At 32.7% G+C, this 72,089-nt stretch overlaps 1 protein-coding gene across 2 annotated transcripts; it reads left to right on the top strand.

Moving 5' to 3' along the window:
- Positions 1-32,444: 32,444 nt before the first annotated feature.
- On the top strand, positions 32,445-48,083 carry LOC117922248 (protein EMBRYO SAC DEVELOPMENT ARREST 30). 2 transcript variants are annotated; one of them, XM_034840306.1, is made up of 11 exons: positions 32,445-32,585; positions 35,153-35,381; positions 35,522-35,600; positions 38,931-39,001; positions 39,083-39,171; positions 39,267-39,510; positions 42,620-42,732; positions 43,029-43,119; positions 43,423-43,551; positions 46,207-46,760; positions 47,026-48,083. In XM_034840306.1, the coding sequence occupies exons 2-11, from the start codon at positions 35,214-35,216 to the stop codon at positions 47,477-47,479; spliced, it is 1,992 nt and encodes a 663-aa protein (XP_034696197.1). In that variant the 5' UTR covers positions 32,445-32,585; positions 35,153-35,213; the 3' UTR covers positions 47,480-48,083. The 2 variants fall into 2 exon arrangements, with proteins under 2 accessions (XP_034696197.1, XP_034696198.1); XM_034840307.1 differs by lacking the exon at positions 32,445-32,585 and having other exon boundaries at positions 35,291-35,381; positions 39,109-39,171.
- Positions 48,084-72,089: the final 24,006 nt, after the last annotated feature.

The raw sequence follows: 72,089 nt of genomic DNA, 5'->3' as shown, positions 1-72,089 counted from the left end.
AAACACTAAAGACTTTCACCTTGAACCACCTTCCAATGGCTTGTAAATGATAACTAATAGACATCCATGGATCTAGCAATAAGCATCTATGGAATCTGAAAAGCTTGCCAAGTATTGGCCATTCAAGGGGATTTTAAGGGATTTAAAGCTAAACCTTGAAATAAAAACCATTAATGGTGAACAACTACTTTCATTTAAAGCAAGGACAACTCCTACCTTTGCATTCAGGTCCTTCACCTAACTTCCATCACTCCAAGAAACGTAAAACCTAGTCACTCATCCCCTAAGAAATCATCCTCAGAGGTTGTTTGGCTAGCAAGAAAAGTGAAGACAAAATGAGAAGGAAAGGTAGAGCAAAAGCTCTATTTATTTCTTACTACAAGAATTTTACAAGTGTTTTATGAAAACATGCATAATATCATCCCTTTGTCTCTCCCCTTATATATAAGCTACCTAAAGGATATATAAAAAGATATAAAAGAAAATATCTAGGTTGGTTACAATGAGAAACTAGGAAATTACACAAAATATCTGAAGATAAAAATCTAACGGAGTCAGTGCACAAGAAGATTTCGCATACCATGAGAAATTTGGCATGGTGTGCGAAATCCTTTGGCTGCCTCAAGTGGTTTCGCATGGTGTGCGAAATTTCGCATAGCCATGCGAAAATGCTTGTTGTTGGATTTCTTCCTCTAGTTTTCTTCCTTGCATCTCTGATTGGCTTGGCAAAGGGCTATGAAGTGCTCCAAAGCTTGGATTCTTCATGTATTTGAGCTTTAACTTGCATTGCCATGGATTTCACCAAATTCTCCCTCATTCTTGGCTTGTTTCAATGATAAAAAAAGCTACCAAAAACACCAAAACTTGCCAAAAACTAATTAGTAACCTTTGCTAGGTTCCTTAATGTGCCAATTGAGTTAAAATGTATTAATTATTACTCAAAAGTATTTAAAACAGTTAGTTTCAAGCTATAAAAGAGTACTTTTTGAGTAGTAATCACGCTAGGAACTTTCTCCTCTATTCGATGTGGAACATCAAAGTGAAGATGATGTTTCTCTTCACTCAATGCACAATGTCTTACTTACCCATAAACAGTGTTCATGCTTTTAAAATTTAGTAGCAAAAGGTGATGTTATCATTGCCAATCTTGCTACTTCACATTACCAAAATTACAACAACAAGAACAACGATCGAAATAATTCCATCCACAACAAAAATGGTTTTGGACATAATCCAGGGAGAAGATCAAATGGTGGTCAAGGTCAAGGACATCACAACAATAACACTGAACGCCCATAGTGCTAGCTTTGTGGGAAGTTTGGTCACATGGTCATCAACTGCTACCACCATTTTGATATCAATTTTCAAGATTATAACCCCACTAACAATCCTACTAAAATTAACAAATCCAACAACAGCAACAACACCCAAATGCAAGCTATGCTTGCATCACCCTCTACTAATAATGAAGCTTAGTTTTTTTATACCAATGCAACGCATCATCTATCTCAAGGTGTTGGCTCTCTCTCAGATGTTCAACCATATAAGGAAATGACAAAGTGACTATTGGTGATGGTAAGCAAATTCTCATTCTTCATGTTGGTGCAAAATCCTTTCCCTGTCCTCTCAAAATCTTTCAATTAAAGAAAGTTTTTTATGTTCCTCACCTTGTTGTTAATCTAATTAATGTCTCTAAATTTTTCACTAACAATATCTTCTTTGAATTTCATCTTCAATTTTTCTTTCTCATGGACTAAGTTACAAAGAAGGTCCTCCTTCAAGGTCATCTTAAAAATGGCTTATACAAGTTTCCTACACAACTTGTCCATATACCCACAACCCTCTTCACTTCCAGTGAAGACAAATCTCCTACTAGATCTTCAAGCAACATGGTTGAACTTTGGCATTCACATCTTGGTCATCCTGTTGATAATGTTTTGAAACAGAATCTTACATCTTGTAATATCCTTTGTCAATGTCATAAACATAATGTTTGTTGTGCTTGTCAATATGCAAAAGTTCATAGATTTCCTTTCCTAATTTGTTTGCATCTAGAGCTTCTCATCCTCTTACTTTAGTTCATACTAATTTATGGAGTCATGCTCTTATTCCATCCACAACTAGTACAAGATATTTTTTGCTATTCATTGATGATATCACTGAATTTTCTTAGCTACATCCCTTATATGCTAAAGACCAAGTGTTACCTATATTCATTAAATTTAAAACCTTGGTTGTGAATCAATTCAATTCTTGTTTTTTTTTCTTTTTTTTTAGTGATAATCACTTATAGGAGGGTAAATGCCAGGTTCCACCACAAGAAAAAACGAAAAACGGAAGTGGACTAGGGGGATTATCATATGTTTTAGGTTGGGTTTTCTGAAAAAATGTCCTTTCCCCAGCCTTCAATCGGGTCAGAACAAAGGACTAACCAAAGTTTACAATTTGATAATGGAGGTGAATCCAAGGCCTTCACTCCCTATCTTGCTACACATGGAATTGAAATTAGGTGCTCTTGTCCCACGACACCTGAATAGAATGGGCGAGATAAACACAAGATGAGACATATAGTTGAAGCCAGTCTTGCACTCTTAGCTAATGTCTCATTCCCTTTAAAATGCTGGATCTATGCGTTCCATACAACCATTTATCTTATAAATCATTTGGCCACTAAGGTTATTCACTTTTAGTCCCCATTCTAGGTCCTTTTCGGAGAAACCCTGAAAAGGTTTTTTATGTCCGTGTACGTGTTATCCCTACATTTGCCCATACAATAAACACCAACTCTTATATTGTACATTCAGCCCAATGTATCTTCCTTGGCTATAGCCCAATTCACAAAGGATACTTATGTTTTGATCACCTCTCAAGCCGAATATATATAACTCAGCATGTAGTCTTTCATGAAACAAAATTTCCATTCCAACCCTCTACTGTTCATTCCATATCTTTATCTTCTCCTTCCTCCATACCATCCACTTACGCCCCGACGTTATTACCCATTTCTCCTTGTATTCTCCCATTACAGTCCACAGTTTTTGCCAACTGAGATACTCCCTCTATTGATATCGCACCCCCTAGTTCATCACCATTCTCACACACTGCAGTCCACTCATCCAATATTTCTTCATCTTCCTCTTCAATACCAAACATTAATTACTTAGGTTCTCTTTGCTGATTCCACATCCGACACTACTAGTGTATGTTGTCCTCTACCCATCATTCATCATCCTATGATCACTCATGCAAATGATGACTTTTCCAAGAAGAAGCTATTCATGGTTCACAAAGTAGTTGAACCTCATGGTTTTACATAGACTACAAAGATCATAATTGGGTCCTTGCCATGGAGGACGAATTCACTGCCCTTATGAGGAACAATACATGGCAACTTGTCCCTACTCCTTCCCATGGTAATATCATTCAGTGTAAATGGGTTTCAAATGTGAATACAAACCGAATGGGATTATTGATCGATACAAAACTCGTTTGGTCACAAAAGGGATCAACTAAACTCTGGGTCTCGATTATTTTGGAACTTTCAGCTTGGTTGTCAAGGCTTCAACAATCTGTACAGTGTTTTCCATTACTCTTTCTTTTCAATGGTTGATTTGTCAACTAGATGTTCAGAATGCATTTCTCAATGGCGATCTTGAAGAACAAGTGTTTTATGAGCCAACCTCCTAGGTTTGTTAATAAACAATTTCCTTCTCATGTTTGCAAACTCAACAAAGCATTATATGGTCTTAAACAGGCCCTACGAGCATGGTTTACTAAACTCGGCAATGCTCTTCTCAATTGGGGTTTCCAATTAACTCGGGTTAACGATTCCATGTTTCTTCATCACTCTACTAATGAGGTTTTGATTCTCCTAATCTATGTTGATGATATCCTAGTAACCGACAACAATTCATTTTATGTTTTCTCATTCATCTTCTATCTCAACTCCCTATTTGCAATTCGTGATCTTGGACATCTGAATTATTTTCTTGGAGTGGAAGTTCTTCATGGTGGCGCTACATTACATCTAAACCAGAACAAGCATATCCAAGACCTCTTGACTCCCATCAACACGTTGGACTCTAAACCCAAACACACATCTAGTATGTTAGGCAAAACTTTATCTCAAAATGATGGTGAACCGCTCATGGATGCCACGTTGTATTGCAGCATAATTACTAATCCATGTACTAGCTTAGATGTCAACACTTAAGAAACACTTCTTCAACTAGGAATCATTCATAATAAATAATCTTAAAGTTGAATCTTAGGAGAAGCGAGGGCCATATGATCATGGTTCCTGTGGTTCTAAATTGTTTACCTAGTGCTAATTTCCACTCATAATATCATACATATGTATGCAAACTCATGAAATTTAGCAAATAAGCTGCCATGAAACATTACACTACTACACATTTAGAAGGAAAAAGGGACCAAAAAGCATCACAAACCTCATGAGTAACTATCTCAGAATCATATTGATTGAGGGTTTGGGTGGAACGGATGGATCTTAACTGGGTCTGGCTCCGGCAGCGTGCCTGAAAGACTGGCAGAAGAAAGCAAAAGACGAGAAGGAGAAGAGCTTGGGACATTGCTGGCGGATGGTTGTGTAGTGAAATAGTGAAATGTGGGGGATATGGGTTTGGTTTTGGCGATCCTTTATTGTGAGGATAGGGGCAGGGAGATAAGGGAGGGTATAGCCCCAATGATAAAGGTAGTGGTGGTGGGTAATGGTTATTGGGGTTGGAGCAAGTAAAAGGAATGGCCAAAAAATGGTCAAGTGGGGTTGAGTAAATTTGGCTGGTTGTTACCCATATGGTCTTTAGATCCAAGTTTGTAGTACTTCTAATTAGTAGTAGAATCATGATCAAATCATTTATGGGCCAAGTTTAGTTCACCATGTCTGCATGTCAATAAATACTACATTTTATGGGCCAAGTTGGAGATATACTATATTATCCACTTTTTAAGTTACCAATTTGTGAATTATACTAATAAGTCCAATTCAAGGCAAAGAAGAGAATTATTCAAAAAAAGATGTGACCAACCATACTCCCAAAGATTTTATACTATGTTTACAGCTTCAAGCCAAAAGACAAAGTTGTAAAAGTGGGGAAAGGGACAAATTTCTTTCTAGAGAGGAAATTAAAATTTCCTTGGTAAGAGGAAGCATATATATCTTTCTTGGTAAAGAGAAAACCAGCCAAAAAAAAAAAAATCCAACATTAATTCTTATAAAAGATGAGTTTTTTTTTTTTAAAAAAAGTAATTTTCAAAAAGGAAAAATGGTAGAGGAGACAAAGATGTGACTTTGGGGGCAAATCATGTGATGAAGGAGTCGCCTGAAACCCCACTTGTTAGATTGCAGCACATTCATGAAGTTGAAATGTTTGGAAAGTAATGTATGTTTGAATGGAAAAGGGGAAAGAAATAACTTCTAATCAAATTAATTAACCTTGGTTTATATGTGTGAATCATGTTAGAATAGAATCCACAATAAACTTCAATTTCAGAACATCATATGAAAATAATTTTTTTGCATGGATCCCATGATATGCCATATCATTATAGTAGTATTGGCAATTCCAATATGAAATTGAGAATCAGTATCACACAAACTTCTTGGGGCTTGTGTGTTGGGAAAGCTTGAGTTGCATTAAGAGAGCTTTGGAGAAGTTTTTCATTCAAGTATATGATTTGGTTTTTTATGTCATATGGAATTTTAGATGACATGCTTGAATATTTTGAAAAATCAGAATGGATGAAGCATTTGGAAATTAAGCCAAAAGGATAGAGAGGAGTCTACCAATCATCTTGGAGATCGGTACATTAATTAAAGACATTTAGGTTTTTTTAGGAATGATAGTTCAGTTCCCTGTTCAATGAGTCTGTCCTTGGAATTCTAAGACTCAGAACTTATTTCTAGCTAACTGGATCAAGTTGATATTTTTCTCAAGACTTCAACCTTTATTGAACTTAAGTTTATTCAATATCAAGTCTTTCCAAAACAAAGCCTAAGTGAGAGAGCCTTGTTCTTCATCCAAGCTATTCTTGGGTTGTTGTTCCCAAAACCCTAATGTCATCAGTTTATAAAAAGAAGAAATGCGCCAAATCGCTTTTCATTTACTAGAGCCTAGGACTAGTTCCATGTTTGTCAAAAAATTAAGATGAATCTCTAAGGGTCAAGATGGGGTGTTGCTTGCATGCCCCTAATGAGAGTTAAGAGCATGAAAGATGTGAAAGATATCGAAAGTACAAACAAAAATTCTCTTCGAAAGGAGTATAATATGAGCATCTCTAAATCTTTGTAATTTTACCTTTACTTGCCAAGTTAATTGTGGCAAACATTTTTACCTCAAACAAACATTAATTCTTCTAGACGGAGTTTCTATACGAAATAAAAGGTACTTTGTTTGGGATATATGGCATAACCATCACAATAACATACTTTCCAAAGAAACAAAAGTCATATTTATTAAAATTGTATTTGAAGTACAAAAATCACAATAAACAAACATCTCGTTTAAAAGTTAGCATTTTAAATAACGTTGTAAGAGTTAATATATGCCTTCATAAAAAAAGAATTCATTGAAGAATGACAAGTCAAAAGAAATCGAATAAAGTCGATATACATTTATATATAGTAATCAACAAGCAACAAGTAAGAAATTAGAAAAAGGAACTACTATAAAAGGAAAAGTAGGACACCTCTCCTCCTTATATTGTCATAGCATGATGTTCAAATTCATCTTCAAGATTTCCTGCAAGTAAATCACATAATCAAAAATTGAAAAAGTCATGCAAATCCTAAAATGCAGAGAACACATCGAAAAATAATAAAACCATAGTCAAATATTTGTCCATACAAATTGGCATGATAAATTTCATGAAAGTAGTTAATTATCAAATAAATTCTTTCTAAAATGCTAGGAGTAGGAACCGATTAATAATCATTTTTTTTCTCTTTATTTTCTTTCCCTCAAATTTCTCATGATCTAAATGAAGTCTAAAAATATCTTCACTTGCCGTGCTAATTAGTCTGGCCATGTAGGACTATTTGTAGGGCTTTGTGGAGCCTAGTTTTGTTTGATCCAATTTGACGACCCGACCCGAATAATATTGCATGGCTTTTTAATGGGAGATTTATTGAGGCCTGTTGGGCCGTTTAGCCCATTGTGGAACCACCCTTTATGATTAGGGTTTTTTAGTGTGGTGGGGTTGTCGTGTTATATATATAGAGAGAATATTGTAGCCGCTAGGTTGTACTCTGAATTCTTCCCTGATAATAGTGATATCCCTGCAACTCCGTGGATGTAGGCAAATTGCCGAACCACGTAAATACTGTCTTGTGCGTGTGATTATCTTTTCTTTGGCGTGTGTTTTCTTTAATTTTGTTTCTCACGGGTTGGGAATTCGGTTTAATTCCCTACAACTGGTATCAGAGCCTAGGGTTAGGTTTGAGTGGGAGCAATGGCAGAGGAAGCAGGAAAGGCGTCTGGAATAGAAAAGTTTGATGGCACAGACTTTGCGTATTGGAGGATGCAGATTGAAGATTATCTCTATGGGAGGAAATTGCATCTGCCTCTTTTGGGGACAAAACCTGAGAGTATGAAGGCTGAGGAATGGGCGCTTCTTGACAGACAGGTTCTAGGAGTTATTAGGTTAACTCTGTCTAGGTCTGTTGCACATAATGTTGTAAAGGAGAAGACCACAGCAGATTTGATGAAGGCTTTGTCCGGTATGTATGAAAAGCCGTCCGCAAACAATAAGGTGCATCTGATGAAGAAATTGTTTAATTTGAAGATGGCAGAGAATGCATCAGTAGCACAACATCTGAATGAATTTAATACAATCACAAATCAATTGTCGTCTGTAGAAATTGATTTTGATGATGAGATTCGTGCTCTGATCGTCTTAGCTTCTTTGCCAAACAGTTGGGAGGCAATGAGGATGGCAGTAAGCAATTCTACGGGAAAGGAAAAGCTCAAGTACAATGATATACGAGATTTAATTCTGGCTGAGGAGATTCGCCGAAGAGATGCAGGAGAAACCTCAGGATCTGGTTCTGCCCTAAACCTTGAGACAAGAGGCAGAGGTAATAACAGAAATTCAAATCAGGGTAGATCAAATTCCAGAAATTCTAATCGAAACAGAAGCAAATCTAGATCAGGCCAACAAGTACAATGTTGGAATTGTGGGAAAACAGGTCACTTTAAAAGGCAATGCAAAAGCCCTAAGAAGAAGAATGAAGATGATTCTGCTAATGCTGTAACAGAAGAGGTACAGGATGCATTACTTCTTGCAGTAGACAGTCCACTTGATGATTGGGTTTTGGATTCAGGAGCTTCGTTTCATACCACTCCACACCGAGAAATCATACAGAATTATGTTGCAGGTGATTTTGGTAAGGTGTATTTGGCTGATGGTTCAGCCTTGGATGTTGTGGGTCTGGGAGACATCCGGATATCGTTGCCTAATGAGTCTGTTTGGTTACTGGAGAAGGTTCGACATATTCCTGACCTGAGGAGGAATCTGATTTCTGTTGGACAACTTGATGATGAAGGACATGCGATATTATTTGTTGGTGGTACTTGGAAGGTTACAAAGGGAGCTAGGGTATTGGCTCGTGGAAAGAAGACTGGTACTTTGTATATGACCTCATGTCCAAGAGACACAATTGCAGTTGCTGATGCAAGTACTGATACAAGCCTATGGCATCGTAGACTTGGTCACATGAGTGAGAAAGGGATGAAGATGCTGTTGTCAAAAGGAAAACTACCAGAATTGAAATCCATTGATTTTGACATGTGTGAAAGTTGCATCTTAGGAAAACAAAAAAAGGTAAGCTTCTTGAAAACTGGCAGGACACCGAAGGCTGAAAAATTGGAACTAGTACACACTGATTTGTGGGGGCCTTCTCCGGTTGCATCCCTAGGAGGTTCAAGGTACTACATCACTTTTATTGATGACTCAAGTAGAAAGGTATGGGTTTATTTTCTGAAAAATAAATCTGATGTATTTGAAACTTTTAAGAAGTGGAAGGCCATGGTTGAGACAGAAACAGGTTTGAAAGTAAAATGTTTGAGGTCAGATAATGGAGGAGAGTACATAGATGGAGGGTTCAATGAGTATTGTGCTGCACAGGGAATTAGGATGGAGAAGACCATTCCTGGGACACCACAGCAGAATGGTGTGGCTGAGCGCATGAATAGAACTCTCAATGAGCGTGCTAGAAGTATGAGGTTGCATGCTGGACTACCAAAAACTTTTTGGGCTGATGCTGTTAGTACTGCAGCTTACCTGATAAACCGAGGACCATCAGTTCCCATGGAATTCAGACTTCCTGAGGAGGTTTGGAGCGGTAAAGAGGTGAAGTTTTCACATTTAAAAGTTTTTGGTTGTGTTTCTTATGTTCATATTGATTCTGATGCTCGTAGCAAACTTGATGCAAAGTCAAAAATATGTTTTTTCATTGGCTATGGTGATGAGAAATTTGGCTATAGGTTTTGGGATGAACAAAACAGGAAAATCATCAGAAGTAGAAATGTGATATTTAATGAACAGGTTATGTACAAGGACAGGTCAACTGTAGTGTCAGATGTTACAGAGATAGATCAAAAGAAATCTAAGTTTGTCAACTTAGATGAATTGACTGAAAGTACTGTCCAGAAGGGGGGTGAAGAAGATAAGGAGAATGTAAATTCACAGGTAGATCTGAGTACACCTGTAGTTGAAGTTCGCAGATCTTCCAGGAACATTAGACCTCCGCAGCGTTATTCACCTGTTTTAAATTATCTCCTGTTGACTGATGGCGGTGAGCCAGAGTGTTATGATGAAGCCTTGCAAGATGAGAATTCAAGCAAGTGGGAGTTAGCCATGAAGGATGAGATGGATTCCTTGTTAGGGAATCAGACATGGGAATTGACTGAATTGCCAGTAGGAAAGAAGGCTTTGCACAACAAGTGGGTATACAGAATAAAGAATGAGCATGATGGTAGTAAACGTTACAAGGCCAGATTAGTTGTTAAAGGGTTCCAGCAGAAGGAGGGCATTGACTACACAGAGATATTTTCTCCAGTTGTGAAAATGTCAACAATCAGACTTGTACTAGGAATGGTGGCTGCAGAAAACTTACATCTTGAGCAGTTAGATGTGAAGACAGCATTCCTTCATGGTGACTTGGAGGAAGACCTTTACATGATTCAGCCAAAAGGGTTCATTGTTCAGGGACAAGAGAATCTAGTCTGCAAACTGAGAAAAAGCTTGTATGGCCTTAAACAAGCTCTTAGACAGTGGTACAAGAAGTTTGACAGTTTTATGCATAGAATTGGGTTCAAGAGATGTGAAGCTGATCACTGTTGCTATGTTAAGTCTTTTGACAATTCTTACATCATATTACTGTTGTATGTGGATGATATGCTTATTGCAGGGTCTGACATTGAGAAGATTAATTATCTGAAGAAGCAATTGTCCAAACAATTTGCAATGAAGGATTTGGGAGTTGCAAAGCAAATCCTTGGTATGAGAATCATTAGAGATAAGGCTAATGGTACATTGAAGCTTTCACAATCAGAGTATGTGAAGAAAGTTCTCAGCAGGTTCAACATGAATGAAGCTAAACCAGTGAGCACACCCTTGGGGAGCCATTTCAAACTAAGCAAAGAACAGTCACCGAAGACAGAAGAAGAAAGGGACCATATGAGCAAGGTGCCCTATGCCTCAGCTATTGGTAGCTTGATGTATGCTATGGTGTGTACAAGGCCAGACATTGCACATGCAGTGGGAGTTGTGAGCAGATTCATGAGTAGGCCTGGAAAGCAGCATTGGGAGGCAGTCAAGTGGATTCTAAGATATCTGAAGGGTTCATTAAATACATGTCTTTGCTTCACAGGTGCAAGTTTGAAATTGCAGGGTTATGTAGATGCTGATTTTGCTGGTGATATTGATAGTAGAAAGAGTACTACTGGGTTTGTTTTTACTCTAGGTGGTACAGCTATATCATGGGTTTCAAATCTACAGAAGATTGTTACTTTGTCTACTACAGAAGCCGAGTATGTTGCAGCAACTGAAGCTGGAAAGGAGATGATTTGGCTACATGGTTTCTTAGATGAATTGGGTAAGAAGCAGGAGATGGGCATTCTACACAGTGACAGTCAGAGTGCAATTTTTCTTGCCAAAAATTCGGCTTTTCATTCAAAGTCGAAACATATACAAACAAAATACCACTTTATCCGTTATCTTGTTGAGGATAAACTGGTAATACTTGAGAAGATTTGTGGATCTAAGAACCCTGCAGACATGTTGACTAAGGGTGTCACTATTGAGAAGTTGAAGCTGTGCGCAGCTTCAATTGGTCTTCTAGCTTGAGGACAGGAGGATAAGTTGTAGGGATGAGGGATTGTTTCTTGGAGGATAGCGGTTTGATGTTGGTGATTGGACTAGTCTCCAAGTGGGAGATTTGTAGGGCTTTGTGGAGCCTAGTTTTGTTTGATCCAATTTGACGACCCGACCCGAATAATATTGCATGGCTTTTTAATGGGAGATTTATTGAGGCCTGTTGGGCCGTTTAGCCCATTGTGGAACCACCCTTTATGATTAGGGTTTTTTAGTGTGGTGGGGTTGTCGTGTTATATATATAGAGAGAATATTGTAGCCGCTAGGTTGTACTCTGAATTCTTCCCTGATAATAGTGATATCCCTGCAACTCCGTGGATGTAGGCAAATTGCCGAACCACGTAAATACTGTCTTGTGCGTGTGATTATCTTTTCTTTGGCGTGTGTTTTCTTTAATTTTGTTTCTCACGGGTTGGGAATTCGGTTTAATTCCCTACACTATTGATGAAAGGAATTTAATAGTAGACATATCTAACAACCCTGGTATCATATATGCAAAATCTATATGGATAGATTCTTGCCTTGCATCTATCACCTCGGAAAACTGAACTATTAGCTTCTAATGCAAGTTTTGACTTCATCTATTTATGGGATTTCTCATTTTATATAACAAACCCGAACACATAGAGATTTGCGTACAAATTAATATAGATTAATCCACATGGTTATATATAAACAACATGAATATTATTGTTTGGGTTCAAAAGAATCTGATTTGGGTTGAACGATTAACTAAATTAATAAGCATCTATGAGAGACCAAGGCCTAAAAGAAGAGAGTTTTTACTTTTTACCTTTATGTGATGTTGATGCTGCTACTTTGCCACTCTCACAAGGGACCCGTTCAAATCCTGTTTGTCCTTTCATTGTATCCAAAGATCGCACCTAGAGTGGGGACAAAATTTTCTATATGCTTTTCTTCTGTCTTATTATTTGGTTGCTTTTATTCTATTTTATTTCATTTAGATGCTGAGAATCAAGAAAAGTTGAACTCAGTAAATTTTATTAAATATATGGCAATAGTAATAAATTCATTTTTACCTTTTAAACATCAAAGTTATGTTTGGTTCTACAATATACTAAGATAAGTATTTTAAAGAAATAAAAAATGATTTTATTGCTTGTGAATAATGGAAGAAAGTAAAGAAAAAAAAAAAGAACAAGGGAAAAAAAATATTGTAAAATTGTTTTTAAAAACTATTTTTCAAATTTGTTTTCTAAAAAAGTTACCAAACAGACCCTAAAATTTTTTCTTCTTATTTTCTTTTAAAAAAAAGTTATGAAAGTTTGAAAAAAGTCTATTTCTTACATGAATAACTAAACAATAATTTATTTTTTTTTCTATTCGTCCTCTTTATTTTCTTTTTCTCTCTTTTTCCTCTATCAAATTTTCTATCTAGGAACCAAACATAGGCTAAGAAATTTTATATAAGAAATAGGAAAAGATAATATTACACAAAATGTTATAATAATAAGTACACTTTAAGATAAAATGATTTGAATTATTCTTGTCTTTCATTTTTGTTTTATTTGATTAAGATAATTATGAGATGGGTTGTCAATAATAAACTATACACAAAGAACAATAGTAAAAGAAAATTTCCATTTTTGTTACTTGGTTATGATGGCTAGGGTTTGATAATTTTTAAAACAATAAATAACATAGAAAAATTTAAAATGGTAGTAAATATGTCCTTATTAGGGAGAGAGGGAGACTATTTTTTTTAATATGCTTTTGTTTCATTTCATTTGATTGATTAAAATAGCAGCAAGTTGCCATAATAAATTTCATCTAAGATGTGGCAACAATAAAAATTTGTTTTCATTATGAAAAATTTGAGAGTGCCCCTCTTTTTTATTTTATTTGGCTTGCATAGTAAGAGCTGGCAACATCAATAAAATATAATTCATCATGAAAATAAAGAAAAGCAAGACTTCTATTTATGCTTTTCTTCAATTCTATCTTATATTTGATTTGGAAAGGTGAAGTTGTAGACAAGAAGTTTATACAAAATAGGGAAATAATAATAGATAAATTCTCATCCTACAAAGATAAAAAAAAAAAAAAAAAAACAAAATGTTTTTCTTCAATCCTCCTTTACATAAAGTAACTAGGGAGAATAAGCAAAAATTGCACAAAATCAAGTTTTCATGTCAGAAATAGCAAAGTAATAAGTAACCTTTACAAGGAGAATGCTAAATAAGAGAAAAATAAACTATGCATTAATTGATAGTGATAAATAAGTTTGCTTCATTTATCTAAAAATGTGATCCATAACTACAAGCAAGTACTTTTACGTCATTCAGGCAAAAGGTCAAGGACCACAAATGATGGTTAGTTAGGTTCTTACGAGTGAATTGATCATCAAGGCAAAACTTAGTTTGACTTTAATCACAATTTTTCACCATATTTATTAAATCATTATGCATGGGCAGCCAAAAATACCCTTAGTTGTTAAATTGATCTTCATACATGATCTCAAAGAGAATTCATTTTCACTAGGCTTGAAACAGATGGGAGCTAGCCTAAGAATGACCTTTTAATAGGGTTGTAATTAATTATAGATTTTTTAAACAATAATGGTTGCTTCTAGGGGATAGATAGCCTCATGGCCAAGCGAATCCCAATTCAATTTGAATAATTTTATTAGACGTAAGTAATTAATATTGTAAGAAAAATGGTTTTAGAAAAATAACAAAAAATGTAACTTTTTGTCATGGTTAATCGATTATAAATTTGTGGTCTCAATAATTCCATAGTGAAATTTGATGTATGCAGTTAGTGAACTAAAGTTTCTCAATTGACCACATAATAGAAGAATCTAAGACACAAGAATGGTAAAAGTAATCTTAAGAGGATGATAATTCATACCTTCTTAGATTACAAATACTAGTCATGAGAAGTTTGCATATGGTGGTTAGTATGCCATAAATTTGAGAAATTGATTAAATTAGATTTTATTAATTTGTTTGTCTCTATATATTTTGTATGAGATAATAAAGCACAATAGACTCTTTATAATGGGATGTTGAATCAACTTTAGAATTAAATTTTGAGGGAGTCAATAGTTTCCTATGAGTTCTAATGTCCCCACTCGAGCTCACACTCCTTAGGGGCATGTTATTTTCAATGATTTATAGGTTTTTATTTATATACGTGCATAAAGGAATTTTAGTAAAAATGCAAAGTTGCATGAGAGTTTATGAATGGTCTTTCTGGATTAAACTAATTAATTAATTAAAACATTTAATAGTATTAATTAAATAATTAGAACATGGTGGGTTAGACTAAATGACCCAAACCAAGATAGGCTTGAGTAAACCCTCAATGAAATCTATATAAACACTTGTAGGGATTTAGAGTAAAACACTCTTAACCATTGTCTTCTAGAGAGAGGGAGAGAGTCCTAACCTCTAACTCCCCTATGGAAAGATAAATCTACCCTTCTCAAGTGCCAAGTTCCAAGAAAGAGTCCATTAGGTTAAAGATCTTTAGGTTTTTAAATCCATCTTCATATGACTAAATTTGATCTAAAAACATTCAAATTAAACATAAAGTTTGTTTAACCTTAGATTTAAGTTTTTTAATCTTTGAATGCTTTTGTTGCTTTAAATCTAATGTTTCTAAGATGATAGATGCATGCATCCTTGTAATCCAAGGCTTAGAATGAATTTATCTAAATATTCAAACATCAAGCACCATTGAACAAATCTTTCCAAATTGTAATTAAAGTAAAATAATTACCTTAAGGAGATAGGACTTGAGGATTGTTTTGTTCTATTAAAAAAAAAATGTTCTCTTCTTATGTACATAAATAGAAGGAAGTACTTGCAAATTAGAGGCATAGGAAGAGCAACTTTCAAAAATTCAAAGACATAGGAAAGGTACCATTGAAGATGACTTTAGAAAGGGAGCTCAATCTCAATAATGTGCAACATGTACCTAATATTAACAAGAATTTAATTTTTGTCTCAATATTGAGTAACAACAGGTTCAAGTTGGTTTTTGAATCTAATAAGCTTGCACTCACTAAAAATGAGATCTATGGTACTCAATAATAGTAGGATGTATTTAGGTGGATGGTATTTCATGGATGGGCTTTTCAAAATGAAATTAGTATTGACTATACTATAAGATTCTAGTAATATATAATAATAAAATTAGCTCCAATGCTTATTTACTTGAGTCATCCAATGTATGACATGATATGATTAGGACATATAAATTTTAATTTGCATAAATTCATGAATTTAAATTTATTGTCTAACTTTCTCATTGATCCAAATCGTAAGTGTGAAATATGAGTACAAGCAAAGTTAGCTAAAACACCATTTCATTCTATTAGAAGGAAAACTAAGCCGATAGAATTAGTTCACCATGATATCCATGATTTAAAGTTTATACAAACTAGAGCCAGAAAAAAATATTTCATTAATTACTTCATTGATGATTGCACAAGATAGTATAGAAGCAAAGTTAGCTAAAACATCATTTGATTCTATTAAAAAAAAACTAAGCCTATAGAATTAGTTCACCGTGATAACCATGATTTAAAGTTTATGCAAACTAGAGCAAGAAAAAATATTCCATTACTTCATTGATGATTGCACAAGATTTAATTATGTATATTTGCTAAGAAGACGTGGCCCTAGATAGAAGTGCTTAAACATAGTAAGAATGAAGTTCAAAATCAACTCAGAAAGAAAATAAAGATAACAAAAGATGATAAAGATGGAAAAGATGAAGTAAGTTTTGGTGAATTCTATTAAGATCATGGAACTATTTACCAAACTACCGCTCCTTCTTCACCTTAGTTAAATGATCGATGTTGTTGAATGCAAGAATCAAATATTAAATGAGATGGTAAATGTAATGTTGATAAGTTCATATTTACCCTAAAATTTGTGGGGGATAGCAATTTTTTCCACAAATCATATTCTTAACAAAATATCACAAGAAAAAAAAAATGAAACTTCAAATGAACTATGGAAAGGACAAAGACTTTATTATAAATATTTGAAAAATATGGGAGTGATTAACTAAAGTAGTTGTTCCTAATCCTAAAAAGTTTAAGATTAGCCCTAAAATAATTGACAATGTATTTATTAGTCATGTAAATAAAAGTAATGCATGATGGTTCCTAGTATATAAATCAAATATTCTTGATATTAATAAAAATATAATCATTGAATCAAGGAATGCCTCAATTTTTTAAAACATGTTTCCTTGTAAATGTATGTCAAAGAAATTTTTTTTTTGTAAAAGAATATATGATACTACCAATAATAGTCATTAAAATGTTGAAGAACCTAGATGTAGTTGTTAGGATAAGCCCTTGAAAGCATAACATGATGTAACAAAATAAGTTTTAAATAAATAGATTTATTACTATTAATGGTCTCACTTTTTATCTTTGATTGCATTACTCGTTGCCTAAACTTTCACACTTGTATTACTTATACTATACATGATTTAGATGCATTAAGAGTTGTACAAAATATCAAAGTCAGAAATTCCTTCCAATATAATAAATTGTTCACTATCAATTCATGGAATTAGGCAATCCACCAAATATTGTAGTGCACCACTTCTTGATTAGAGAGATGACTTGTCTTGGTGATCGGGATGACCTTTCCATCATGGGTGCACTAGTGTATATGATTACTCATTGGATAAGACTGATGATGAATCATGATATTGGTTATTGAGTAGTCATGATTCACCAAGATATAATACTGCATAAGCTCTCAACCTTGAGAGAATATTAAGCTAGTGTTGAGGTTTTTAGTAATTTTTACCTATGAGTGAGACCCTAAGTTGGTCATATATATATTCCCTATGAATTAGATCGCTATTGATTAAGACAAGTGACAACAAATATTCTTAACATAGACACCATGATATCTTATGGGATTAAGGTAGTGTGTCTCTTTTAGTGGTCTTAAGGATTTGTGATCATAAAAATTGGGCTCACAATAATTCTTTTAATGGAATTTGAGTATGTTCTTTGTGAGCTAGAGTATGTCAGTTTATCACATGATAAGGAGATTTGAGACTCAAGGATTAAGGAGGTAATCTTGAGAGGTTGATTGCATCTACCTTATTAGATTACAAACACTAGTTTATGAGGAGTTTGCATGTAGTGGATAATAGGTCATAGATACAAACTTCTTATCTTAATGTAATTTCATAACATAGTGAAGTGTAGTTGACACCTATACCATTGTCTTCTAGAGGGAGCCTCCATCCTTCTCTCCCTTGAGAAGGTTGTGTAGTCATTCTACACAAATGCTAAGCTAAAAAAAGGAGTGATTGGTTAGAAGATCGTGAGGTGACTGAGATCTTCTTCATTAAGATATTAACCTAGGAACATTTAGATCAAAGATAAGTATTTTAGCCTCAGATCTATAGTTTCTTTTATTATATTCGCTTTTATTGCATAAATCTAGCATGCACCTATGATCCAAGAGTATCCCAATTGTAGTAACCAAAGTTTCTAAGTTGTTTTTCTTGATTATCCAACTTACATGTTTGAAAGTGAACCTAAGACATTCAAAAAAGGAATGACAACTCCAAAAACTTCATTTTAAATGGAACCTATCAATATTGAAATTGAATCCATCTTACAAAGTCATACATACAAGCTCGTGGATCTTCCACTAAGTGATAATCCTTTAATTTGAAAATGAATTTTTAAGATAAAGTTTAAGGTTGATGGATCAATTGATATATAAAAGACTAAATTAGTAGCCAAATGTTTAAATGAAAATAAGGTCTTGACTTTTTTTTACACATATTCACCGTTCATAAAATAACTTCCATCAGTGTTAATTGCAATAGTTGCATTGAATAATCTTGAAATTCATTAAATGAATGTCAAGATGGCCTTCTTAAATAGTGAATTACAAGAAGAGATCTATATGAAACAATATGCTAGGTTTCTGACTCCTAAAAGACTTACTAAATCATTATATGGATTAAAGCAAACATCAAACCAATGGCATAAGAGTATTGACAATTTTATATTGTCAGGTGATTGATAAAAATGAATGTGGTAAATATGTTTATAGCAAGAGCACATCAGATGGTTTTGTAGTGATATGTCTCTATGTAAATGATATGCTAATTTTAGGTAAAGCTATTAAGAAAATGTTGACCACTCATTTTGACATGAAAGAAATGTGTATCATAGATGTTATATTAGGAATTAAACTTTGTAAGATAACTAGTGGATCAAGTATTATCTTAATCTCACTATATTAAAATAATATTTAGAAAATTTAATAAATATGAAGATAGTTTAGTAAAAACACCAATAAATCTACATTAGCTAAAAATATTAGTCAAACAACATCTCGATTAGAATATTCACATATGTTTGACAGTCAAATGTATGTCATGAACTACACATTCCCAGAAATGACATATGTAGTAAATAAGGTAAGTTGATTTACAAGCAATCAAGGAAAATATCATTGGAAGATGATAGGTAAGGTTCCTATATATCTAAGATACGCTCTAAACTATGTATTGCATCACATAAGATATCCAATTTTACTTAAAGAATTTATTGATGCAAATTGGATATATGATACAACAGATACTAAATCCACTAGAGGTTATGTATTTACAATAGGAAGTAAAGTTTTATCATGTAAATCAAGAAATAAAAAATAAAACGTGTTTTCAAATCTATTATGGAATCTAAATTTATAACTTTAGAAAAAGTAGGAAAAGATCACGTACTGACTTCATGATTTCCTAGAGGACATACCATACTAGCTAGAACCTATGCCAACAATAATCAAATATTAAAATAATTAAGTAACTATTGGAAGGGCACAAATAACAAACACAATGGTAAATTTCTATGTATATGTGGAAGATACAATACTTTCCAATAGAATTACTTCCACATATTTAAAGGATAACCTTACGGGTCCACTTAAAGTTTTTCAAGAGAGATACCAAGTTAATTGCTCATTATTATGAATGAGATTATTGTTTATATATGATTAAAAGTCTTCATAATGACAACTCAATCTAGCTTACTAGAGAATCCAGGATCTAGGTTCAAAGGTAATTAAGTTATGAATGGTTAAAAGACTATAGAAATAATATCTCTTACCTAATCCTATGATGAAATTGTGTTATCAGTAACATGGTTTAGGTTAAGTTTTACTCTTAATGAATCTTATAGTTTAGAAAGGCAAGATAATCTAATAGAAATCACCTATATGAGTGTGAAATGGGGTCATTTCTTTGAAAAATGTAAGGTAATCTGAAGCACTCATGAAAATAGGATTTTATTCAATATAAAAACACAACCATGTGTATCTATTGAACAAGGCCTTGTATGTACATAGAGGCTTCCAATGGGTCGGGCCGCCCATTTTGGCCCGTGGCTCGGCATGACAAAAGACCGGGTCGGGCCGACACAGCCCAAATGAGCGGGTCGTGTTGGGCCAAAGGAAACAACTCGTCATGCCGGCCTGCCTAGCCCTTTAAAATTTCACTTTTCACTTTTTACTTTTTATTATATGTCAAATGTCTATAATACCCCTCTCAACAACTATATAACAACTAGTTTGAGGGGTAAAAAAAGTAAATCAATAACTATTTTTACTTTTTTGTGTCAAATTATTTTTTTTATATTTCATTTCCTTTTATATTCCATTATTTTAAATTTATTGTCATTTTGATATAAAAAAATAAACAAATTCAAATATAATTTTTTCACTATTTTTAAAAACAAAAAACTAACATTTCTATAAATTTTACAATTACAAACTCGATAAATATAAATATAAAAAATAAAAAGTATAATTATTAAAGGTGTATAAAAAAATAAAAAGTATAATTATTAGAGGTGTTTAAAGTAACAAAAAGAAATTTTATTTAATAATGAAAAAAAACATAACATAAAATGACTTAAAAAATTAAATTAAAATTTTTAACAAAGTGAGTGGCCCATGGGCCACGACCTGCTGACACGATTATCCCACAAGCTTATGGGCCATGTCGGGCCACCTATTTAGCATGCATAGGCTGGGCTAGCCTGACACAATTTTAAAGTGGGTCGTGTTGGCCCGACACGTTGCCCATTATGGCCCAGTAAACACGTGCCCATTGGACACCTCTATTAATGTACATTGAAAAGCTAGGCAAGATCTTGGTTCCAATGCCTTAGTAAAGTCTTAATAGACTAGGGTTTCAACACTTCTACTATGACCATTTTTATTCTTGTTTATGTTCCTCATGCACTTTGCAATAATTGAAAGATTTAGGAAACCCCTACTAATTCCTAAGAAGTTTTTTATAGTTAGCAAGGACTCTATCTCTCTCAAATTAAATACATATGTAATCTACTCCTAAAGATAAAAATGCTTGGAGTCAAGCTTATTATTACTCAAGCAATATGTGGTATGAAACTACCTACTTTTGGTACGGAAAGCTTACTTTGTGTAAGAGTATTATAGGAACATTAATATCTATCATAATCACATGGCTAGATATAGCCTTTTCAATAAATAAAGCATGTCACTTCATGCATGCATCTCGTAAAAAGAATTATATGATACTTGAAAAGGTACAACATATCTTGGATGTCATATACAAGATGAGTCACAACTAGAAAAATCTTGTTGCATATTTTCTAATGCAGATTAATCTAGTAATATAGATGATCACAAGTCAACCTCAAGATATATATATATATATATATATATATTATGCAACCTTTTTCTCTCTTCGCAATTTGATAAATTCCAAACTTGGTACATAACCAAGTCATTTTCATACCAAATCCACCTCCCTCCATCAATGTCACCCATCATGTCATTCATATATATATGGAAACTTTTATAGTACTGAATGGGGTATTGTACAGAAACTTTTTTCATCCGTTGGATTTCCAAGATTAGATTTTGGCCATCCATTTTAAATTAAAAAAAAAAAAAAAACAAGATAACATATTAAGGGAGTAACTGGTTCTCCCATTCTCTCTTCATTTGCCTTTCCTCATTTCTTTCTCCCTCATGACTTCATTTTGTCCATCTTCTTCCATTTTTTTCTCATTAGATTCATTGTTGTAACCATCATGGAAGATATCAAAAACCCTCAACCACGTCTCACCATCTCGTAGCCGTTTGATCCATTCTTTGGCAAGAAAGAGTTGTTCCAATAGTTCACGCTCATTTCACTCTCAACCTAGATTATTCTCGTCTTCAACTGCTTTCATCATCCAACTTCAGAGTTGATCAAACAAGAAATATTATTATTTTTATATTTTGTTTTGATTTGTTTATGGATGATTTTTTTTTCATATTTTTAAACAATTTAGAATTCGTTGTGTTTGGAGATTATTAGGCTCTATTTTTATGGTTTTTTTTTTTTTTTTTTGGTATTGATTTTATGGTTATGGTGGGGCAACAATTTAATGCATAGAGTTTATAAAAAAAAAAAAATACAATTCAATGCATAAAAGACCAACGTGATATTCATTTTTCAAGATGAAAAGATGAGATGAGAAAAATGGGTTTCTAGATGGGTATTTGGCTGCAGAAATGATATGATGACCCAAAAAACTGGCAGTGTGTATCGATTGATTGCATGAACTCAACCACTTCATTACTGATCGACTTGTATGAAATGAATCCCACCTTTTGCAAACTTGCAGTGCCTAACGGTTGAGAAATTTTGTCTACCAGTTGAGGAAATTCCTTTACCGGCAAACACTAGTGGTTTTGCACTTACATAGATATGAAATTAAGAAAATGAAGGGAAAGCATGAGTCCAAATTAAAATTTTCCTATTAAGAACTGTAGTTCAAAATTCACATAATTGAATAAATAGAAAATAAGGGATATTGAATAACATTTAAATTCCCCATTAAACAATTATAACTAATTATTTATATTCAAATATGAGACTATAGTTTGAAATTCATATAAATCAATCAATTTACCACTTTTAAATAATTAAATTCAAACTAGGAGATATTGAATTACATTTCAATTTCTCATTTACAATCTATAACTTTTTAATTATATTCAAATGTGTCACTATGGTTCTGAATTTAGACTAATAAATCAATTTACCACTTTTAATCCATTAAATTCAAACTATGGGATATTGAATTACATTTCAATTTCTCATTTACCACTTATAGATTTTTAATTATATTCAAATGTGTTAATATGGTTCTGAATTCATACTAATCAATCAATTTACCACTTTTAATCCATTAAATTCAAACTAAGGGATATTGAATTACAATTCAATTTCCTATTTACCACTTATAGATTTTTAATTATATTCAAATGTGTTACTATGTTCTGAATTCAAACTAATAAATCAATTTATCACTTTTAATCCATTAAATTCAAAGTAGAGGATATTGAATTACATTTCAATTTCCCATTTACCACTTATAGATTTTTAATTATATTCAAATGTGTTACTATGGTTCCAAATTCATACTAATCAATCAATTTACCACTTTTAATCCATTAAATCAAACTAGGGGATATTGAATTACATTTCAATTTCTCATTTACCACTTATAGATTTTTAATTATATTCAAATATGTTACTATGGTTCCAAATTCATACTAATCAATCAATTTACCTCTTTTAATCCATTAAATTCAAACTAAGGGATATTGAATTACAATTCAATTTCTCATTTACCACTTATAGATTTTTAATTATATTCAAATGTATTACTATGGTTCCGAATTCATACTAATCAATCAATTTACCACTTTTAATCCATTAAATTCAAATTAAGGGATATTGAATTACAATTCAATTCCCATTTACCACTTATATATTTTTAATTATATTCAAATATGTTACTATAGTTCTGAATTCAGACTAATAAATCAATTTACCACTTTTAATCCATTAAATTCAAACTAGGGGATATTGAATTACATTTCAATTTCCCATTTACCACTTATAGATTTTTAATTATATTCAAATGTGTTACTATGGTTCCAAATTCATACTAATCAATCAATTTACCACTCTTAATCCATTAAATTCAAACTAGGGGATATTGAATTACATTTCAAATTCCCATTTACCACTTATAGATTTTTAATTATATTCAAATGTGTTACTATGGTTCCAAATTCATACTAATCAATCAATTTACCACTCTTAATCCATTAAATTCAAACTAGGGGATATTGAATTACATTTCAATTTCCCGTTTATCACCTATAGATTTTAAATTATATTCAAATGTGTTACTATGATTCCAAATTCATACTGATAAATCAATTTACCATTTTTAATCCATTAAATTCAAACTAAGGGATATTGAATTACATTTCAATTTCCTATTTACCACCTATGGTTTTTTAATTATATTCAAATGTGTTACTATGGTTCTGAATTCATACTAATAAATCAATTTACCACTTTTAATCCATTAAATTCAAACTAGGGGATATTGAATTACATTCCAATTTCCCATTTACCACCTATAGATTTTTAATTATATTCAAATGTGTCACTATAGTTCCGAATTCATACCAATCAATCAATTTACCACTTTTAATCCATTAAGCTTCAAGTTGAGGACATCCTTTGAAGGTTCAAGTACTATATCCTAATGTTAGTGCTATAGAAGCCTAGCCTAGTCTTCATTAGATATCAGATCTATACTATATTTTGGTTAAGGTAGCATTGAATATTTTAGCATCCTGTTAAGTACTGATTTAAGTTCACATCAAATCTAGGTTATGCTAAAGTAAAATAGCTCAACCTGGAATTTCCGTAAACGTTAGGATGCTGTCTTTTTTTGTGGGAGTATCGAATCATCTTAAGATCTTGCCAGCTAAATAAATAACTTAGTTTGTATCCTGTAAATAGTTGCCCATATGTACATATGTAGAAGATATTATTTCAGTGAGCTATCAATTATCTATCAAAATTCAGGTCTACATATGCTTTAGGTATTTATATCCATGCAAAGATGCTTACTTGCTCATAAGAAACCCAGATGATTTTCAAATGCCTTTTTTGCAGCCTTAACTATGGATTTCTTAGATAGCCTTAAATATGGATAGTTTCATTTTTCTGAAGTATGTTTTATGTATATGCCTTTTGGTGTGCTTGTTTCGAAGCTTTTTGTAAACTACCTGTATGCATAGGGTGTTGCCCTTTGTTTGTCACTTTTTATTAGATGCTCTTATTGTTTATATAAAATAAATAAATAAATAAATAAAAAGAAAATAATGAAATCATCTAGTTTTTGTTCCAATTATACTGAGGAACTGCTTTTTGTTAACTAAGTTTGGTTTATCATAAATTTGTTAACTTTAAGAAATTGGTTTTTGTTTGATATTAACACGTAAAGATAATAGTCTTTTTAGTCTATTGAAGCAATCAGTGTCTTATGAAGGCTATATATGTCATAATATCACTTTGGCAAGTATCTTATGAAGGTTATTTATGTACATTTGTTCTTCTACATGAGGGGGAAAAGGCCTTGTTGGAGGTTACAATCGTTTCTAGAACATTAAGCGAGGTTAATAATACTTTTAGAAAAAATGGGGAATATTCCTGATAGTTGACTTGATAACCATTAGGGTGCTACTATCATTAAAAGTCGTTAACTTAACTATCAACATCTTTTGGTGCTATGATTCATTCTTTGAACCTTGGGAATTCAATGGTATTCAACTATGAGATTGTTGTGTAGACTAGAAAATTACTCAAGATGCCTTTTGGGTGGAGCAAGAGGTTTGGTGAGTATCAATTCAACAGTAAGACATTACCAAAGGTATGGCGCTTGACAGATTTAGTATCAATATACGTCAGTTAGGCTTGAAATTCAGGCCTTTGAAATTTGAGGAGAGTAGTTCTATATTTTAATGCGTTGATATGATTAGCAATATATATGATAAATTTAATTTATTTTCTCAAACTTCTTCATTAGCACACAAAAAACATAGAAATGGTAGACCAATTTTATGGGCTTGAAATCTAAGTTGAACCTCATTTGGTGAAGCTATCACCCAATGAATGCTAATAATTGATAATGGTTTTGTTCAGGTGATCTATGTCATAATTAGGCAATGCCATTTTCACGTCAGAACCATCGGCTAAAAATCCAAAATTACATTAACAACATATTGGTTTACTGGTCAACCTTTAAATGAAACGGATGCAATTTTTTTGTTGTCGCTAGCCACTGCCACTTTCGGTGCTTTCCTAGTAAAATTCGTAGTAGTTGGCAATAGAGAAAATGATCCAACCGGTTGAAGTTTAGCAGTCGACTAGTTAGTGCTGAGCCAAATCCCAAACCCCACTTTTTTTTAACTTTTTAAAATTTTTTAGGACTTTATATGGCTTGAATATTGTTTAGATAGGTTCATTACATTTAGGGGGTGTTCAATGGATGCCAAGAAAAATCAAAATCTAAAAATACTAAAAAATTACCAAGGGTACAAAGAATGTGAGGAATCTTCACATTCCTCGTACCCTCTCAATTCTCCACTTCTTTAAAGTTTAAACATTTTTTTGGGAGTTCATATGACTTACATATTGTGTAAATAGGTTCATTACAATTAGAGTGTGTTCAAATGATGTCCAGAAAAATCAAAATCCAAAAATTTTAAAAAGTTAGCAAGGGCACAAAGAATATGAGGAATCCTCACATTCATCATACTCTCCCCATTCTCCATATCCTACACCTTTTAAAAAACTTTTTAGACTCCATATGGTTTGGATATTGTTTATAGAGATTCATTACAGTTAGGGAGTGTTCAATGGATGCCTGTAAAAATAAAAATCCAAAAATACTACAAAATTAGCAAAGGTATGAAGAATGTGAGGATTCCCCACGTTCTTTATACCCTTCCCATTCTCCACTTCTTTGAACTTTTCAAAACTTTTTGGCACTTCATATGGCTTGGATATTGTTTAAATAGGTTCATTACACTTAAGAGGTATTCAAATGTTGCCCGAAAAAATCAAAATCCAAAAATACTAAATAATTACCAAGGGTACAAAGAATGTGAGGAATCCTCACATTCTTTGTACCCTCCCCATACTCCACTTCATTGAACTTTTTAAAAAAAAAATTGGGACTTAATATGACTTGGATATTGTTTAGATAGGTTCACTACACTTAGGGGGTGTTAAAATGATGTTTGGAAAAATCAAAATCCAAAAATACTAAAAAATTACTGAGGGTACAAAGAATGAGAGGATTCATCATATTCTTTGTACCCTCCTCATTTTCCACTTTTTTGAACTTTTCAAAACTTTTTGGGACTTTATATGGCTTGAATATTGTTTAAATAGGTTCATTACACTTAGGAAGTGTTCAAATGATTCATGAAAAAAATCAAAATCCAAAAATACTAAAAAATTACCAAGGGTACGAAGAATGTGAGGAATTCTTCGTAGCCTCCCCATTCTCCACTTCTTTGAACTTTTAAAAAAAAATTGGGACTTCATATGATTTGGATATTGTTTAAATAGGTTCATTACACTAAAGAGGTATTCAAATGATTTTCGAAAAAATCAAAATCCAAAAATACTAAAAAATTACCATAGGTACGAAGAATGTGAGGAATCCTCACATTCTTCGTACCCTTCCCATTCTCCATTTCTTTGAACTTTTCAAAAAATTTTGGGACTTCATATGGCTTGGATATTTTTTAAATAGGTTCATTACATTTAGGGGGTGTTCAAATGATTATAAAAAAAAAAAAATCAAAATCCACAAATACAAAAAAATTACCAACCTCACATACTTCGTACCATCCCCATTTTCCATTTCTTTGAACTTTTCAAAATATTTTGGAACTTCATATGACTTGGATATTATTTATATAAGTTCATTACACTTAGGGGATGTTCAAATGATTCCCGGAAAAATCAAAATCCAAAAATACTAAAATATTACCAAGGGTACGAAGAATATGAGAAATCTTTACATTCTTCGTACCTTTCCCATTTTCCACTTCTTTGAACTTAAAAAAAAAATTGACACTTCATATGGCTTAGATATTGTTTAACTAAGTTCATTACACTTAAGGGGTGTTCAAATGTTGCCCGAAAAAATCAAAATCCAAAAATACTAAATAATTAGTAAGGGTACGAAGAATGTGAGGAATCCTCACATTCTTTGTACTCTTCTCATTTTCCATTTCTTTGAACTTTTCAAAATTTTTTGGCATTTCATGTGACTTGGATATTGTTTAAATAGGTTCATTGCACTTAGAAGGTGTTCAAATGATGTTCAAAAAAAATCAAAATTCAAAAATACTAAAAAATTACCAAGGGTACAAAGAATGTGAGGAATCTCACATTCTTCATACCCTCCACATTTTCTACTTCTTTGAACTTTTCAAAATCTTTTGGGACTTCATATGACTTGAATATTGTTTAAATAGGTTCATTACAGTTAGGGGGTGTTTAAATGATTTACAGAAAAATCAAAATCCAAAAATATTAAAAAATTATCTTCGTACCCTCCCTATTCTCCAATTATTTGAACTTTTCAAAAAACTTTGGGACTTCATATGACTTGGATATTGTTTAAATAGGTTCATTACACTTAGGGGGTGTTCAAATGATTCCCGAAAAAATCAAAATAAAAAAATACTAAAAAATTACCAAGGGTACGAAGAATGCGAGGATTCCTCACATTCTTCGTACCCTTCCCATTCTCCATCTCTTTAAACTTTTCAAAACTTTTTGGGACTTCATATGATATAGATATTGTTTAAATAGGTTCATTACACTTAGGGGGTGTTCAAATTATTTCCGAAAACAAATCAAAATCCACAAATACTTAAAAAATTACCAACCTCACATACTTCATACCCTCCCCATTTTCCACTTCTTTGAACTTTTCAAAATTTTTTGAGATTTCATATGACTTAGATATTGTTTATATAAGTTCATTACACTTAGAGGGTGTTCAAATGATCTCAATTTTTTTTTAAAAAAAAGTTTTGAAATTTTTTTTGACCTCATATGACTTGAATATTGTTTAAATAGGTTCATTACATTTTAGGGATGTTTAATGGATGCCAAAAAAATCATAATCCAAAAATACTAAATAATTAGTATAGGGGTTAAGAATGTGAGGATTCTCTATTCTCTACTTCTTTTAACTTTTAAAAATTTTGGAAAAATCAAAATGACAAAAAAATTAATGAGGAGTGTGAAATTCCATATTGTTACTAATTATATATATATTTTGTATTTTCAATATTTCAACCAATATTTTATGTAATTAAATTTAAATTATAATAATTATTTTATTAATACAATTTTCAATTAATGTTGAGTACATAACTATCTTAATGTTTGAACAATGTATACTTAATTAAATTTATTTTAATTTTTTTTTTATAAAAGTCTAATTAGACTTGCAATTCATTGAAATTATTCAATTATTTTATTTTTTACTTCATAAACCAATTATATTGTTTTTTGAATTTTTAATATTCATCCAATTTTTTCCACAAATAATTTTAGTTGAAAATAAAATAAGTTAACTAACTCTCAATTTATAAATTATGTTAGCAAATTATTTTTTTTTTACAACATTTAGCTAATTTTTTTAAAAAAAAATTCCTTCACCTCCTCGGTTGATCACTTTATATTACAAAATTAAATAAATTCTAACTTCTTTTTGTAGAAAATTTGTATTTTTTTACAAATTATTCAATATTTTTCATTTTTTATAAATTAATTCATCAGATTATATAATTGGATGTTGTAAAAAATTAAAACTTTTGTGTTGTATTGGAATATATATATATATATTTTTTGGGCTGACAAGATCCTTTGGTGCAAGATTGAGGTATGGTATTGAAAAGGATATTTTATTTTTTTTGGGTTGACAAGATGCCATTGGTGCAATGGAGGTATGATATTGAAAAGGATATTTGGGCACTAAAAGCATGACTCATATATATATATATATATATATATATATATCTTGGTACGTAACCTAGCCATTTTCAAACCAACTCCACCTCCCTCCATCAATGTCACGCATCATGTCATCCATATATATATATATATATATATTCCAAACTTGGTACATAACCAAGTCATTTTCATACCAAATCCACCTCCCTCCGTCAAAATGTCATTCATAAACATAATTTTTATGGATGTTGGAGGTTAAAGGTTTGTTTGGTGACGTTTTTTAAAAAATAATTATTAAATACAATTTCTTAAAAATAGTTCTTAAAAATGATTCTTGATGTTTTAGAAAAAAATTCAATTCAAAAACTTAAATATAAAAATATAAAAAATTTAACCTATTATCGATAAATGTGTTATGCACTTATATATAACATAGAATTTTTCAAAAGTATTTTTTATCTTTTCAATTTTGATCATAAAACTCAATGAAAAACAACTTAAAACATTTCAATTTTTTTAAAAAAAATCTATTTTTCGAATGAATTACGAAAAAATGTTTTATGCCAAACGTTTGAAAATAGTATTTCCTAAATTAGAAAATAGTTTATATTTTAAGGAATAGACCAAACAAACCACAAAGTTTCAAGTATTAATCATAGTGTAAATTTTGGAAAAACTAACATTAAACCCAAAAAAGAGTGGAATGTAATGAAACTTTTGGTAGATCAAAATTAATATTATTCTATAAAAATTGTTGTAAAATATAATTTTTAAGTCCAAAGTTATGATCACCACAAACAACATCAACTTAGACTTGTACTTCTTCTACTAATAATCATTGCATAAAACACACTAATCCTAATAAGATTTAAAGCTATTTTTATGATCAATTATATCTTAATCATTTTTATTTTGGTGTAAAGATGTGGCAAAATTATTCAAAAATAAAAATAAAGAACAAATTTTATTTTTTATTTTTAAAAGGTTAATATCATGGAAACCCCTTAAGTTTAGTGAAAATATACTAAGTCACCACATGTTTCAAATTTCGTCACTTACACCCCTAAGATGTATTTCGCAATGTTTTAAAAATCGGATCGGTCATTGAACCGGAAAAGTTACCGGTTCACGGTTCACTGGTCGAACCGCCGGTCAAACCGCTATCGAACCGGTAACGTTATAAATATATATTTTATTATTTTATATAATATAAAAATTAAAAATTTAATAAATTCTATGTAAATTTTGACAACATCTACTTTGTTTATTGAGTAACTTGAGTTTTGTCACAAAATTTTTTACCTGTAGAAGTCATCAATTATCATATATGATATTTATAACACAATATTAGATGTTATACATTCATAATGTCAATAAACTCAATATTTATCAAATAATCAAACCATTACTATCCTATAATAACCAAATTATCAAAGAGTTGTTAACTTAACACATTGTCCATAATAAATAATATAAATGTCAACCATAGGTCTACAACACTTAAATAATTACTCAAAATAAAAACATAATATGTCAATGTTTGAATATTCATGAAGATTTTTGCATACTAATAAATATAAAATTCATGTCTTCATTCATTTTGGAAATTAGAATATGGAGATTGAAAATGAGCTTTTGAAAAACCAAAAAAAAAAAAAAATTAAAATCATTTGAACCGGCTGGTTCCCTTAGAATCGATTGGTTCCCTCAGAACCGGCCGGTTTGTCCGGTTCACCGGTTGGACTGCCGGTTCAAGCGGTCCAATCCCGGTTCGGTCTCCATCCGGTCTAATGACCGAACCGAACCGGAATGGTGACCGGTCGGCGGTCCAACCGGTTGGACCAGCTGGTCCGGTCTGGTTTTTAAAACCATGGTATTTCGTATATAAACTTTAGGGAAAAGTGAGTTTTTAACTCATTAATTTGAAAAAAAAATATAACAAAAAGAATCTCAACTTTTATAAATTAATTTTTTCTTTACCCATTTAAAATATATTTTAAAATATATGCATTTTTTCATAACTCAAATAATTAGTTTTTGAAATGACCTTTTTATTTGTGATGTTAATAACACCTGTTAATTTTTTTTTTTTTTTTTTTTTTTATCGTGAGAATTGATTTGAGATTAATAAAATAAAAAACTTTAAAAATTAAAAATACAAGTAAAACTAAAAAAACTTTAAAGGTCTAGTAGAAAATATAAATATCGAGAAAGAGTTGGAAATATAATGAGAATAAATATTTTATTTTTAATTTTTAATTTTTTTTTGGTTTTCAATTGTTTTTAATTTTCATGTATTTTAATTTTAATTTTAAAATTTTCTTATTTTTTTTTGTTTTTATTCAATTTTATTAAAAAGAATCTGCGAGATTAATAAATTTATATAATACATGATATAAAATCATTATTCATTGGGGAGTTAAAAAGATTTTATTTATCATATAATGATTCTTGAGAATTTTTCTACAATGATTTGTATATCATATAATATAATAAAAAATTTATAATGTATTTATTTGTAAAACACTTTTATCAAATTAAAATGATAAATTAATTTTAGATAATTTTATTTAATATTATCAAGTAAAAACGTACTTCAAGAAATAATTATTTGAATGATGAAAAAATGTATATATTTTAAAATATTTTTAAATGGGTGAAGATAAAACTAATTTATAAAAGTTGAGGTTTTTTTTTATATTTTTTAAAATTGGCGAGTCAAAACTCTTTTTTTTTTTTTTAAAATTTTTATTTCTTAAAGAATAAAACTTAATTTTTAGAGAATGGTTAAATACTTTTATCTAAAATATTTTATCTAAAATCTTTCTAAAAATAAATTTTATAAATCGAATAAATTTATAAGGGTGTTAATAGATGAAATTTGAAATTAACAGTAGTTGAGTATATAGAGACCCCAGGTCTCGATGAATTTAACCCATTTTTAAATTGATTGCTTGACTATACTTCCTTTTTTTTTTTTTTTTTTTTTTAATGGTTTTTGGGAACTCTTTGCCAATTTTTACAATGCTCATCCTTAAAATTAGATATTATTTTTATTATTTATTTATTTATCTAATTTTAAAATTTTTTAGCTCCTTTTGATTTAATAAAAATAAGAGAGCACGCGGAGTTTCAGAAAATACCAAGAGAGAGTGGAGACACACTAGACAAGCAAACAGAAGGAGAGGTGAGAGTTCAGAGGGGAGACAGATAAACCGGCGAGATCAGACTCTGCTGACATCACCGACGGCACCAGCGATTTTCGGACTGTCAAATCAGATGTCAGTGATATTCTTCATATTCTGCTTCTTCTTCTGCATTCTTTTTCTGTAAATGAGAAATTATCAGATCTGGGTTTTGTTTGGCAATTCGTGTATTGATTTCACGTTGAGTTTGTTGTATTGTGAGTCTAAATCACGGGTTTGACTTTTTTGAGGTGAATTTTGTGGCTGGGCACTGCTTGGAAATAATGGTATCGGTCGATTTCGAATTGGTTTGCTTTTTTGATCGGTTGGTCTATGTGCGTTTTACATGGCTTTGTTATTTAGGATCCGGGATTTGGGAATTCATGAAAAAATTGTGAAGGATTTGATTGATGTAACCCCAATAGACCAACATGCAGATTCTGCGTTTACTTTGTTTCTCAATAGCTTTTTGGCCCAGTTCTTCAGTTCTACAAGAAGTTTTTGCAATTTTTTGAGGTTCTGGTTATGGTCTGTGCTTCATGTTTGAGGTTTTTGAGTCAATTCAGTGGGTGTGGATGTGTGTTTTTGGTATTTCTGTGCTTTTCACAAGTTTGTAGAGTTTTAGACTTTTACTACTGTTCTTGACGTTTGGTTTAGGTTGAGGGTTTAACAATTTGGTGTCATTTCAAGGGTTTGATTTGATTTTTCTGTGAATTTAGAGGTAGATCAACTGTTAGTGTACAGAAACAAATTCAAGAAAGAGATCCAATATGAAACCATAATTGTACTCTCTTTGGATGGTCAGAAATCTGAGTGACAAAAGAAAGAAACTAAATACAAAAGAAAAAATGGACCAACATAAAATTTAGGGAATTTTTGGTGGGTAATTTTTGAAATAAATTACTAAAGAAAAGATAACAAAGAAAAGTAAATTCTTAGAGCTTAGGGTTTTCATGTTTGAAACCTTAGAAGCTAACAGTGCCTGTCAATGCTTCTGATTTGCTTCATTGACTTGATTTTGTATTTTCTTAAAAACCAAAATAACATAAGAAATGACTAAAGAGATCAAATTCTTTTTATTTTTATTTTTATTTTATTTTATTTCCTTTGCTTAGTTTTCTCAACAACTGGACATATAGGAGATATCAAATTTGCCGTGCATAAATAGATTCAATCAAGCAATCAAAATAGGAAAAAGAATGATTTTCCTGAAAATTTAAGTGGAATAATTTTCTGAGAAAAGCTTCCAGAGAATATTCCAAAGGTACCTTAAAGGATTAGTTTATAGAAATGTAGAAAAATGTTTTGGGAAGGAAGAAAAACCTAAAACTGGAAGGTCATCTTCAGAAGTTTCTAATTTTGGAGCAAATTGTGAAGAAACATGGTGAGAATTACTGATTCCTAAAGGATGGTACAGTACACTCACTCTTGTGTAGGGTAATTGTAGAAGTTACAAAAATATATCTAGCTAGATGAAGTAAGCAACATCGGTGTTTTGAAGTCAGTGAGCCGAATTGGAAAATTTAACTTATCAAAAAATTTGTTTATTACTCAGATATTTCCCAACTTCTTTTTTTTTTGTTAAATGGAATTAAACTTACAACCTCTTTCATCTTGTTCTGAATCCCTTATTACTTGAGGTAGGTCTTGAGGGCCAGGTTTATTACTAAGATACCTAACACAAGATAGAATTTCAAACAAATTAAAACAAAAATAAATTTAGTATTTCATCATTACATTGGACATAATATATTTACATTATTTTTGACTATTTATTGATTTGATAATGTTTTTGTTTGAGTCAAGCTCTCAAGTTGACTTTATTTAAGGATGATAGTTGGGAGAGTTTCCTCACGTCTAGTACTTAAACCAAAATGTCCCTCTAAAAGTCAAAACTGAAAATTAGATGCAACACATACAACATAGTATTTTTCTAGTACCTTTGAAAAAAAATTGCTTACAAATATACAACATAATTTGAATTTCCTAATACCTTTGGCATATTCTTTCAATTTCTTCCAATCAATCATTTTCATGGCCTTTGAAATATTTTATAGGGAAAGCTTTTTTTTTTTTCCTTTGGACAATGATTTCACTTAAGTTCTTGGGAAAATGTTTCTTGTTAAAGATTAGATGATTAGACCCATTCATGCACTATACATTTTAGACTTCCTATTTGTTTGGTTGCCAACAGGACTAAGGAGAGGGAAAAAAAAAAAAGAGAAGAAAAGAAAATCTCATTTCTTGTAGTCTGGTTTTTATCTCATTTCTTATAGTCTGATTTTTGAGAGCATAAAAAAAAAAGTCAGTGTAGCCAATTAGCTGCATTGACTAGAGGTGCTGGCTCCTTGGGATTTTGAATATGGAAACTTAAGATTTAATGATCGCGTTTTCCTTTTATTTTCTTTTCTTCATATGTTTTCAACAATGAGCTTCTTTGAATTTGAATTTTATGTTTTACATTGTCCTACTTTCTCAAGAAAGTGAAGATCTTGCATGGATGCAAGACTATAGTTCTTTTCTTTTTTTATTACATTTTCTGAGTAACCAACCAGAGTATAATAACTGTTTCATTTTGAATCGCTTTGTTGAATCTGTTACCATGCACCTTAGTTCTTGATGATTGCATTTTTTCTTTTTATTAATTTTCCCTTTTAATGCAGAGGTGGGATTTGAAATTGAATGTGGATGTAGTATTCTCAGAAATTCAATGTGTGGGCTAAGATGGTTTTCAAATCTAATATAAAATGGGTGGCTCTTATTGGGCTCATTCTTTCATTGTTCTCGCTGCTGCTGCACCTTCTACTTGCAAAATTTTCAAATGTCAGTTTAGTGGAGTACAGCGCATTAGCAGGTTTGCAGGAAGGTTTACATTCAAAGTTAGGGGCACAGGTAAATTGAGATCAAACTTTCGTCCATTACTTTCAACTTTGCTTTCTAATCTTTCTCCTTTTTCCTTTAATTGTAGATTGGATGCATATTATTCTTCACAGTTGGTTGATGAGTAAGCTCTTTTGTTCATTTTGTTACAGAGGCATAAAAAGTTATGGGGTGTTGTGAAGCCCTTGGAATCTTTACAGCCTTATGCCAACCCCAGAAGTAGCTATCCTGGTAGTATTTTACTCAAACCTCTCATTTGTGCATTTACAGTTTTATTCTGTTTTGTTTTAAGTTATTCAAGATGAGTGGTATTGCTTCAATGATACCAAAATATTGTATGAGTTCTTGCATGGTATGCTAGCAGATTCTAGTTTAGGGAAAAGACTAAAGGAGCTTCAGCCTTCGGTAATTGAGCTTTAGAATTTTGATTAATAATAAATCATAGAAAATCCATGCATGTGTTGATATTTTATCATTCTATCCTTGGCAAATTGTTTTCTGAAGTACCTTGAGCAATTACTAGACATGAATCTGGATTTTTTCAAACTTCATGCATTTCTTGACACATGCGCTCTCACATTCCATATCTTGGACTCATAAGCATGCTCCAGCACTTTGTAGAAAGTGGCTAAATTTTTATTTGTTCAAAAAGAGTTCATTAGTGCTTGAAAGTTAAAATTATATGTAGACAGGATGAGACCTTATTATGAAATAATTACCAGAAGCCTGACTTGTCAACTGGAGGTTAATTTAGTTTTCAATGCTTAACAAGGCATGCTATTTATAATTTATGGGTGATTTTTTATTTTTTTTTTGATAGATAAGAAGATAAATATATTAGAAAGACTGCCAAAAGAGTGACCCATGGTATACAGAACATTTATAAACACAACTTTGTTTCTGTGGGTCGGTCTTTTTGCGGCCTTGCTAATATAACCCTCAACAAAATTCCAACTAATCTAAAAAACTAAAAAGAGTTGAAGGAACATAATTTATAAACACAACTTTGTTTCCTACCATAGAAGACCAACAAAAGAACTTTTTTGACTTTGGTTTGAAAGCTCATCTCCATCAGAGGCTATTCTATTCCTTGCCTTCCAATCTGTCCAAAATAAGCATAAGAGACTTGCTTCCTATGCTTTTTGCCCATGAATGAACCATGCCAACTTGTGAGTATCTCTCTAACCGGTGAGGGTAGCACCCCCTCATCTACTCCACCTTTTTCCCTTTAGATTCCCTAATTCTTTTATGTTTTAGAATGAAAAAGGGCATGTGAAATTATGATAATGTCCTCATATCTTCTTTCACCTACACCACCCAAAAATTTCCTTTTGTGATAAACAAGTAAAAAAATATTATAAATAAAACCTAACAAAGCAACAAACTGAGGTACATAGGACTATATCTAAAAACCTTGACTTTAATCCAATTTTCTCCTCCCTCTTCCTCACTTTCTTCCCCTTTTTCACTTCATTTTCATACCTTACCATTTATTACGTCTTCTTTCCAACTTCAAATTTAAATATCTATATATTTTCATTTTTTTTTCTTTTTGAATTTGAAGTTTTTATTTATTTATTTATTTATTTTGTTTTTCTTTTGCTTGTTTTGTTTTTTATTTTTATTTACTTGAAGTGGAAGATGAGATAAATGGGAAGGGAAGAAAATGAAGTAAGGAACAGGAAGAACATTGGGGGAGGAAGGGGAACATGAAAATAAGGTCAGGATTTTTGGATAGGTGGATGAAGGAAGAAGGTGAAAGCATTAATATAATTTCACAGGTCCCCTTGCATTTAAAAAAAGTATAATAATAAATTAGGGAGTTCAACGGGAAAAGGTGGCTTTCAAGTAGAAGCCCCCCATTCATATATTTTTCTTTTTGTTTTTAATTGGAGGTAATCTGAATGTTTTGGGTTATCGATACCTATAAAATTTAGAGAAGAATTTATAAGATAGTTATAAGAGTATTTGTAAGTTATAGGATACAATGTTTGATCCGCAAGCAATAAGAGATCCATTACATAAGTATGAAATAAGGATATGCCAATCAGTGACAAAGAAAGAAAATATATTGTTGGAGCGCATGATATACATGTGGGTCTAAATCCTACAAGGTTAAAAAGAGTCTTTTTTTTTTTTTATCAATAATAATAAACAAAAGTCTCATTTGACGAGAGGTAATGTTTTCCTTGTCTCATGTTTATTTCCCTACGAAGCCCACGTGTAAGGCCAAAAAGAGGCTAACCATAAGGGAGGGTGTTGGAGTGCATGATTTACCCATAAAAAAAGGAAAGAAAAAGGTGTTGAAGTGCATGATATACATTGTTAGCTAGAATACTTTTGTCACATGCAACAGGAAACTGAACTGATTTCACCAATTAGGAACAATATGATTCTAGACTTTAGTTGAAGATGCTGTAGGGCCAGTTAGAAGGTTCCAGATAATGCTGATCATGGCCAATAGAACAGGCCTAATAGCCCTTGATTTAAGAGAATGTATGGACTTTGATAGATTAGAATGCCAAACAGTGATCAGTATGGCTTTCCAGAATAGTTGTGATGACGATTTGTTTGTTAAATTGAATTAGCTTTCTTTTCTGCTCCTCTACTTCTTACATGAATATTATGTTGGCTGGTTTCATCAATATTTTCTGTGGTGTTTTCTCCATTCCTTATCAAGAGCCCTGAATCATTTTGAGGTTGATTTTGTAGTTCTAGCTTGTGGCCATAAAATGAGTAAAAGAAATCTGGCTGCATATATGGATTATTAATTTATCTGACATGGTGGCATATGAATTTATGTTTAGATTGAGAAAGAATGGTAAAAGGATCCATCTGGCAAGGGGTTGGGGTGGGCACGTGGAAAGTTCTAGGTTTGATTCCCAACTAGGAATGGAAAAAATATTTCCTATCCAGAAAAGAATGATCTTGAATGGCTGATACCTCAGTACAATGCATTTATTCAAATAGAGATGTAAAACACACACACACACGCACACACACACACACACACGCACGCATGCACACATGCACGTACTCTTTTGCTGATCTTGAATGGCTGCAAGTTTGCAACCTTGGTGCAATGCATTTCCTACTTGAATAGAGATATAATCCACACAGACACACATAATGTGTGCATGATTATCTTGTATTCCTTTTCCCTTTCTTAAATATAAATTGCTAGAAAAGAAAATTACTTCTTTAATAGGGATATGTTCAATAAGAAAATTTCAGTGCAGCAGCATATTACATTTTTATTCATTCTCATTTAGCTATTTGAATTAGAAGAAAGACGATTATGGAGTATCTATTTACTTTGACTTTGAAAATTGTGGATGTTGTATGGTATAACCTGGATGGTAACGATGGATAATAGATCAAAATAATTGTGATCTTGATATATGAAAAATATTTTCAACAAGGACTTTAATCTTTTATCTTTCCTCAAATTTTTAATTGTACTTATTATCTCTTTGTCTTCTGGTAGTCTCTTTGTTTTGTAGTTGAGGATTTGATGAGTTCAGCTTACATCTCTTAAGTTGTTTCTCCTTTCTTTTACAGTTCCAAATGAGAAGAACAATGGTTTTATTTATGCAAAAATTTCTGGTGGATTTGAGAAGATTAGACCCCTGGTATGATTGTTTAATGTTAAAACCATTATCTCTAACCTAATATCTATTGGGAGTTTTATAACATTTTTGTTAATTTTCTAGATCTGTGATCTTGTGGCCATATCCAGGCTTCTGAATGCTACTCTTGTAATTCCGGAGATTCAACAAAGTACTCGTTCAAAAGGCATTAGGTATTCTATGTCAGATTTTTCAGAAAATGTTCAACCATTGGTTCAATATGCTAGTAAACCTTATCTTTATAGCCTAACACTTTACATTTTTACAGTTATAAATTCAGGAGTTTTTCCTATCTCTACAATGAGGAGCAGTTCATAGCATCACTCAAAAATGATGTAATCATTGTGAAAAGCCTACCTGAAAAATTGAAGTCGGGAAGGAGAAACAATGAGTTCCCCACTTTCAGACCTAAAAGTTCATCTTCTCCAAGTTTTTATATCAAGGAAATCTTACCAAATTTAAAAAAGTTCAAGGTTATTGGATTGATTCTTACTGATGGAGGGTGCCTGCAGGTAGTTCAATATTCTAGCATGACCAATATTTCTGAGTCAAATATTTTTTTTTGATTTAAACTCTTCTCTGTAGAAATTCTGAGCCTTGTACTTGCATAAATATATATATATCATATTATGAAGTAGAAATATTATTAGGTTTAAATTTGCTTTAAATCTTGTGTTTGAGTCAGGAAGAGATTAGGTAGTTCTTGGTATTGGTGGCATTTGCTGTTTTAGATGCTAGTTATTGTTTTCTTTTTTCTTATGCATTGCAGGCATTCCTGACTGCTAGTGTTCTCATTTTGAATTGGACATGTGTGCATATTACTTTCATTTCGTTGTTAGTAATTACCACTTTCTCCTTAACATTTAGCTACTTTTATTATAGTCGTGCTTGCTAATATGGAAATGCAAAGTCTCTGGTTATCAGGCAACATGTTGCAATTATGCCATAAAAAATGGTTATTTGGAAAACTGTTGGGGTTTGCCTGTTCTGTTTCTTGTCAAATTAAGAGGCAACTTATTGCAAGATTATCTATAGTATGAAACTTTTGTATAGTTTGAGGTCTACTGTTTTGATGTTGAGAACCATGATATTTAAATTTTATGCTACTTCTTTGGCAATTCACTTTTGCATGCACTTGTTGTTTTCAAAAAATTTCAGCAAGTCTCCCCTGATGAAAATAGATAATCAACCTCTTTCATGGCTTCTGAATATCACTAAACTTCACTATGCTTTTGATATCACATTATTGGCCTTCTGTTCATACTGTTTCAATACCTTTATTGATTTGATGAGTCTAATTTATCTTTGCTTAATATTTATTGCTCCATAAATCAGGGAAAAACTTAACCTTCTTACTTGATATGGTTTATAGAGAGGAGAGTTAAACAATGCATCTGTTACATGGGTTTGGATATAGGTGTCATATGTGGGTGTGTGTTGGTTGTGGGTAGATGTCTAGGTGTTTGATCCTTTTACATATCAACTTTTAGGATATGGAAACTCCGCTGAAAATTGATCTTGATTGGTTCTTGGATACAACATGATAAAGGGAAGTTTTCAATTAGAAGCAAAAAATTAACATATCCTTGAAAAAAAAAAAGTTCTCTCTCTCTCTCTCCCTCCTTCCCTCTCTTTTCTCTTCTCTTTATTTTTATAAAAGAAAAAAATATCAAAGAGTGAGTATTCAAAGCAAAATAAGAGTGTTTGAAAAGGATCCCCACACCTACAACCATGCCATAGCATGTCAACATAAGTATGTTGGGTGAAGTTGAAAAGTCCGGGTATTGGAGAGCAATACTGCCTCAAGTGATATTCCTAAAACCATGGGAAATTTCAGATATGTTTTCAGAAACCTTAGAGAAGTTTTGTGATATTTTCCCTCAACGTTATATTGGCCTATGATATACTTACAGTTGTCATCTGAGCTACATGTTCTTTTTGAGGAGAGGCTGATCTCAATTCCAAGGCCTGTAAACTGAAACCAAGTCAAGCTTGAGCTCATGAAATTTGGAAACTGTGGCCGGGCTTGGCTGGTCAGGTCCATCAGAATCTCCTAGCCTCCATTAACAAACTAGAGAAGGGGGGAGGGGTTTGAGAAAGAGAAGGGGGTTTGGGGGTGTTTAGTGTTGGACAGGAGGAAATAGGTCCATAAAAGTACTGTGCAAGAAGAGCCTAACGTGCCACACCTATATGGGAGTTTCGATTTGGGTATTGAACTCAATCATATCGTGGGTTACTTCTGAATGGGCATTACCAACTGGTTGCTGAAATCAGTAATATTGTGGGTGCGTCTGAATGGAGGCTCCTCTATATGCCCTCTTGTTGATGGATCCTGGCCTGCTCTCCTGCTTGGAGTGGGTTAAGGCCTATTCTGGCACTCTAACATGTGCAGTGCAGGAACTGGAAATACCACACTTGTCTGTGCTGTAACAATTGGGTGCTGAAATCAGTATTGTTGTGGGTTGCTTCTGAATGGAGGCTTGTCTAGATGCTCTCTCATTGGTGGAACTGATCTTGCTCTCCTGCTTGGAGTGATTAAATACCTATACTGATACTGTGAACTCGCTGATTATTTTCAGAAGTCACCTTTCCTTTTAAGTGACTCTTCAGAGTTCACATTTCCTTTTTTGGGTGGATCTTCAGCGGCAGTCTTTCCTCTGTTGCTGCATAGGTACATAGTTGCCAGGTTAAGGGGAGGAAGCAGACTGTTTACTCTTAAGCACTTCGAAAGGAGGAAAATGAAAAGTCAACCGTCATTTGAACACTTTGCCTATAGCTCTTGCGCTTCATTTTGTTGCTGAGCTTAGATTAAAAACAACAAAATTTAGAATCTTATTGACTGGTTGGGTTTGGAATGCTTGTTGCAAGCTTCATCTCTCTTTTTCTCATAATGTTTTTGGCAACTGAACCAACCAGTGCAGTAGTAAGTCATTTCCTATCATTGATAGTAAAGTTCACTAATTCTTCTAAAGTATGTGGTTTCTTTCTTCTGTTTCTCTTTTTGATACTATTGATAACCAGCAGCTTGAGTGTTTTCCCTGATTCTCACTTAACCAAAAGATAAGTTAATCATCATACACAAGATGATGTGCAGGACAGGTTTCTACCATTTGATTGGTTCTTCAACTGAACATGTCAGATGTTCTTTCATCATCTTTACCTGAGTTAAACATTTATGGTTGATTGATGTGAACATTCGTGATAGATGTTCTTTCATCATCTTTTTATAACTATTAGGAGCAAGGAACCTATGGTCTCACTTGTTCTGGTTCTCAAGGTTACTAATTCTAGAATTCATAGTTGTGTTATTTGTAAGCGGTGAATATATGATTTTTTACTGACAAATGGAGTATGCGTGCCTTTTCTCTATTATATTAGAATTGTTTTGTTATATTCTCAGTTGATTGTCATTGTTTTTCTAATATCTTTTTGAGTTTGTGCCCTTGAGGCCTGGCTCAAGTGGTAAAGGGATGGGGAGGGTTTGTGGGAGGTCCCATGTTCAAGTCCCAATGGGGGCAAAAATTTACCTATCAAAAACAAAAATATCTTTTTGAGTTTGTGTTATGGGAAAACAATAAAGTTTCTTAATTCTCCTTAATGCATTTGTTATCCTCTTTTCAGTCAATCCTTCCTCCTAGCATGTCCGAGTATCAGAGACTTAGATGCAGAGTTGCCTTTCAGGCCCTTCACTTCCGCCCAGAAATTCAAGTTCTTGGGCGCCGGATGGTGGAGAGGTATGAATCCCCAACCTGCTTGTTTAATTTATGGGTGTAATATTCAGATTTAGGGTAATGCAATTTATAGGAAAAAATAAAAAATTTGTAATAGAGATTGTAGGCCTCATCTTTCCAGTTAAAATATTGTTTCCAGTTAAAATATTGATAGGAACTTCTTTTTATGAAGTGGTTGAACACACAAAAGGATAAAAAACAAGTTATTTATAATCCCGAAGTTTTTTCATGTCTGCATATACAAGAACCATTTGCCTTCGTTCTATGAAAATTTGAGCTTTGGACTTTGGCTTATACAGGTTACGGGACTGGGGCCAACCATTCCTAGCTTTTCATCCTGGCTTAGTGAGGGATGCTTTGGCTTATCATGGTTGTGCAGAACTGTTCCAGGTTAGCTGTTAAAGCCTTTTCTTTTCCGCATCGTCATCAAGAATCAATATAACGCACCTCTCTACAAATCTACGTTACATCAGATTTATCTAGGGCTCTTTTATTTATTTATTTATTTTTTGGGTGCTTCTGAATTAAAATAATAAATTTATTGTATGGAAAATTTTAAATTTCCTATTAAATCTTTATGTATATGGTGGGTGTCTTTAAAATTGCTCAGAGATACTGAATCAGCTTACCCTTTCATTTTAATAGAGCTTTCTTGATCCCTCCACATTCTGACTTTGCATTTCTTTTTTCTAGGATGTCCACACTGAACTAATACAATATCGAAGGGCCCAGCTGATCAAACAAGGAATTGTTAAAGAAGAACTAAGTGTAGATTCACACCTACGCAAAGAAAAGGGCTTGTGTCCTCTCATGCCTGAAGAGGTATATTTAAGATTAGAGTTTACTTTTTTGTTTGATTTTGTTCAAAATAGTTTTCTGTATCTGTAGTGAAACTTCTTACTCACAGTTCTTGTATATTTCCTTTCCCAACCATATTTTCTAATGTACTAGAATTTTTTTCTAATTTACCCCAAATTTCTCCCCTAAATATCTGAATTGGGTCAACTTTAGTCCAAATTGGCATTGCCTCTTCTATTTGTTGTGCATTTTCTTCATGAATGTTTGCCCAAATGGTTAGCTATAGCTAACTTTTATTTTTCCAAACTATTCTTATACCTCAATTTGATTTTTTTTGTTGTTGTTTTTGTTTTGAAAAATGAAAATAATGTTATAAATATAGAATAATGTACAATGACGGATTTGGAATGCATCCTGGTAGAAGTTACATGAAGGGGGGAAAATACCAAAAACACAAAAGCAACATAAAAAATAACCACCCAACAACTAGCATCCCACACAAAAGCACTGGTGTGGTGGTTTACCATGCAACATAGGGCCTTCCAGAAGTAATGGAATCTCCACCTACATGGCTAAAAACGGTAAGCTGTGTGCTTCAGAGGAGATCCAATTATTTTGCCTCTTGTTTCTAAAGAAGCCACCAATCTCCATTTGTCCCAGATTTCCTAGGTGTAGGATCCATCAAAGTTGAGTTTTAGGTGGCCATCTAGGGAAAGGACCTACTCATGTTTAACATCTGCTTGTGTTGTAGTCAAAACTTGAGGAGATGACATCTTTGTATATTGTGTTGCAGTCTAAACCTTTTGTATAGACTCCTTGTATAGTAGAGGAGCTCAATCATTTTTGATTAAGTATTTTTGTAATCGTGGGGAGGACTCCTCACCCTTCTCATGTTTTCATTAACCTAAATATATACATCTCTTGGTTCTGATAAAAAAAAAAATGTTTTACATCTGCTCCCTTCTGGCAACAAATCAAATAACCTGTACAATCCCAGTAAATCATGAGTTGGAAAATTCTGAGGTTTGGAATTTAAATAAATTAACTCCTTTTGCTACTGATGACTTCAGTGATTGATCAATGAGTCTTGCATGCTGTTCAAAATTTTTAGCATTTGCAGAGAAGGAAGATAGAAGAAGATGGAGTTTGGGGAATGTGTTAGAGGAGTAGATTGGAGACTTGCATGTACAGGTGAGTGGCATAAGGTTAAAGAAAAAGAAAAAACCCTAGCATTGCTTTTGACCAAAGTTGTTAGCTTATGTGTCAAGCAGAATTGACTGAGGCCTATTCAAATAGATTTAAGGCTCTAAACAGAGTGGTGCTCTTCATCCAAGTTCTAGGACAGGAGGTGAAGGGGGAGGGCAGGGTGTAATGTTGGCCATTGAGAAATGGGCAATACATCCAAAGGAAAATGTTCGTGCGGGACAATTCTTACCTGAAGGAAGGTGATGCTGATACACTTAACTTCATAAAAATAGGATGGTGGGAATTAAAAAAAAATTATCTTTGAGATAGTTAAGATGGGTTACTAGGAATTAAGGAAATTGGAGTTAAAATTTTATCACATTCTGGTCCGTTGTGAGTGGGATGCAAGTTTATGGAATTTAAATTTTACGTTGTTTGGTGTCTCTTGGTCTCCTGTGCTCTGGAAAAAGATTTGCTGCTTGGATAGCACTGTGGTTTCTTGAACAGAAGGCACCAAGAAGTTTGGGTATTGGTTACCATTTATTTTGTTGGATAATTTAGAAGGAAATAAACAGAAGAACTTGTACAAATACTGAAAAACATCTGTATAAACATTTGAAGTGTAAAGAAACAAGAAAATTTATTCAAATACTGAAAAACATGAAGAAACTTAGACCACTATCCATTCACATGTAAAGATAGCTCAAGGGATAAATGTAATACGGCTAAACTCTGAATGCACCAATCCTGTGAGATATGGCATGGTGATGTGGAGTCTACATATAGACGTACAAGCAGTATTTGAGAACTTAACTAAAAAAATTTTAACTATAAAAACATGTTACATAGTTTATAAGTAGAGCCTTAAATGACACTGCTGTCACCTGTGCCATCATCTTGAAGTAGGAGCGGTAAGCAATACACCAATGTTAGTTGAAGTCATGGATGAAGCTGCATCACTGAAAGCTGCAACAGCATTTGTAATTTCTAGCATAAGACACTAGATTTCTTCTATGCACATTGAAAGATGTTTTGGCATTTGACACAGACCAAATGTCATTTACAGATAGCTTTCAAAGGCCATGAGTACAGTTATACTGTCTACATAAGGTTCCTAGGATTACTTACTGGTGAAGTATAGTTGCTCAACCTACAAGGAAATTTCTTACAAGCATAATGAACCTACATTTAGAACTACCATGCTCCCCAGGACATGTAGGGAAGAAAATTTTGAAAAGTATGCTCATGGAGGAGGCAACAGTGATTAAAATTCATTGGCTTATGGTGCAATGCTATTCCCATTTTGTATATGAAAGCGGTTCTTTCAGTTTCTTCATGACCTCTATCCTGGTGTTTTGAATGAATTTTGCATCTAATGTCTTTGAAAACATGCAGCATCTGTTCAATTAATGTATGCTAAGTGTAGTTGTCCTGCATGGCTAACTGGCTTTTACTTCGATGTGGACTGGCTGATTTCTGTTGGAAAATTTTCAGGTTGGAATTCTTCTTCGAGCAATGGGGTATCCTCCTAAAACAATCATATACTTGGCTGGTTCTGAAACTTTTGGTGGTCAGCGAGTTTTGATCCCTCTACGTGCCATGTTTGCCAACTTAGTGGATCGCACTTCTTTGTGCAGTAGCCAAGAGTTGTTAGACTTGGTTGGACCTGAAACACCTCTTCCTCTTGACACTTTCAAATTTCCTCCCGCCAAAACAGAGGAACAACTGAAAGAAGAATGGAAGAAGGCTGGCCCTCGCCCTCGGCCTCTCCCTCCGCCTCCAGATAGGCCAATTTATAGACATGAAAAAGAAGGCTGGTATGATTGGATCACTGAGACTGACACTGAACCGGATCCTTCACCTATGGATCTAAGGATTGAAGCTCACAGGTTACTTTGGGATGCTCTTGATTATATTGTATCGGTGGAAGCAGATGCATTTTTTCCAGGATTTAACAATGATGGAATTGGATGGCCAGATTTTTCAAGCTTGGTCATGGGTCAACGGCTGTATGAGAATCCTTCTTCCAGAACATATCGACCAGACAGGTATGATGTCATGAAAATCGATTTTTCTCAACATTGAATTGTTTAAAAAGGTGCCCAGTTGTCCAATGAAAGTTGAATCAGTCTATTATGTTATAAGTAACTTCAACGCTGCCACCATTACCATGAGAAAATAGATTTGGCACACCATTTGTTTAAATCCTGAATTCTCTTAATATAATTAATCACTCGATATTACCATTTTCGTTCTTCCATTTAATGTTCTTGTTACCAGTTATTCCTTTACTAATATTGTTTGCATGAGCAGGAAAATTCTGGCCGATCTTTTCAACATTACCCGTGAAAACATGTACCATCCAAAGCATAATTGGACACTTTCAGTGCAGGAACTTCTTAATAAAAGCATGGGTGAGGAGGGTCTTATCAGGGAATCCCTCTTATCGAAACCAGACTCATTCCTTTCGCATCCTCTTCCTGAATGCTCTTGTAGAATTCCTTCTGATGAAATTCCAAATCAAGTAAAGGGCAATGATGGGCGACTTCTATATGGAGGGGAAGACAACTGCCCTGAATGGATGCAGCGTGGTATGGAAATGGTTAAAGTGGACCCCGGTGCAACAGAGAGGAGTAAAGCTGATGAGGTTGAGTTACCAGACTATGAAACCGATTTAGATGAACAGCCTGAAAATGATGACACCAGTGGCAATACTAACACAACCCTACCATTTGATCAAGACGACGAAATGGATCCTAATGACTAGAATTGGAGGTGAGGATGATACTTGCATTCATTGCAATTTTTTCAGAACTGCAAATTTTTGGGGACAGGGTAACATACTACAGTTTTTTTCTTTTTCATGGTTTCATATAAGTTCTTCAAGAGAAAAAAAAAGTATTCAAATTCATTCTTTCGGAGTAGATTTAAGGGAATCACCTACATGGGAAATAGAATTTTGTATTACTTATATGTATCGAACTGCTGGGAAAGATGAAGACACTTCAGGACAAGCATGGTACCACTGTTTAGTAGAAATGCCTTTTCTGCTCCAGTGACTCAAGTCATCTTCATCATGGGAGCCACGACGCCTGAGGGTCAGCTTCCTATGTTACCCTAAATGTATCACACAAAACAAGTACATTGTGAAGTTTCCATACCATTTTTTTCCTTCTCTTTTTTGCTTTCTCAGAGATACTTGCAGTCATTTCTACAGTGGTTGCAGTGTTATGATTTTTCTTCTCTAGGTAAAACTGGTTAGTGCTTTTTTTTTTTAATTTTTTTCTGAACCTAGCCATGTGCTGAATGTAAATTTTGCTTCAAAGGAATCGTCATTCTTACAATAAGAGAGCTTCTTGTTATGATATTCACATGCTGCTTTGCCATTAAAGTTTACCATAGTTTTTTTGCACCAAATCAAAGATGGGTAGTAATAAGATTGCTGAATACACAGTTCCTTTCATGGATCATAAGTAATCATGTTGATTAGAACATGATCCTAGGCTTCTACTTGAGGAGGTTTTGATTCACTACAGAAATCATAATGGTATGTTGTAACTATCTCTTAGTTTTTGCAGGCAATTGGTTTCGAGGCCATGTAAGAACATAAAAGAGATAGAGACTTGGTTTTTTTTTTTTTTGAAAAATATTTACATTGTTGGAATCTGGTTTGTGGACTTCCCAGCCAATTTGAACAACTGCTGAAAGTCTTATGAACATATAGTAGTTAGATTGACCTCATGACCAAACGTTTCTAAATAATTCATACCAAGGGTTTGTGTAAATCCCTTTAGAATCATGTGATCCTCCATTAAATTCAGACTCACAATCCGAATCTCATTCAGATTTCTACACGCCCCTTCAAGCCGGTACATGGATGTCAATCACTCCCTCCCGGTTTGTTGATCAAAGCTTCAAAACTAACATTTAAAGGGCCTTTGTTAAGATATTTGTTGGCCAGTTGGTGTATAAATCATCTTAATGACTCTTTGCTTCAAATGTTTCTTTAATGAAATGACAATCAATTCCCACATGTTTAGTTCTGTCATGATGAATTGGATCCTATGCAGTACTTATTGTTGCCTAATTATTACAAAACACTTTATGGAGTTTAATTTGAACTTTTAACTCATCAAGCAATCTTTTTAGCCACATTCTTTCGCATATACTAGGAGCCATAGCCTTGAACTTTGCCTCAGCATTGCTTTTGGCAATGACCAATTGTTTTTTACTGCATTAAATAACTAAATTTCCCCAAAGGTAAATGCAATAACCAGAGGTGGATCTCAGGTCACTTATGGAACTTGCCCAATTAACATTTGAAATTTAATACCTTTGTTTGTTCCATTTGAAAGTACAATCCTTTGTTTAAGGTCATTTTTAGATACTTTAGAATTCAATATACAACTTCAAGATGTTCTTCAGTTGGATTGTTCATGAACTAACTCATAACACTTGCCAAGAAACCAATATCCAGTTTGGTATGAGATAAATATATAAGTTTTCTAACAAGTCTTTGATATCTTCCCCTTATCAACTAGAGAGCTTCCTTCTGTCACACCTACCTTGCATGAAGAGTCCATGGGAGTGTCAGTTGGTTTACTTAGCATTCTAGTCCCTTTAAGTAAGTTTAGAGTATACTTATGAGAATGAAGATGCCTTTTTGTGATTTGGCCACTTTCATTCTCAAATTCTCAAATTCCTTATTTTCAAATTCCCTTGGCAAGAATCTCCTTTAACTTGATTATCTCCTCCTCATAATTCCTAGTTAGGATAATGTCATCTACATACACAATGAAAATAACAACTTTCCCATTATGTGAGTGCTTAATGGATAGAGTATGATCTGATTATCCTTGAGAGCATCCATGCTTCTTAATCGTTCCTTTGAATCTCTCAAACCATGCTAGCTCTTGGTGACTGTTTGAGATCATGTAGAGAATTCCACAACCTACAACTTTGTTGGCATTGCTTGTTATTTCAAATTCTGAGGGAACCTCCATATAAACCTCATCCTCCAACCCCTATTAAAGAACACATTTTTAACATCTAAATGGAGAGGCTAATCTAAATTGGTTGCTAAGGATAGTAGCACGCATTATATTTAGTTTTGCCATTGGAGCAAAAGTCTCTTGGTAGTTGATTCCATAGGCTTGAGTAAATCCTTTAGCAACTACTCATGCTTTGTAGCAATCAACACTTCCATCAGCCCTGTATTTGATATTGAAAATCCACTTGCATCCCATATTTTTCATTCTTCTTAAGGGCACAAATTTCATCTTTAATGCTTGCTCTCCATTTAAGTGTTTTTAGAGCTTCTTGGATTTTTTTTTAGTATTTCTATACTTGAAAAATTAGTGATAAAAGCATGATATATTGGGGATAATTTTTCATAAGATATGAAATTGGAAATTAGGTGTTGAGTACATGTCCTAAAATTTTTTCTCAATGTAATGGGAATTTCAAGATTAACAATAAGATTCTGATCATGTATTGAGTTACTTGAAACAAAATTAAGGTTGTCTTAGCTCAGATGAGACTTATGGTTCTGGTTTGAAAGTGTAGAAGGATCTTTCTCCCTTTGAGTTTCCTATCTCCTTGAATAAACATATAACTCTTTGTGATTCACAAGTTGTGTGAGAGGATGAGAATTAAAATCTGTATTTAGAATGGGTAAGATATGATGAGAATTAGACACCACATTCTAAGTGAGAATGGGTTAGATTTTTTGTGGAGGAGAAGGTGGTGTGTTTGGTGGGGTAGCATCCTTGAGTGACCAAAACTGATATTCTTGAGTGGTGGTTGAATTCTCCCTCTAAATATGAGTTTTAGTTTAGAATGGCGTGATTTCAAAGAATGTGACATACATGGAGCTGTGGAATTTTTGGTCGTGAGAGAGTAGCATTTGTAACCTTTTTGGTTTGAGGAATAGCTAAGAAAGATACAATTGATGGCTTTTGGGTCAAGTTTGTTTCGGTACTATTGGTGAATATGAACAAAGGCAGAACACAACAAAATTTTAGAAGGTAAAGAATAGATGATTTGAGTATGAGGATAGGTTTGTGTTGAGCTATAAATAGAATAGGAGAATTATTTTCCTATTATGTTAGTTTCATATTTCTATAAATAGATAGTTTTATTAGTTTCCTATTTCTATAAATAGATAGTTTTATGATTTAGGAATAAGTTAGTTTCCCATTATATCTTTTGTTTCCTATTTCTTCTTTTGTAATCTCCTATATAAATTGTGTATAGTCAATCTAATAGATAGAACTTATTATTTTTCATCCCATATTTCTTGTCATGGTATCAGAGTTGTAGCTTTTTAAGACCTAGGCATCGTTCTGGCCTTCATCGCCATTTTTCTAGCCTTCATAGCTGGATTTTTTTTATTCACGTGTTCTTTACAAACCTACTGGAACTTGTTCAATAGTGAAGAAATGGAGAAGTTGAGAAGCTTGTTGGGATCCCTTGACAAACCTACTAGAACTTGTTCTTTGGCTCTTTCAGGTACACCTTCACTCTCTTTTTACATAAATGCCCTACACAGGGTTTATGATGACTCTTGGATAATAGACTCCGGTGCCACAAACCATAGGACCTCCAAATCTCAACTTTTCTATACCTATACCCCAAGCCCAAGTAACAAGAAAATTGTAGTGGCCAATGTCTCTTTAGCTACCGTTGTAGGTTTTGGAAACATATACATCACACCTACCCTTATTCTTAAAAATGTCCTCCATGTACCAAAATTGTTGGCCAACCTTGTTTCCATTCAAAAGCTTACCCATGATCTTAAATGTTATGCTATTTTTTTCCCTTCTTATTGTGTTTTTCATGAACAAGGCTTGGGGAGGAGGATTGGACTTGCTAAGGAAAGGAACGGTCTTTACCACCTTGAATCATCTCAGAAAACTAGTAATAATTTGTCGTTGTCTTTTCTCAATTCCTCAAATAAAGATACCATTTGGTTGTATCACCTATGTCTAGGTCATCCATTTTTTAGGGTTTTAAAGCTCATGTTTCCTCATTTGTTCCAAGGATTAAATATTTCTGAGTTTCATTGCGAAACTAGTGAATTGGTAAAACATACTCGTGTATCTTTTCCTATTAGCAATAAAAGAAGTTCTCATCCTTTTCATTTGATTCATAGTGACATATGGGGTCCTTCGACTATACCTAATGTTTCTGGGGCTTGTTGGTTTGTATCCTTAATTGATGATTGCACTCGTGTTACATGGATCTTTCTTCTTAAACAAAAATCTGATGTTAGCATTGTTATACCTAATTTCCACTTAATGGTTCAAAATCAATTTGAGGTTAAAATAAAAAGCTTTAGGATAGACAATGCTAGAGATTACTTCAACCAGATTTTGTCACCCTATTTTCAATCACAAGGCATTCTCTATGACTCATCATGTGTTAACACACCCCAAAAAAATGGGGTAGCCGAGAGAAAAAATGGGCATTTACTCAACATAACCCGAGTCTTACTCTTTCAAGGGAATGTTCCTAAGTCCTATTGGGGAGAAGTTGTTCTTTCTGTCACTTACATGATAAATAGAATTCCCTCACGAGTGTTAGATAACAAAAACCCCGTAGAGATACTTAAGAGTTTCTATCCATACTTCAAAACCTCAAATGGGCTCACTCCTAGGGTATTTGTGTGCATTGCATTTGTTCATGTCCACAGCCAACATAGAGACAAGCTAGACCCTGAGCCATAAAATGTGTCTTCTTTGGTTACTCATCCACTAAAAAAGGATACAAGTGTTACAATCCCTCAGCCATAAAATTTTACATCTCTACAGATGTCACCTTCACAGAAAATAAACATTTTTTCCCCAAGTCCTCTCTTCAGGGGGAGATTTCAATGATGGAAGATAGTCCTTGTGAGTCCTTTGAACCTCTTAATCTTCCTCATGTCTCAACCCATGGTGATAAAGAACCTGAGTCATTCGAGTCAATCACACTTGAGTCACCCAATTTTACCACTGAACCCATGTCATCACTTGTTCCAACTAGTGTCACAATTTTCCACAGTTTCCTAAGGTGTATTCAAGGGAAAAGGCTATTCCACAACAAAAGCAGGTCCAAGAATCCAACTCAGACCCTAGGAATGAAATCACGGTAAGATCAGACCTACCTTTACATACTCAACCTAGTGAAACTTCCACTGACTCAACAGACAACCTAGACCTAGACCTTCCCATTGCTGTCAGAAAAGGCACCAGAGAATGCACTAACCGACCACTCTATCCACTATCACACTATGTGTCTCTTAAGCACCTATCACCATCCCATAAGAATTTTATTGTGAGTCTAAACACCACTATCATCCCTAACATTGTTTCTGAGGCATTGACAAAAAGGGAATGGAAGGATGCTATGAAAGAGGAGATGAGTGCATTAGAAAAGAATAAAACATGGGAGATTGTTGAAAGACCGAAAGAGAAAAACATTGTTGATTGCAAGTGGATTTTCACACTAAAATATAAGGTTGATGGATCTCTTGAGAGACATAAAGCAAGATTGGTAGCAAAGGGTACACTCAAACTTATGGAGTTGATTATTAGGAGACTTTTGCTCCAGTTGCAAAAATGAATACTGTAAGAATCCTGCTGTCACTGGTTGCCCACTACAATTGGCAACTCCTACAGTATGATGTTAAGAATGCTTTTCTTCATGGTGATTTAGATGAAGAGATTTACATGAACATCCCATCGGGATTTGAGGGAAACACAGGTAACAAGGTGTGCAAGCTGAAAAAGACCCTTTATAAGCTAAAATTATCTCCTAGGGCTTGGTTTGGGAGATTTGCAAAAGTCATGAAAGAGTTTGGGTACAAGAAAAACCAAGGTGACCACACTCTTTTCATTAAGCACTCGGCTACAGGGGGAGTAACTACTCTTCTAGTCTATGTTGACGACATCATAGTGACTGGAAATGATGAGAGAGAAAAACATGAAGTGAAGTAGAGATTAGCAATAGAGTTTGAGATAAAGGAACTAGGGAAACTGAAGTACTTCCTTGGTATTTAGGTGGCATATTCCACACAAGGGATCTTCATCTCTCAACAAAAGTAGGTGACTGATTTATTGGTAAAAACAGGGAAGATTGGGTGTAAACCAGTCTCTACCCCAATGGATCCAAACCATAAGTTGAGAGAAGCTAAAAAAGAACCAGTGGTGGATAAAAGAATGTACCAGAGGCTGGTTGGTAGGCTCATATACCTTGCTCACACTCGACCAGACATCGCCTACTTGGTGAGCGTGATCAATCAATTCATGCATGATCTAAGAGAACCTCATCTTCAAGCTGTTTACAGGATGCTACATTACTTGAAAGGCAACCCCGGAAAAGAATTTTATTCAAGAAGAATAATACTCTTGCTCTAGAAGCATACACCAACGCTGACTTTGCAGGTTCCTTAGTGGATTGAAGATCAACTACAGGGTATTGTACTTTTCTTGGAGGTAATCTGGTAACATGGAGAAGTAAAAAGCAGAATGTGGTAGCAAGGTCGTCTGTAGAATCAGAGTTTAGGGTCATTGATCAAGGGTTGTGTGAACTACTTTGGCTGAAGATTATTCTAGATGATTTGAGAATCAAGTGGGATGGTCTTATGAAGCTCTATTGTGACAACAAGTCAACTATCAATATTGCTCATAACCCTATACAACACAATATGACAAAACATATTGAGATTGATAGGAATTTCATAAAAAAAAAATAGAAAGAAAGAGTAGTGTGTATGTCCTATGTTCCATTAGAATATCAATTAGCTGATATCCTAACAAAAGGGCTGAACAGTTCAATGTTTCACGATCTTGTATTCAAGCTGGGAATAGAATACATCTATTCCTCAGCTTGAGGGGGAGTGTTGAGCTATAAATAGAATAGGAGAATTATTTTCCTATTATGTTAGTTTCCTATTTCTGTAAATAGATAGTTTTATTGGTTTCCTATTTCTGTAGATATATAGTTTTATGATTTAGGAATAAGTTAGTTTCCTATTATGTCTCTTGTTTCCTATTTCTTCTCTTGTAATCTCCTTTATAAATTGTGTGTATAGTTAATCTAATAGACAAAACTTATTATTTTTCATCCCATATTTCGTGTCAGTTTGTATTAGGATTTGTGAAGGAGTCTGAAAGTTAAGAACTCTCTATGGCATTATGTTTATGGGATAGGTAGTAGTGAGAATTGTTCCTCCCTAGAAATGTTTGGAAACATGTGTAGTGAACATAAGAGATTTGGTAACTTTAAGAAGTTGGTTTTCCCATTCTATCATTTCATTTTGTTTAGGTGTGTCTACATAAGAACTTTGATGGATTATGCCATTATTTGATAGATAATCTCCCAAAATTTTCTAATGAACAAGAAGTTATAAAAAAGATTAGGGACTAATATAACAAATTTCAAGGTTAGACTCTTAGAGAGAGCTATAGAACCTATACTTGCCACAGTGGATAAAGATCTATAAGCAATTCGAACTTTATAATTTTCAAAACAAGGATTATGGAAGTGAAATAAAGTGGCATTACCAGTCAGGTGATTGGAAGCACCTGAATCAATTATTCAAGTGCTAAATTTCTCTGTTTGGACATTGAGAGCACTAAAGGATTTACTTTTTCGTTCTACTGTTCTTGTTCTAAGCACAGGTGGCACAGGACTAGGTTGTGGTTGTGGTTGTCTAAGTAGCTTTTGGAGGAGGTCTATTTGTTCTTTGTTGAAGAGGTCGCTTCAGGAGTCACCAAGCCATGATTGTCTCGTTTTGGAGGTGGTCTAGATGGTTTCTAGTCAGTAGGTTTCCCATGAATCTTCTAGCATGTATCCCTAGTGTGTTCTGGTTTGCGACAATGATTACACCTAAGTTTTCCTTTCTTAATTCGATTATCATTGATTTAGGGATTTACCCCTTAGGATAAGAGAGCTGAGCTCTTAGGTGTAGCAATGGTGCTTTGATTTCTCATCATAACTTTTTTCCTATTCTTTTCTTTTTGAACATTAGAAAACACCTCTTGGATGAATGGTAGTAGCTTAAATCCAAAAATTATTCCCCGTACTTTGCTGCACCCTCGTAGACATCATTTCTTCTATATTCAATCCTAAGCTACACCTTTAGTCATCCTTCCTTCTATGATCCCCCTTGAGCCACACCTATAGTCATCCTTTCTTCTATGTTTGGCTCTGAGTTGCTTCTTTAGTTATTATTTCTTGTACATTCCATCTAAGTCATGCCTTTAGTTTCTTTCTCTTCTCCAATGCTCACCCCTAGGCCTCGTCTTAATTTATAACCTTTCTCTTATGTTTAGCCTCATGTTACACCTCTAGTTATCATTTCTTCCTTGTTTAGCCTTGAGCATTAACACCTTCACTTATCTTTTTTTATTTTATTTTATTTTTTATGTTTCGGTCATTAACATTGCATCCCTAGTTTTTAGTCTTCGGATGATTTTAATCATTGATACCACATCCCTAATTTTAATTCTTAGTGATTTCAGTCATTACATTTGCATTTCTTGCTTCTAACTTTCCCTAATGGAGTCTTTACTTCCCAGTGATTTCGATCATGTGACCATATTCCTTAAATCCTTAATTTTAATATATTACTTATTTAATAATTATAGTGCTCATAAGTTTGATATAGACTTCCGTATGTATGTTCATTTTTGGTTATAGATCACAAAGGTTAATTACCATTGCTTGATTGTTTTTTGGCTATAAATCTACTTCAAGCTTCAATAGGAACAACAATTAACCACCTATCATTTACATTATAAGTGGTTTAAAAAAAAAGACACAAAATTAACGAGCTTAACTCAGACCAATAAAGCTGTCAAAAGCAGGAGTTCCACCTATTTAAAAAGATTGAAAAAGTCATTCAACAACCAGGATTAGTTTCATTGATAATAATCCTTTTTAAAGATGAGTTTAATTAGGATTTTGTCATTAAATTATTGTCATAGAATAGCTATTGGGAAAAAAAAATTAATGATGCAATTTTTTATTTTATTTTTATTTTTATTTTTGTTTGTTCTTTGGGACTGGTGTTACTAACTCTAGGCTCTTAACAAAAATATTACAAGTTGATTATTCATTTCTATTGAAAATCAAAACTCTAGAGGGTCAATCTTCTTAGTAGAATTTTATCCTATTTGTAAATCCAAATGTCTACATAAACACTTTTATAATTTCAAATTTAGAGCTTATAGTCCACCTCAATTACTAGCCATACATTACACTAAGAAACATCTTGTGTAAAATGAAAAATACAACTAAGGAATGCCTTGCAAAGATCAACACATCGATACTAGAATATTGATAACAAAAGGTATAGGCTCTTAGATTCTAGTAGAATGAATATTTAGGTTTAAGATACTTAATGAAGATTAGTACATTAAGGTCTTAAAGTTAATTTTTCAAATCTATTTCTCATTTAGTGCAACTTTTTAATCGGTTAAAAGCCCTTTTATGTTAGTAATGAAATTTACACAATGTACTATTATCTACTAAAGTACTTTGAAGTGAATACAGTAAAGACCTAAAACCTCTGAACTTGTAAAGTTGAGAGTGAGATGATTTTGTAGAGGACCCTATACCATGTGTAATTGAACTAGTTAAACTACAAATATAACTTGATCATTAATTAATCCATGTAGCTTAAATTACCTTTTCCGTTCATTTTCATTTGAAGTGAAATTTTCTTTTGGGAAAATTCTAAATTAAAGTATATTCTACGAACACCTAAATTGTACAAATTTAAATGTTTATCCTACAAGATTATGTGGGCATACTACTAGCAAGAGATCATAGGTTGAAAGGCTACTTTCATTGTATGCAAAATTACATGACACAATACTAAATGTGCATACTAAAATTAATTCATTAGTATAAGTACTTTAGAAAATCAAATTTTATATAAAAAATGTCTTTTTTTTTTTTTTTGTTTCTTTTTTGGCTTCTAAACTTAAGGAGACAATTGGACTAATAATTTGTAATTGTTAAATTCATAGAAATAATAAATCTATATACATACCAAAGAAAAATTATATAAAGTTAATTTTCATATAGAGCTCTATCAAAGGAACAATGAGTTATACTCAAATCAATCAAGGCCATAAAATGTAATCTCATGTCTACCAAATCCGACTCAATTAAGCAATGTACTTTTGCTCTCTTTCATAAAAGAAATTGGTTCTCAAAATAAAATGTAGTTCATCTAATTGAAAGCTTGTTCCTAAAAACTGAACGAGAGAGCACTTCTTGAGGAAACCTTAGCAGCTCTTGAACCTCAGCAGAGTTGCCTGAATGAATTCATTATTTGGTAAATTGTTAAACTTATATCCATGAAACAAGTGAAATTAAATAAGTTATCATTCTTTAACAATAAAAATAATAAAAACCTATCATCTATGTTTATTACACAAACCATCATGTATATAGAAGTAAGAAAACCTGGACATCAGTTGCCGCAATTAGTGATCCAGCCATAGGACCTCCAAATGTTCGAGTACCATCACTAGTACTTATTATTATATTCATGTAATGGGTTTCTTCGTGCTCTCTCTTTGCATATGCTAATATGTATCCTCCTTTAAGTGAGAGTATGTTGTACATTCCCTACAAAGTAAATATATGAATAATAAACCATCTAATAGGTCAATATCTTTCATCCCTAAAAAGAATAATCATGAATACAAGTTTAGACAACATAAGTACTTGACATTATATTTAATAAAAAAATAAGAATAACTTAGGAAGCATGCCTTCTAAATAGCTACTAGCTAGAATGATTTGCAATGAAATATTTGACAATCTCTCAAAAATATAAGTACATAGTAGTACCAAGTAGGCATAAATGCAAAGATTCATAATGTAAGACCTGAGCATAAAAAATATGATCCCTCATCTAACTTGACAATCTCTTCATCCAAAAACTTTTCGATGTAGGTACAAAGCCATATAGAGATTAAACTAACAAAAAGCAATGCTAATCCACAAATGATTTGAACATCTATATTGTAAGGTGTTCTCTGTAAATGAAAGGGAACCCTAAGTTGCATGGTGTGGAGAATTTTCTCCATTTCTTGAATTCTTTCCTATATTTTCATGTGCTCCAGCTAGTCACAAACTATAAGGTGTGCCATCTTGTTTGTAGGTCTCTTGTGATGGGATAAACACAAACAATGCACAACCAGGTTTTATCCCCTCTTGTGAGAACCTAATAGGAATCAATCAAATAGAGCAACAATAATTCACCCAATCAACAAGTATATGAACACCAATAATTTTTAGCGTGGAAAACCTTCTCCAATGTGAGAAATAAAAACCACGAGACCCTTAAGCCACTTAAAAACTCCACTAATATAATCAATGGATTACACAATTCTCTCTAGATAAAACTAGAGGCATACATCAACCATATCTCAAGACAAATTAATCTTGGCAATTTCTACAACTTTGCATAAAGACAATGGAGAAATCTACCACTGTTCTTGGACTGAAATATAACTGTTTTGAACTCCAAATCCAATCTCCATCATTCATAATGAAGATCAATAAATTATGAACGTGCTACCAAAAATAAGCTTAATCTAACCACAGATTAATCTTGATCGGAGCTCATGATCAAAACTGTTCGAATAGAAAACTCACCAAAATAGAGGCTTTGTTCTCGGATTGAAAGACAACCGTTCGGAACTCTAAATCTGATCTCCACTTTTTAGATTGAAGATCAATGAGTCACAAACCTCTCTACCAAATTTTTGGTCGATCGGCCCACAAACAAAGCAGGATTGAACCCTTGATGAAATTTGGATAGTGAAGAAAAACTGAGTTTTTCTCTCTAACTTCAAAAATGGTGGTTCTCCCATTCTCTCTTTTTTCTCCTTCTACTCTTCTATCTCCAGTAGGTGCAAAAAAAAATTGGAATAAGAAGAAGAAGAAGAAGAAGGATTCTTCTTCTAACCCTTTTATATAAAGACCTAAGAGGCCTTAAATTTTGAGCTCTTAATTTTGGCCTTCCACATGAGGAAAACCCAACAAATCTCCCCCTTTCCAATTATGTGGAGGGACTTGCCATCCCGGAAATTGAACAACAAACTTCAAGCTTCTCCCTTGGTAAGGACTTCGTTAACATATCTGAGTCATTGTAATCAATATGTATCTTCTCAAGTTCAAACAAGTTGTCGTTGAGAGCATCTCTCATCCAATGATACCTCACATCAATGTGCTTCGATCTTGCATGAAAGGTAGAATTCTTACTAAGGTGAATGACGCTCTGGTTATCACAGTATACCACATAGCGCTGTTGCTTAAACCCGAGCTCATGTATGAAACACTTCATCCACAACAACTCTTTACATGCTTCTACTGCTGCAATGTACTTTGCCTCTGTTGTAGAAAGTGCAACACATTTCTGTAGTCTTGATTGCCAAGACACAACACCTCCTGAGAATGTCATCAAATAGCCTGAAGTAGACCTTCTATTATCTACATCCCCTGCCATGTCTGAATCAGTGTAGCCAACAAGTACTGGTTTCTCACTTCCAAAAGTGAGTTTCAACTTGGAAGTGCCTCGTAAATATCTCATAATCCACTTGACTGCCTCCTAATGTAGTCTTCTTGAATTAGATAGAAAGCAACTAACAACACCAACTGCATAAGCTATGTCTGGTCTAGTACATACCATGACATATATCAAACTTCTTATTGTTGAGGCATACAGAATTCTTCTCATGTCTTCCTTCTCCTTATTTGTAGAAGGGTTATGTTTGCTACTTAGCTTAAAGTGACTAGCTAGATGAGAACTAACCACTTTAGCTTTGCTCATGTTAAATCTTTCAAACACCTTTTCAATATATTGCTCTTGTGACATATACATCTTCTTGGATGCTCAATCTTGCTCAATTCTAATACCAAGAATTTTCTTTGCTGGCCCTAAATCCTTCATGGAAAATGATTTGCTTAATTGCTTCTTCAACTTTATCAATTCTTGAAACATTTCTGTCAACAATCAAAATATCATCAACATAAAGCAACAATATAACAAAATCGTCATCAGAGAATTTCTTAACAAATACACAATGGTCAGAAGTAGTTTTTCTGTAGCCTTGCTTCCTCGTAACTAATTCAAACTTCTTATACCATTGCCTTGGTGCCTGCTTCAAGTCATAAAGACTTTTCTTCAACTTACACACATAATCCTCTTTTTCTTTTATTGTGAAACCCTCTTGCAGTTTCATATAAATTTCTATCTAAATCACCATGGAGAAATGCAGTCTTAACATTCATCTGCTTAATCTCCAAATCAAGACTAGCTTCCAAGCCCAAAACTACATGAATAGATGACATCTTAACAACAGGAGAAAAAATCTCATCAAAATCAATACATTTCTTTTGATTGAACCCTTTGACAACCAATCTAGCTTTGTAACGTGGCTTTGAAGTGTGTTCTTCTTGCTTCACTTTGTAAACCCACCTGTTCTTCAAAGCTTTTTTTCCCTTTGGCAACTTGATAAGCTTAAAAAAATGATTCTCATGCAATGGCTCCATCTCATCTTGCATAGCATCAACCCACTTCATCTTATTTTCATCTTTCATGGCTTCCTCATAACTTTCAGGTTCTCCTCCGTCAGTTAGTAATACATAATCATCAACACAATACCGTGTGGAAGGATGTCTGTCTCTGGTAGACCTCCTGAGTGGAATATCTGGTGGAGCCTCTGTTACTGGTGACTGCTCATGAAAATCATCATCCATTTCAACCTGTGTGGGAGTTTCAACATCACCAATGGCATGTTGGTCATCATGTGCTTCATCTTCAACCTGTGTAGGAAGATGTGTCAAAGGAATTGGATCTAAGTCAATCAGATTATCATTATATTGAAACTCTGTTGCATCAGTCTTCTCAATGTCCTGTATGGTATGATCTTCCATAAATATAACATCTTGGCTTCTTACAAGCTTTTTCTGCGCCGGATCATAAAACCTGTAACCAAGCTCATCCTGACCATAGCCAATGAATACACAAGGTCTTGTCTTAGAATCAAGCTTAGACCTCTCATCTTTTGGAATGTGCACAAAAGCCTTGCATCTAAAGACACGTAAGTGATCATAAAAGATTTCATTATCTGACCAAATTCTATCCGGAACATTAAATTCTAAAGGAACACATGGTGTAAGATTGAGAACATGTACAATAGTATTAAAAGCCTTACCCCAAAAGAATCTTGGCAACTATGACTACAAAAGTAAACATCTCACCCTTTCAACTAGTGTCCTATTCATTCTTTCAGCCAACCCATTCAACTGAGGAGTCTTAGAAGGTGTCTTTTGATGTCGAATACCATGTTGTCTACAATACTCATCAAAAGGACCATAATACTCACCCCCATTATTAGTCCGTATGCATTTCAATTTTTCACCAGATTGTCTCTCAACTAAGAACATGAAACTGCTTAAACACCTCTAACACTTGGTCTTTTGTTTTCAAGGTATACACCCAAATCTTTCTTGAATGATCATCTATAAAAGTCACAAAATATAGAGATCTACCAAGTTTTTTTTTTGTTTTCATAGGACCACACACATCATAATAACTAAATCAAGCATACCTGGCTTCCTTGTATGGCGATGTGTTTTGAATGCAGCTCTGGTCTACTTTCCTGCTAGGCAATGAGCACACCTTTTCAAAGATCCCTTCTTCATAACAAAAAGAAGATTCTTCTTAGCCAAAATCATCAAGTCCTTCTTACTCATGTGATCGAGCTTGTTGTGTCAAAGCTTAACTGTGCTATCATCATCCACTACATTGATACTGAAATCAATTACCCTTGCCTACATCAAATACACTGAGGAACACTTCTTTCCTTTTGCTACCACCATAAAATCTCTGGTGAGCTTCCACTGACTATCACGAAATGTGTTGCAGAACCCTTCATCATCAAGCTTACTTGTGGAGATTAAATTCATGCGGATATCTAGAATGTGTTTGACATTCTTCAAAATCAACACAATACCATTACTAGTCTCCAAACACACATCTCTCATACCAATGACTTTAGCTAAGCCATCATTACCCATCCTAACACTTCCAAAATCACCGGATGTGTAGGATGTAAAGAAATCTTTCCAAGGTGTAGCATGGATTGAGGCATCGCTATCAATCACCCAACTGGTTTCCTGGCAAGCAAAATTAACAACATCACTATCATAAACAATAAGGAAATCTGAAGTGGTAGTGGCAACTCGATCATCTTCACCGTTATTGTCATTCTTCTTGTCCTTCACTTTCCTTTGTTTCATATCTCTCTTCAATTGGCGACAATACTTCCTTATATGCCTTTTCAAATGGAAATAGTGACACTTAACATTGGCAAACTTAGTAGTCTTGCTTTTGCTTCTATCTCTATTTTTCGAACCTTTACCCTTACTCCTCCCTCTTTTTTCAGTAACTAGGACATCTGATTGTGAAGAAGAATCTTGTGACTTTCTTCTCATCTCTTCATTCATAACACAACTCTTAACCAAATCCATATTCATAGTACCATCTGGGGCTGAGTTAGACAAAGAAGTTCTAAACATCTCCCACGAGTCCGGTAATGTACCAAGAAGCCACAACCCTTGCACCTCTTCCTCAAACTTGATATTCATTCTAGCCAACTGATTAATAATACCTTGGAATGTATTCAAGTGATCTGTCATAGGAGTTTTATCTTGATACTTCAAGCTAATCATCATCTTGATCAGAAACAATTTATTGTTACCAGTTTTTTGAGCATATAACTGTTCGAGCTTGTTCCATAGACTCCGTGCATGTTTCTTTTCACTAGCATGATTAAGAACATTATCATTTACCCATTGTCTGATATAACCACAGACCTACCGATGAAGTAAATTTCATTTTGCATTAGTTTTATTTTCTGGCTTTTCAGAAGCAAACACAGGCAAATAATAATCCTTCACATACAATGAGTCTTCCATCTTTCCTTTCCAAACATGATAATTGGAGCTATTCAAAGTAACCATTCTACTTGTATTGCTTTCCATTGTTCTACACAAGGCATAAATTATCTTGAATCAATACTCTAATACCACTTTGATGGGATAAACACAAATAATGCACAACCAGGTTTTATCCCCTCTTGTGAGAACCTAATAGGTTAATCAAATAGAGCAACAAGAATTCACCCAATCACACAAGTATATGAACACCAACAATTTTTAGTGTGGAAAACTTTCTCCAATGTGAGAAGTAAAAACCATGGGACCCTTAGGCCACTTAAAAACTCCACTAATATAATCAATGGGTTACACAATTCTCTCTAGATAAAACTAGAGGCATGCATCAACCATAACTCAAGACAAATTAATCTTGACAATTTCAACAACTTCGCATAAAGACAATGGAGAAATATCACCAAACACAGCCACTGTTCTCAAACTGAAATATAACTGTTCTGAACTCCAAATCCAATCTCCACCGTTAGAATGAAGATCAATAAGTTTTGAATGTGCTTACCAAAAATAAGCTCAATCGAACCACAGATTAACCTTGATCGGAGCTCATGATCAAAACTATCCGGATAGAAAACTCACCAAAACAGAAGCTTTGTTCTCGTACTGAAAGACGACTGTTCAGAACTCCAAATTCGATCTTCACCGTTCAGATTGAAGATCAATGAGTCACGAACCTCTCCACCAAATTTCAAGTCGATCGGCCCACAGACGAAGTAAAATCGAATCTTTGATGAAATCTGGACAGTGAAGAAAAACTGAGCTTTTCTCTTTAACTTAAAAAATGGTGGTTCTCCCCTTCTCTCTCTTTTCTCATTTTACTCTTTTTTTCTTCTACCTCCGGTGGCTGTAAAAAAAATTGGAAGAAGAAGAAAAAGAAGAAAAAGGATTCTTCTTCTAACCCTTTTATATAAAGGCCTAAGAGGCCTTAAATTTTGGGTTCTTAATTTGGGCCTTCCACATGAGGAAAAACCCAACATCTTGATCACTTATTGATTCTCTATCGCTAAGTATGTATGAGGAGGAAACGACACATACTCTATCCCAATCTATGAGCTCATGGTTGAAACACTTGAAATTAATTCTCAGGTTAATTTTTTTATTATAGGACTTAGAAGTGAGCAACATAAAAAAAAAAAAAAAAAAGTGGATTTTGAGATCCTTCCGTGCAACAAAAAAAATTTCTCTACTCTACTTAATAAGTAATTCATAGTCCAATATGAAAAAAAATTATTTTTTTGGTGCAATTATGATTTCTTTTCAAGGTCCCCTTCGAAAAGAAAAAAAAGTGCAAAGAAAAGGTTTCTACTTAATTAAAAAATAGGTAAATTTTGAAATCTCTTCTCCGAAGTTTATATGTAAAACCATCTTAATAATCTTTAATTTACTTGAGAGTGTTTCTATTATTTTATTTAACATGTTCTAATATGTAATTACACAGATAGTGCTTTTGGTATGTAGGAATATAAAGTGGTCAATGTTGCATTTGGACTACTTATTATTATAGGGATGAATTTAATTCCTTTCTTCAAAATAGTATTCCAATTCTCCTTTCCTATTTCTACTCATTCTTATTCTTGAATACCAAAACCACACTAGAACTTGTCCAATAGTTAGAGAGTCAAAACGTTGTACCAAATGATCATGTCATGATCATTCTATTTCAAAATTAATTAACAAGAAATAAGATGAAACTATATATAGCATCAAATGATATTCCTAATGTCACTACTTATTATATTGAATAATTAGTAATTCATAAGGTTTACCAAATAAGCTGAATTTCATTACTATTGCATGCTTAGAGCAGAGAAAGGAAAAAATAAAATAAAAGGGGGAAAAGAGTAGAAGCATCACAAACCTCATAAGTAATTCTTTTAGAACTCAGATTCAGTGCTACTTTACTAAGCGATCCGCTTGCTGAGAGTAAGATACTTGAATAAGGGGCTTCTTAAAGTATGACATGATTTTTTCATTGACATCCCAACATATTAAAAAAAAAAAAAAAGAGAAAGAAAAAAAAGATCTTTAAACAATTTAGTATTTAACAATTTATATATTAGCAAACAAAAATCAAAATGGTTGAAAAAGAGTTGGGTGAAACTATAGAAAACAAAACAATTGTGTTATGCATAAACACATCAGTAGAGTAATATACTAATATCTTATAGAGTATTTTTTTTGAAAAGATTGTAGGGTTTGGTTCCCTAAATAGACACAAGTAGCATTTCTTCGTATTTTTTCATTTCTTTTTCCATAGTATCCAAACATAAGAAAATTGTTATTTTTTTCACATTTTTTTTACTATTAAATCTGTTTCCAAATGTTAAACATAGACTTAGAGATGTATATTAGAGAGAATCTTTTTGTGATTTTTCATTTTTCTCTAATCAAAACGAACCTTGTGGGAATCTTGGTAGTATTAGTCTACCACAAGCTAGGTTTTATTTGTCATACCCAAATTTACTTTCGCCTATATTCAAGGAATACCATATAATTGTATGCAAATTAGTCATTTAGATTAATATATATATACCTACTATCATAATTCAAGAGAAATGAAAATCTTATTCATTTGAAATGTCTTCAATATGCTATTTAAACCATCAATTGCAATAGGGGCATGGTAAGAAACCAAAATATCAAATAAAAGTTCGTGATAACTTTTAATTAATACCATAGAAGAATATGTCTCAGCATTATTTAAGATAGTGTTTAAGTAAAAATAATACTATAGTAGTACCTCTAAATTTTTATATTTGGGAGTTGTATTTTAAAATTTTTTTATTAAAGAGAATGATAATTATGACATTTTTAAAAGTTTTAATTAAATAAAAAATGTTTAAGGGATTTCAAAGTATGGATATATATTAAGAAGTATGAGGCTTATGGTTAAGGCTTATTGTTTGACCTCCAAACACTACTTTTAGCGTTTAAGAATTAACTCTTCCAAATAGGACTTCCATATGTAACATAAAATAGAATTCATTCAAGAAGAATAGATATGTTCATGTATATATAGTAGCAACATGCATAAGTAATTAATTAGGGAAATGAGAAAAGATAAAAGGAAAAATCAAGCACCTCTCCAACATTTATTATCATAGAATGATGCATAAAATTGTCTCCTTGAGATTCTGCAAGTAAATCACAATATCAAAATTCAATATATATATATATATATATATATATATATATATATATATAAGTGGAGAATTAGAATATTAAAATAAAAATATACCTCTAGTTATGTTTTTGCTATTACAAGGTTAAATGACAAGTTTTAGGGATTGAATAAGTTGAAGAAATCATTGATCTACCATAGATTGTTATAATGGTAGGTAATTGTAACTTTTTACTTCACTACTTTGGCCTATGGGTTATTGTTTTGATAAAAAAGAAAAAAAATGCTTTCATTTATTTTTGGAAAATTTTAGTAAAGAAAATGACACAAGTAAAAGTGATCATTTTCTCCTTTCAATTGATTAATAAATAAAACAATTTTTTAAAAATATTTTTTTTTCTATGGGTATATGATTTTTTGTGGAAGATCTAATTTAGCTATACATAAAAAAATTTATTTGAACTAAAATAAAATGTTTTGAGTAAAGCTAAGGCTAATATATTGATAGAGAATTAAGTTTTTATGACATGTAAGTTGGTAATGCATAACTTATTAGAGAAAAGGACATGGAACTCTTTATTATAACTACAATATGGGTATGACTAAGGAAAATTGAAATTGTATAGAAAAATAGGTACAATTAGATGGTATGAACAATAGTTGACTCTCAAGTTGATATCACAACCTTAGTTAGAAAGTTAAAGAAAATAACAATGAAATTGTATAGAAAAAAATAAGTATGTAGATGCCTTAAATAAATCAATAGAAGAAATATATGCCATATTTGATTGAAAACATACTATTCAAATTGATCTATAATAATGTTAAGAATTCAAAGCTCTATTATTTCAAATATAATTTTTTCTACTAAATTTTTTTTTATAGTAAATTTCAAAAGGAATGATGTAGAAATTTAAAGTCGTTATCATCTTATGATATAAATTTAAATTATGATTCCAAAGTAAAGGGTATATTTGAAAGAGTTCTTCAAAGCTTGATTTGTTTGCAACTCCATTACATGTCTCCATGTGACAACTCACTATTCTTTTCACCACTCATTCATGACTTAAGTGATTGAATGTTGGACTCTAATTTTGTAAACTCATCATAGTGACAACCATTCTTTATACCATTTATCCAAATCATATCCAACTAGGCAAGCAAACTTGTCCCACCTTTCAATTGAAAGCATTGTATTTTTGCCAAAGATTTAAATTTGAATAACCATAAAATGTTTTTACATTTCTATATATATGTATATGTATTAGATGATAGCTAAGACTTATTAGGTATGCAACAATGCTACTCGTGAAAAGAAATTAACATGGAGATGGGTGTGGATACCTTGATATGAGTGTGAATGCCATAGGATGAGTGTGATATAGAATTCCATAAAAGGGTATAACCAATTCCTCAATGGCATCAATTAATTTATTATTGTCAAGTCATGGTGTTCAAGTCGCAAGAGCATCATGTTGGGAGAGGGAATATTAGGTATGCAACTCATCCTTAAGATTGAGAATGCAATGAATGTGTGGGATGTCTCAAGATGAATATTATATAGGTTAGATAAATAGGTTTTGGTTAACCTCACTTGAAGCCATTTGGTTTTAAGATTAGATGACTAATGCCCTGGACACAATCAAACCACCATATGACATCTTAGGAAAGATTACTACAAGCAAAGTAATTGAAATGAATAGAATGAGAGGAAAACATATTGAACTTCAAGCAACAACATTATTTTTTGTAACATTTTTTTCTTTATTTAATACTTTATAAGAACCATTGGTTTCATAACATAGACTTAAAAGGACAACTACAAACTTCTTACTCATTGGTTTTGGACTAAGAGATAGCTTATTTGAGTGTTTGGATTAAGAAATTTATATTGGAATATGAAACTTTGCGAATAATAAATATTTCATGCTTGATCTACTAACATTTAGTATTATTAGGAGGTAGCAAGTTATTTGTGTGGAATGAACATAGCTTATTCCATAACCTTCTTTATAGAATATGAACTTTCATTGATAATATAAAGTTCATATAGCCTTATTTTGAGATGTATATATAAGCTTGATGGCAAGGACCTATAAAGTAAAATAGGTTAAAGTCAAGTAGGCTATCTTATAGCTACCAAATTAAGTAAAATTGTATGATATCATGGTGCATGGTATGAGATCAAGTGGGAATTATGTTACCCTTTTTATTTCATTGAAGATGAGAGGCAATAGTGATGGTTTTGAAATATATAATATTATTTAACTAGGATGAAATATTGTTCTATTTACTTTTCTCATCATGTCAACTCTCATATAGAATTAAGAAAGCTACTTTACCAAGGATATAATTTGAAATTTCTAATATTGTGGCTTTTGATAACTTAAGAATAAAAAGTGAAGCTACTAACATGGAGGAAACATGGTAAAGGAAAAATTAAAGAAAAAAATTGAGAGGACAACTATGGTCTTTTTTTATTCCATATGCAAAGAAAGATTTAGTGATAGACAAACATATAGTGAATTAGTTTTACTATTTTGATTGGGACTATTTTTTAGGTGCAACTTTGTGAGGTTATACCATTCCCACCTTTTGGCCAAAGAAAATCAATTTGGTTAACAATTTACCTACTTGGTTGAAAAATGTTAGCCCAAACTTTATTTGAATTTGCCTAGGCTAATGCTTAAGGTAACTCATGTTGATTATTCTTTTGTCTATTTTTTTTTTGTTACTGATATGTTCCATCAAATACTTAATTTGTTTTTGCAATTTTTTAGTTATCTTTGTATGTGTATGCATGTTTTTTTTTTCCCTTTTAAGTCTTCTTAGTTATTGAGGAAACATGAAATTTGACCCATAAAGCCTACATAACCTTAGTGTTACATTACTTGCACTTAGGTTAGACAAAAATGACTATATTCGAAAGGGTTATAAATAACTTTTTTAAGTATGAAGTACTTGGATTTTTAAAACACAAAAACTAATATATTGATGTTTTCTACAAAAAATAATTCATTTTTAAGAAAAAAAAATTATGAATCATTTTAAAATATATCTACCAAACATGTTTCATATACAACTTATATTTTAATATTTTTAAAACAAATTTTTTTATATTTTTGAGAAATTTTGATCTATCTAATAGCTTATTAATTTCAACTTTCAGCCTCAACAATTAATAAATTTGGGCCACAATATCTTTTTACCTTTCAACTCTCAACCTAAACATTTTTAAATTATACAAGTCAATTATATATATTTATATTCCTATTCAATACAAGAAAGACCCTAAATAATTTGTAATACCAATTGGTATTGATTAATTAAACCAATTTGTCAAAAATCTCATTGAAGGATTTGATATCAAAATACATGCCACCTGATAATCAAGAGTTTGTTTGGGAGTGATTCTTACAAAAGAACTTTTTCACTTATAGTACTTTTGTTGATAGCACTCCCATAAAAAACAATGAAGAATTACTTGGTATTTGAACACAAACTTTAAGTTCACTTTGAAAGTGTTTTTTGTAATGAGATACATATATAAGAAATGATTTATGGAGAATGACTTGTCAAGTTCTAATCCAAAATTCATTTCAAGTGACTCTATATTTTTAAACTTTTGTAAGAAAAATACTTCCAAGCATTAGGAAATAGTTGTAAACCTTCAAGAAGAATTCCTCGATAAACTCTAAAGCATACATTGAACCAATACAAATAGTTATCTATTGGCTAACAATGTTGTGTGTGTGCATCAAACGTCAAAGCATTATAAAATACTTGTAAACATTCAAGAAGAACTCCTCAATAAACTTTAACACATAAATCGACCCCAACACAAATAGTTATCACTTGCCTAACAATGTTGTGTGTGTGCGTCAAATGTTAAAGCGATAGAAAATGCTTGTAAACATTTAAGAACAACTCCTCAAGAAACTCTAAAACATGTATTGATACAATACAAATAGTTATGGATTAGCTAACAATGTTGTGTGTGATAATCAAATGTCAAGATCAAAGATTGATTAAAGAAATTGAATTTAGATCTTATCATCAATTAAAAAAAATAAGCATCTTTAAGAAAACCAATAAGTCAAAGGAAAGAGTTTTACCAATAGGGAAGATTGATGTCAAATTGCCCAATTGAAATGGTAGTATTGGACTACTAACGAAGTCATTGAGATACTTCTCTGGTTGTGTTTGTGCCCTTTCTATTTCTTGAGGTTTGGGCTTATATTGAGCTTCATCACTCTCAATAGAGACCAATTCCATGTCTTCTCCTTCTATTGTGTTAAGAAAATTGTACTAAATCACAAGGGACAAGGAGAGGGAGAGAGAGATAGGTTGAGGAAGATGCAGGGAAATTTATGTATATGCTTTTCTTCTATTTTATTTTGTTTTGATAGGATATTGATCCAATAAAGTTCAACATTATAAATTTATATAAAATGTAATACTAATAATTACATCTTATGATAAAAATATTGAAGGTATGTTTGTTATAGGGGAATATATGTTGAAATAGGAATTAGGGTGGATAAAGAATACCAAGTGAAAGTGAGGAATAAAAATCCTTTACCATTTCCCCCATATTAAACTCTCTCTTCTTATTCTCTTTTCTAATTAGAATCCAATCATAATAATAAATTGAAAATAAAATGAATCCAAAAATACCCCTAGAGAGGTACATTGAACTTTATTATTTTTTTTGTCATATTTATTTCATTAACTAGGTAGAATAGTGAGTTTCTATTTAATTTTCACTCAATGATTTTCATTCAAAATAAGACAATAGTAGTAAGTACATTCTTATCATGAAAAAAATAATAATTCAAGAGAGACAACATACTTGTCTTATACTTTTCATCCATACAATTCATTATGATTGAGCAAAGTTGTATAATAAATTTCACAAAAAATATTATCATGGTAGTAAATAGGTGCTTGTCATGAAAACATAGTGATTGTTTGACTTTATATTTGGTTAAGACTATTAGAAGCTACGAAGTTAAATGTGCACCAATATATATATTGAAAATAATAATGAATAAATTGTTATTATGAAAATATAAGGTCTTTGATTGGTTGCCAAAAATTTCAAGGAAAGAAAAAAAAGAGAAAAAAATGAGGATATAAAATAATAAAGAAATATTGTAAAATTTTTCTCTGGTTAGGTTAGTTGTGAAAAATTGAGGAAAAATTTATTTAAAAATATTTTAGCACTTTC

This window comes from Vitis riparia, chromosome 9 (assembly GCF_004353265.1).
Source record: "Vitis riparia cultivar Riparia Gloire de Montpellier isolate 1030 chromosome 9, EGFV_Vit.rip_1.0, whole genome shotgun sequence".
Classification (NCBI taxonomy): Eukaryota; Viridiplantae; Streptophyta; class Magnoliopsida; order Vitales; family Vitaceae; genus Vitis; species Vitis riparia.
The sequence above is the reverse complement of the archived record's forward strand: the minus strand, read 5'-3'. Positions and strand labels throughout refer to the sequence as shown.

Excerpts from the sequence above, each read along its gene's own strand:
- LOC117922248 (XM_034840306.1), top strand. The coding sequence starts at position 35,214 with ATGGTTTTCAAATCTAATATAAAATGGGTGGCTCTTATTGGGCTCATT. Across the intron at positions 35,382-35,521 it reads ATTCAAAGTTAGGGGCACAG|AGGCATAAAAAGTTATGGGG; the intron begins GTAAATTGAGAT and ends ATTTTGTTACAG. Across the intron at positions 46,761-47,025 it reads AGAACATATCGACCAGACAG|GAAAATTCTGGCCGATCTTT; the intron begins GTATGATGTCAT and ends TTGCATGAGCAG.